General features: G+C 34.6%; 1 protein-coding gene across 1 annotated transcript; it reads left to right on the top strand.

Annotated features, from left to right (window-relative positions):
• The first annotated feature begins 32122 nt into the window (after positions 1–32122).
• On the top strand, positions 32123–50060 carry LOC136042615 (cubilin-like). Its single transcript, XM_065727583.1, has 3 exons — positions 32123–32236; positions 37368–37538; positions 49878–50060. The coding sequence occupies exons 1-3, from the start codon at positions 32132–32134 to the stop codon at positions 50040–50042; spliced, it is 441 nt and encodes a 146-aa protein (XP_065583655.1). The 5' UTR covers positions 32123–32131; the 3' UTR covers positions 50043–50060.
• The last annotated feature ends 22029 nt before the right edge of the window (positions 50061–72089 follow it).

Genomic DNA, 72089 nt, shown 5'->3' with positions numbered 1-72089 from the left:
GAGGGGGGATAGGATTGTGGCTCAGAGGGAAATTACCAAAAGAAAGCTTGTCGATGTATTACAAACAGCAACGCGAAACCTGGCTCGCGGCTAAAAGAGAAAGTTAAAAAAAAATGTGTGTCGAGGAATTACCAGAGTATATCAGAGAAATTATCAGTTACTAGCTGTTGGGGTGGCGCTTTGCGCAACCCCAACACCTAGTTGATGGGGGCGCTTCGCCCCCCCCCCCAAGCCCCCTCCGCATGCGTAAGTCGTTAGGTGCCATTGTAGTTGTGTCCCTGTGTCCCACCTGTGAATATATATATATATATATATATATATATATATATATATATATATATATATATACTAGCTGTTGGGGGTGGCGCTTCGCGCCACCCCAACGCCTAGTTGGTGGGGGCGCTTCGCGCCCCCCCCAAGCCCCCCCGCGCACGTAAGTCGTTACGCGCCATATTAGTTACGCGCCATTGTAGTTTTGTCCCTATGTCCCACCTGTGAATATAGATATATATATATATATATATATGTTTTTAACTACGTAAACCTTGCGAATATACAACATTCTTTGCTGTCCCATTGTCTGTGCATATAAATAGATTGTTTACCGACTCTTGAAAATGCAACATATAATGGTCCATGGGAAAACAATCCGTATTCAGATCTATACCTCATGATTCTAATGATTGCCCTTGAGCTTTGTTGATGGTGATTGCTAATCTACCATTCCCTGTGTCGCCATCGTCATTTATATATCCCCTTGTGCCCCCCCCCCCCCCGCATCCCCTTTGTAGTTTTGTCCCTGTGTCCAGGTCGTCATTTGTGTCCCGGTGTCCCAGTCTGTGATTTCTCTTTGAGTGTCCCGGGTGTCATTTATATTCCATGTGTCCTGGTGTCTCGGTCGTCATTTATATCCCCCTGTGCCCCCCGGCGTCCCCGTTGTAGTTGTGTCCCTGTGTCCCGGTCGTCATTTATATTCCCTGTGTCCCGGTCCTCATTTGTATCCCGGTGTCCCGGTCTGTATATACATTCGTTTTTTAGTTTTGTTTTTCTCCTTTATTTTTTTCCTTTGTTATTTTTTTTCTTTTTTAGTTTATTTAGATTTTTAGATTTTTTTATTAGTTTTTATTTTTTTTTCTTTTTAGTTTTTTTGTAGTTTTTACCTTTTTTTTTAGTTTTTTTAGTTTTTTTTTACTTATATCCTGGTCGTCATTTATACTCCCTGTGTCCCGGTTGTCATTTGTGTCCCGGTGCTTTGTTGATTGCTAATCGAACATTCCTTTTGTCCCGGTCGCTTTCTCTTTGAGTGTCGTCATTCATATTCCCTATGTGCCGGTGTCCCGGTCGTCATTTGTGTCCCGGTTGTCCCGGTCTGTAATTTCGTCAGTTGAAAACTTATGATGAAATAAATTTTTAAATTTTTCCCTTTTTTTGTTTTTAGTTTTTTTTTATTGGTTTTTTACCCTTTTTTAGGTTTTTTAGTTTTTTTTCTTTTTTCTTTTTAGTTATTTTTGAAGTTTTTATCTTTTTAGTTTTTTTATTTTTATTTATATTTTTTAGTTTTCTTTTTCTCCTTTATTTTTCATTTTTTTTCCTTTTTTTAGTTTTTTTTCTTTTTTAGTTCTTTTAGTTTTTACCTTTTTTAGTTTTTTTTAGTTTCTTTTTTAGTTTTTTAGCTTTTTTTATTTTTTTTTTATTAGTTTTTAGTTTATTTTATGGTTTTTTCCTTTTTTTAGTTTTTTTTTTTAGTTTTTTATCTTTTTTTAGTTTTTTTTTAGTTTTTAAGCTTTTTTAGATTTTTTTATTTTGTTTTCTTCTTTTTTGTAGTTTTTTACCTTCTTTAGATTTTTGCTTCTTTTATTTTTTTAGCTTTTTTTAGTTTTTTTTATCGTTTTTTCTTTTTAGTTTTTTTGTAGTTTTTATCTTTTTTATTTTTATGTATTTTTATTCATATTTTTTTAGTTTTTCTTTTTCTCTTTTATTTTTCAGTCTTTTCCTTTTTTTAGAAAAAAATTTTACGTGCCAAGCATGCAAACACTCGACAATTTATAATAAAACTCAAATTATAAATATCTGTTATAAGGTTTTCGAATTACTTTAATCTATTGTCAAAATATATAGAAATATTTATGCAATTACCAGTTTCTACATTTTTAGTTTCAGTTTGCTTTTCAGTTTAGTTTCATTTTTATATATATTTAAGATATAATCTGGCCGTAACGGACAGACAACTTATTTACCCACACAACTTATAAATTAAACATTTTAAATTAGACAACTTATTTAAATTAAACCTCAAATTTGGGGTATCTGTTTTTAAGGTTTTCGAATTACTTTAATCTATTGTCAAAATATATTGAAATATTTGTGCAATTCCCAGTTTTTTTTTTAGTTTTTTCTTTTTTTAGTTTTTAGCTTTTTAAGTTTTTTTTTAGTTTTTTCATCTTTTTTATTTTTTTACGTTTTTTCTTTTTAGGTTTTTTCTTTTTTTAATTTTTTTAATTTTTAATTTTTTTTTTTTAGTTTTTTTCTCTTAGTTTTTTTTTAGTTTTTTACCATTTTTCTTTTTCGAATTACTTTTATCTATTGTCAAAATATTTCGAAATATTTATGCAATTTCCAGTTTTTACATTCTAGTTTGTTTTCTCCCCAATCCCCCCCGCGCGCGTAAGTCGTTACGCGCCATATTAGTTACGCACCATTGTAGTTGTGTCCCAATGTCCCCACTTTTTCTTTTTTCAGTTTCTTTTTCTTCTTTATTTTTCAGCTTCACATGAAATACATATCGTCGAACCTTTGTTTTTTTAACTAAAATCTGGTAGGCATTGATGACCTTATCCAAGTCAAAATTCCAAACCCAATCATCATCGCTATCATTTTCAGTTTTGATATGTTTTGACTCTCGCTGTCCAGGTGGATCTTCATCTAACTGCGCGGTTTTGCGTTCTTTAGTCTCAAGCCTGTTTCCTTGCTGTTCTTTTGATTCCTCGGCACGCTTTCTTTTCTGACTTTCTCTATCAGCAGCAAGTTTTTTTGCAAAGACTCTTTGAGCATCTTCATCGGCTTTTGCCATTGTAAGTTCATCAGTCATTTTTAAACTTAAACATTAATAGATTTCTACGTGAACATATATGTCTTAAATATCTTTAATGACGTCACCGTCATAGCAAAAATGACGACAACTAACTTCATGTCGACACCGAAACATTTTTTGTAGTTTTTACCTTTTTTAGTTTTTTTCTTCTTTTGTATTAATGCTAAGGCCAAGGTTCAAACCTTGAGCCTCTCGGACCTAGAACTTGAAACATAACGCTTTACCAACTCAGCTACTTCGGCTTGAATACATTCGTTTTGAGCAGCTTCCTCGGGTGTTGGCATTGTAGGTTCTTCAGTCATTTTACAATTAGAAATTTCTCTTTCAACGGTCTTCATACAATTAAAAATTTGTCTTTGAACGAAATTCTTAAATACCTGTGTCCTGGTCGTCATTTATATTCCCTGTGTCCCGGTCGTCATTTGTGTCCCGGTGTCCAGTCTGTAATTTCTCTTTGAGTGTCCCCGGTCATTATTTATATTCCCTCTGTCCCGGTCGTCATTTTTGTCCCGGTCTGTAATTTCTCTTTTGGTGTTTTTTCTTTTTAGTATTTTTTAGTTTTTCACATTTTTTCTTTTTTCAGTTTTCTTTTTCTTCTTTATTTTTCAGCTTCACTATGAAATACATATCGCCGAACCTTTGTTTTTTTTAACTAAAATCTGGTAGGCATTGATGACCTTATCCAAGTCAAATCCCAAACCCAATCATCATCGCTATCATTTTCAGTTTTGATATGTTTTGACTCTCGCTGTCCAGGTGGATCTTCATCTAACTGCGCGGTTTTGCGTTCTTTAGCCTCAAGCCTGTTTCCTTGCTGTTCTTTTGATTCCTCGGCACGCCTTCTTTTCTGACTTTCTCTATCAGCAGCAAGTTTTTTAGCATAGACTCTTTGAGCATCTTCATCGGCTTTTGTCATTGTAAGTTCATCAGTCATTTTAAACTTAAACATTGATAGATTTCTACGTGAACATATATGTCTTAAATATCTTTAATGACGTCACCGTCATAGCAAAAATGACGACAACTAACTTCATGACGTCAGTCGACACAGAAACCATGGGGGAAAACAATCCGTATTCAGATATATACCTCATTATTCTAATGATTGTCCTTGAGCTTTGTGATGGTGATTGCTAATCGAACATTCCCTGTGTCCCGGTCGTCATTTATATATCCCCCCTGTGCCCCCCGGTGTCCCCGTTGTAGTTGTATCCCTGTGTCCCGGTCGTCATTTATATTCCCTGTGTCCCGGTCGTTATTTGTGTCCCGGTGTCCCAGTCTGTAATTTCTCTTTGAGTGTCCTGTTCGTCATTTATATTCCCTGTTTCCCGGTCGTCATTTGTGTCCTGGTGTCCCGGTCTGTAATTTCGTCAGTCGACAAACATGACGTCAGTCGACAAACAACTTCATGACGGAATAATGCTCAATCCTCATAATGACGTCAGTCGACAAACATGACATCAGTCGACACACAAACATGACGTCAGTCTACAGATATACAACTTATTTTTATATATATAGATATAGATATAGTTTCTTTTTTAGGTTTAATTTTTCTTGTTTTGCAGCTTTTTTAGTTTTTTTAACTTTTTTCTTTTTAGTTTATTACCTTTTTAGGCACTTGGTATTAACCAAGTGAAATATAGCAACCGCAAATTCTGTTGGTCAATGTTCATTCTAACATTGACAGTTGGAAAAATCTTCACGTGCCAAGCATGCTAAAGCTCAACAATTTATAATAGACCTCAAAATTTTAAGTATCTGTTTTAAGGTTTTCGAATTACTTTAATCTATTGTCAAAATATTTTGAAATATTTATGCAATTCTCAGTTTTTACATTTTTAGTTTCAGTTTTCTTTTTCTTCTTTATTTTTCAGACGTAAATACATATCGCCGAACCTTTGTTTTTTTAACTAAAATCTGGTAGGCATTGATGACCTTATCCAAGTCAAAATCCCAAACCCAATCATCATCGCTATCATTTTCAGTTTTGATACGTTTTGACTCTCGCTGTCCAGGTTGATCTTCATCTAATTGCGCGGTTTTGCGTTCTTTAGCCGCAAGCCTTTTGGCATTAACTCTTTGAGCAGCTTCCCTCGGCTGTTTCTTCTGTTGTAGGATTTAGTAACATTCTATCTTTTGTAATGTTTTTCAATTTGTTAATGTTCATTCTAACATTGACAGTTAGAGAAATCTCCACGTGCCAAGCTTGATAAAGCTCAACAATTTCTAATAAACCTCAAAATTTTACGTATCTTTTTTAAGGTTTTCAATTTACATTAATCTATTGTCAAAATATTTCGAAATATTTATGCAATTCCCAGTTTTTACATTTAAACCCTTAACACAAAAATACATACAACTTATTTTTATATAGTTAGAATATATAATCTGGCGTAACAGGCAAAGTGGAACATAACACACAGACAACTTATTTTTATATATATAGATATAATCTGGCGTAACAGACATAGTGTTATAGACGTAACACACATACAACTTATTTATATATATATAGATAGATGTAAGAAGATATATAGAAGATAGATAGATTCAGATCTATACCGCATTTTTCTAACGATTGCCCTTGATCTTTGTTGATGGTGATTGCTAATCGAACATTCCCTGTGTCCCCGTCGTCATTTATATATCCCCCTGTGCCCCCGGTGTCCCCGTTGTAGTTGTGTCCCTGTGTCCTGGTCGTCATTTATATTCCCTGTGTCCCGGTCGTCATTTGTATCCCGGTTATCTCAGTCTGTAATCTCTCTTTGAGTGTCCCGGTCGTCATTTATGTTCCCTCTGTCCCGGTCGTCATTTTTGTCCCGGTGTCCCGGTCTGTAATTTCTCTTTGAGTGTCCCGGTCGTCATTTACATTCTCTGTGTCCCGGTCGTCATTTGTGTCCCGGTGTCCCCGGTCTGTAGTGTCTTCTTATAATGATGTCATATACAAAGCCTTATATACTAATAATGACGTCAAATGCAAACCCACAAACAAACAAACATGCAGATATACAACTTATTTTTATATATATAGATACAGTTTCTTCTTTAGTTTTTTTTTTTTAGTTTTTTCTTTTTTTTTAGTTTCTTCTTTTTATTGATTTGTTTTCTTCAATTTGTAAATGTTCATTCTAACATTGACACTTGGAAAAATCTTTACGTACCAAGCATGCTAAAGCTCCAAAAATTTATATTAAACCTCAAATTTGGGGTATCTATTTTAAGGTTTTCGATTACTTTAATCTATTGTGAAAATATATTGAAATATTTGTGCAATTCTCAGTTTTTTTTTTTTTTTTTTTAGTTTTTTAGCTTTTATGGTTTTTTTTCTTTTTAGTTTTTTATCTTTTTTACGTTTTTTCTTTTTAGGTTTTTTCTTTTTTTAATTTTTTTAATTTTTCATTTTTTTTTAGTTTTTTCTTTTTAGTTTTTTACCATTTTTCTTTTTTCGAATTACTTTAATCTATTGTCAAAATATTTCGAAATATTTATGCAATTTCCAGTTTTTACATTCTAGTTTGTTTTCTTTTATATATATAGAAGATATAATCTGGCGTAACAGATAAAGTGTAACAGACATAACAGACAGACAACTTATCTATCTATATAAAAATAAGTTGTCTGTCCGTTACGCCAGATTATATCTCATCTATATATATAAATGAAACTAAACTGAAAAGCAAACTGAAACTAAAAATTTAGAAACTGAGAATTGCATAAATATTTCTATATATTTTGACAATAGATTAAATTAATTCGAAAACCCTATAACAGATATTTATAATTTTGAGGTTTATTATAAATTGTTGAGTGTTAGCATACTTGGCACGTAAATTTTTTTTTCTAACAGTCAATGTTAGAAGGAACACTGACAAATTGAAAAACATTGAAAAAGATAGAATGTTACCAAATCCTACAACAGAAGAAACAGCCGAGGAAGCTGCTCAAAGAGTTAATGCCAAAAGGCTTGTGGCTAAAGAACGTAAAACCGCGCAATTAGATGAAGATCAACCTGGACAGCGAGAGTCAAAACGGATCAAAACTGAAAATGATAGCGATGATGATTGGGTTTGGGATTTTGACTTGGATAAGGTTATCAATGCCTACCAGATTTTACTAAAAAAACAAAAGTTCGGCGATATGTTTTTACGTCTGAAAAATAAAGAAGAAAAAGAAAACTGAAACTAAAAATGTAAAAACTGGGAATTGCATAAATATTTCAAAATATTTTGACAATAGATTAAAGTAATTCGAAAACCTTAAAACAGATACTTAAAATTTGAGGTTTATTATAAATTGTTGAGCTTTAGCATACTTGGCAAGTGAAGATTTTTCCAACTGTCAATGTTAGAATGAACATTGACCGACAGACCGACAGAATTTGCGATTGCTATATGTCACTAGGTTAATACCAAGTGCCATAAAAAGGAAAAAAAAACTAAAAAGAAAAAAAGCTAAAAAAACTAAAAAAGCTGCAAAACTAAAAAAAAGAAAAACTGAAACAGAAACTTTATCTATATATAAATATATATAAATTTAAGTTGTATGTCTGTTGACTGACGTCATGTTTGTGTGTCGACTGATGTCATGTTTGTCGACTGACGTCATTATGAGGATTGAGCATTACTCCGTCATGAAGTTTTTTGTCAACTGACGTCATATTTGTCGACTGACGAAATTGCAGACTGGGACACCGGGACACAAATAACGACCGGGACACAGGGAATATAAATGACGACCGGGACACAGGGACACAACTACAACGGGGACACCGGGGGGCAAAGGGGGGATATATAAATGACCACCGGGACACAGGGAAAATTCAATTAGCAATCACCATCAACAAAGCTCAAGGGCACATTCGATTAGCGTTTGCAATCACCATCAACAAAGCTCAAGGTCAATCATTAGAAAAATGTGGTATAGATCTTAATACTGATTGTTTTTCCCATGGGCAATTGTACGTTGCATGTTCGAGGGTCGGTAAACCTGACATTCTATTTGTATGCAGCGACAATTGGACAGCGAAGAATGTTGTATTTTCGCAAGTTTTACGCAGTTAATTTATATTGTATCCATTTATCTATCTATCTATATAAAAACGAGTTGTGTGTATGCATGTTTGTTTGTTTGTAAAAAGAGCGTTTGCATATGACGTCATTATAAGTACATAAGGCTTTGTATATGCACAGACAATGGGAAAGCCGAGAATGTTGTATATTCGCAAGTTTTACGTCGTTCAAAACACATATATAAATCTATCTTCTATATATATAAAAATAAGTTGTCTGTGTGTGGATCTGTGGATGGATCAGGTGACGTCATGTTTGTTCGCATATGACGTCTGAATTATTTCACACTAATACAAAAGAAGAAAAAAACTAAAAAAGGTAAAAACTACAAAAAAAACTAAAAAGAAAAAAAAACTAAAAAAGCTAAAAAACTAAAAAAAAACTAAAAAAAGGTAAAAATCTAATAACTAAAAAAAACTGAAAAAAATAAAAAAGGCAAAAACTACAAAAAAAATAAAAACTAATAAAAAAACTAAAAAAGCTAAAAAACTAAAAAAACTAAAAAAAAACTAAAAAAAGGTAAAAAACTAAAAAAAACTAAAAACTAAAAAAGAAAAAAACTAAAAAAAAGGAAAAAACTGAAAAATAAAAGAGAAAAAGAAAACTAAAAAAAATGAATAAATATATATAAAAATAAGTTGTTTGTGGGTTATGTCTGTCTGTCTGTCTGTCGAGTGACGTCGTGTTTGTCCGCATATGACGTCTGAATTATTTCACACTAGTACAAAAGAAGAAAAAAAACTAAAAAAGGTAAAAACTACAAAAAAAAAACTAAAAGAAAAAAAACAAAAAAAGCTAAAAAACTAAAAAAAAACTAAAAAAAGGTAAAAAACTAAAAACTAAAAAAAACTGAAAAAACTAAAAAAAGGCAAAAACTAAAAAAAAACTAAAAACTAATAAAAAAACTAAAAAAGCTAAAAACTAAAAAAACTAAAAAAAACTAAAAAAAGGTAAAAAACAAAAAAAACTAAAAACTAAAAAAGAAAAAACTAAAAAAAAGGAAAAAACTGAAAAATAAGAGAAAAAGAAAACTAAAAAAATATTAATAAATATAAAAAACTAAAAAAACTAAAAAAATGGTAAAAACTACAAAAAAACTAAAAACTAATAAAAAAACTAAAAAATCCAAAAATCTAAATAAACTAAAAAAGAAAAAAAAGAAAAAAGGAAAAAAATAAAGGAGAAAAACAAAACTAAAAAACGAATGTATATACAGACCGGGACACCGGGATACAAATGACGACAGGGACACAGGGAATATAAATGACGACCGGGACACAGGGACACAACTACAATGGGGACGCCGGGGGGCACAGGGGGATATAAATGACGACCGGGACACCGGGACACAAGGAATATAAATGACGCCCGGGACACTCAAAGAGAAATCACAGACTGGAACACCGGGACACAAATGACGACCGGGACACAGGGAATATAAATGACGACCGGGACACAGGGACATAACTACAAAGGGGACGCCGGGGTGCACAGGGGGATATATAAATGACGATGGCGACTCAGGGAATGGTTGATTAGCAATCACCATCAACAAAGCTCAAGGGCAATCATTAGAATCATGAGGTATAGATCTGAATACGGATTGTTTTCCCATGGACCATTATATGTTGCATGTTCAAGAGTCGGTAAACCTGACAATCTATTTATATGCACAGACAATGGGACAGCAAAGAATGTTGTATATTCGCAAGTTTTACGTAGTTAAAAACATATACATATATATATATATATATATATATATATATATATATATATATATATATATATATATATATATATATATATATATATATATATATATATATATATATATATATCTATATTCACAGGTGGGACATAGGGACACAACTACAATGGCGCGTAACTAATATGGCGCGTAACGACTTACGCGCGCGGGGGGGCTTGGGGGGGGCGCGAAGCGCCCCCACCAACTAGGTGTTGGGGTGGCGCGAAGCGCCACCCCAACAGCTAGTATAACTATATTCATAGGTGGTACACAGGGATCAACCCCTGCAGACGAAATGAATGCTTTCCTGAAAAATTCTAATTTATGGGCACACGTAAAAACATTAAAATTAACTACAAATATGCGTGTCCGATTGCAAAACGATGACTCTAGTCAAACATTTTCAGATCAATTGATGGCAATTGGAAACGGAAAGCTCCCAGTAGACTTAATTTCAGGACGTATACAACTACCTGCTGAATTCTGTAATTTAGTGACGTCCAAAAATGAATTGATTGAAAAAGTATTTCCGAATATTCTAAGCAATTATAAAAATAATAAATGGCTAAGTAAAAGACCGATTCTTGCAACCAAAAATATAGACATCCACGAAATCAACAATATTATTTTGACCAAGATTTGAGACCAGGCAGTCCTTTACAAGTCAGTTGACACAGTTTTGGAACCAAATGAGGCGGTTAATTATCCATCTGAATTTTTGAATTCCGTGGATCTTTTAGGGTTTCCACCACACGTGCTACAACTAAAAATAGGCGTACCAATAATACTGTTAAGAAATATCAACCCACCAAAGCTTTGCAATGGCACGCGACTTGCCGTAAAAAAACAATGGAAACTTAATAGAGGCCATAATCTTGACAGGGCCTTTTGAAGGTGAGGCTGTTCTTATTCCTCGCATTCCCATGATTCCAACGGATCTGCCTTTTCAATTTAAAAGATTGCAATTCCCAATTCGATTAGTATTTGCAATCACCATCAACAAAGCTCAATGTCTATCATTAGAAAAATGTGGTATAGATCTTAATACTGATTGTTTTTCCCATGGACAATTGTTCGTTGCATGTTCAAGGGTCGGTAAACCTGACAATCTATTTATATACAGTGACAATTGGACAGCGAAGAATGTTGTATATTCGCAAGTTTTACGCAGTTAATGTCTATTGTATCTATGTATCTATCTATCTATATAAAAACGAGTTGTGTGTGTGCATGTTTGTTTGTTTGTAAAAAGAGCGTTTGCATATGACGTCATTATAAGTACATAAAGCTTTGTACATGCACAGACAATGGGGAAGCCAAGAATGTTGTATATTCGCAAGTTTTACGTAGTTCAAAATACATATATAAACCTAACTATATTCATAGGTGGTACACAGGGACACAACTACAATGGCGCGTAACTAATATGGCGCGTAACGACTTAAGCGCGCGGGGGGGCTTGGGGGGGCGAACTGCCCCCACCAGCTAGGTGTTGGGGTGGCGCGAAGCGCCACTCCAGCAGCTAGTTTTTATATATATAGAAGATATGTCCGCAAGTTTTACGCGGTTAAAAAATTAGCACCTTGCACACGTGTTGCTGGGGCACGTTCTGGAAAAAATAACAACTAAAAAGTAAAGAAGGAAAATAAAATAAAGAAAGAAGAAAAAAAAATATCAAAAAACTAAAAAAGGTAAGCAACTAAAATAAACTGAAAAGAAAAAGAAGAAAAAGACTAAAAAAAATTAAAACTAAAAAATAGAAAAATCTAAAATAGAAAAATTAAAATTAAAATTAAAAACAAGGGATTACAAGAATTTGAAAACCTTAAAAAAGAAATATTGAAGCTTAGTAGATATCATTGTTAGAAATTGGACTTGCTTTAATAATCAAATATCTTTGAAAAAACGGCAATTGAACACAAGGGACAATGAGAATCCATATATAGACACTTGCCGTTTGTATATTCGCAAGTTTTACGCAGTTAAAATGAACAACTTGCATACGTGTTGCTGGGGCACGTTCCAGAAAAAAAAACTAAGAAAAATATTTATTTTTTCATTTTTTTTTTAAATAATGTTAGAAAGTCCTGCGCTCCCTTCATGGAAATTTTCTTCCTCTATGACAAATTCCTCGATGGAAAGTTCCCCAAAAATATCCCCCAACATATCCTTCTCTTCTCAAACCCTCCCCCAACCAAAAAATCCCCCTGAAAACGTCTACACACTTCCCAATAACCATTACTATATGTAAACACTGTTTAAAGTTTGTAACATGTAGGCCTTCGCACTTCGGACTCTGGGGGAGTAAGTGATCCCCAAAGACATAGTTATTACGTTTTTCGACTACGTTGAATAAAATGGCTATCTCAGAATTTTGATCCGTTGAACTTAGGAAAATAATTAGCACAGGAGGGGGCCTAGGTGCCGTCCAATTTTTTTGGTCTCTTAAAAAGGGCACTAGAAGTTTTCATTTCCGTTAGAATGAGCCCTCTTGCGTCATTCTAGGACCACTTGGTCGATACGATGACCCCTGGGAAAAAAAACAAAAAAACAAATAAACACGCATCAGAGATCTGCCTTCTGGCAAAAAATAAAAAATTCCACATTTTTGTAGATAGGAGCTTGAAACTTCTGCAAGAGGGTTCTATGACAAGTTGAATTTAATGGTGTGATTTTCGTTAAGATTTTATGACTTTTAGGGGGTGTTTCCCCCTATTTTCTAAAATAATGCAAATTTTCTCAGCCTCGTAACTTTTGATGGGTAAAATTAAACTTGATGAAACTTATATATTTAGAATCAGCATTAAAATGCAATTTTTTAATTTAGCTATTGGTATCAAAATTCAATTTTTTAGAGTTTTGATTACTCTTGAGCCGGGTCGCTTCTTACTACAGTTCGTTACCATGAACTGTTTGACTAAGGGTCATAATATGCAATCAAAAGTTGCTACATGCGCTTAGCTTTTCAGTCAGGTGGATCTAAAATGTCCCAGAAAGTTTGGTGAAATATAGTCTGAAATTTCGTTGAACTAAATTTCTCTGAGCTTATTTTGATTACAAATTGAAACCTATTGTGCCTTTTTAGTCTTAATTGATCGGAGTGTAACCTATCCCCTCCTTGCACCCTTAAAATTCCAAATGTATTCGATAAAAATGTTTCTTCTCGGTAGCTGAAACCTAGTAAAGAGTGAAGAACAGCCCATCGTAACCAAAAGTAAGAAAGATTGTTTAGAAATACACTGCCAAGAGTAAAAAAATTGCAATCTAACACTGATTTAGGAATGATAACCATTATTTCGGTTCAGCATAAAAGTAGAAGTTTATTTTGAAAAAAAAATTTATGATGATTTCGAAAAAAAGCCTGAAACCCCTTGAAAGTGGTGTCAGATCATAATTTTTTGCCATTAATATTATTATTTGTCTGCTATTTTACTGTTTTTGTAAGTTTTTTTGTGAATTGTAAAATGTTGCATACACTGTTTATGTAACAAATAACGCCCCGGAACCCAACTCCTTGCCACTTAAGTGTTGGATAAGTGTATGCACATGGATATGGAACCACTCAAAGTTGTATCTTCAAAGAAGAATCATATATTGCTATATCGATTTAGTCATATTATATACTTTTTTTTACTATGTAATAGACAGAACAAAAGTATTATAAAGTGTACAGAGAGATCATAGCACTAAAAACCCCATTGCATATTTTTTCTGATGTTTTTTTTCTAGTTGCGACGTTACTCTCCAACTTGTTCTTGTTTATTACAATTCCGCATCTGTATGTCTGTAGTTTTTTAGTCTTAATCAGGGGGAGATGGAGATATCTAATGAAACAAGTTAGACATACCTACATTTTGTTTAGGTTTTGAAAACCTTAAAAATCTGCTTTGGAAAAATAGTTACTCTTTCCTAACTGTCGAGGTTTCCACCTTCACAAATAGTTTACACCTTTTTGTGTAGCAAGATTATCTCGGCATCATTTGAAAAACCGTCAGAAATTAAACAAAACATTTTTTTCCACTAAAAGTAAGGAGCGACATTAAAACTTAAAACAAACATAAATTATTCTATATATGCTGGGGCTGCTCCCTTCCAAAAAAATAAAAAATATCATTGCAGTGTTGCTTCTGCATTAAATTTGAATTAAAAATGGGCACAGATTAATTGAAAAAAAAAAGTTTATTAAGGGAAGTAAAAAGCAAAGTTGAAACTTAAAACGAACAAAAATGATTGCTGCACAGTCTATCTAATATATATCATTAAAACTAGTAAAAAAAAACTAACTAATTATATTTCCCTACGTTTTTTATGATTATAAAAACTAGGTCTTTGCTGAAAACACAAAATAGGAGTTTTGGTACTTAAAAGCGAACCAATTAAGGACACTTTTTACAGTATAAAAATAAAGCATTTTAGGATTGTTGCTTAATTTTTTTTTTCAAAGTGAAACCATCATACAGTATTAAGACTATAGACCAGCTTTAAAATTTTTATCATAGCTTTAAATTCTCTTTTGTATAGATTAAATAAAAAAAACTAGTTTTTTTTAACTGAAAGTAAGGAGCGACATTAAAACTTAAAACGAACAGAAATTACTCCGTATATGAAATGGGTTGTCCCCTCCACAGTCCCTCGCTCTTTACGCTAAAGTTTTTAATTGTTTTAAAAAGTAGAATTGGGGCAAAGAGTCAAACTTTAGCGTAAAGAGCGAGGGACTGCGGAGGGGACAATCCATTTCATATACGGAGTAATTTCTGTTCGTTTTAAGTTTTGATGTCGCTCCTTACTTTCAGTTAAAAAAACTAGTTTTTTTTATTTAATTTCTGAACGTTTTTGAATTAATGCATGTTTGATTTTGGCTCTCCGCACATAAATTATTGAAATGAAATTAGTATATTAATTTTATTTTGGCTAACAAACTTTTATATTCTTATATTTTTATTATGTGTACGAGGAGGTTTGTACCCTCGTTAATACCTCGCTCTTTACACTAAATCGTAAGTTTTGTCCCAATTCTTTAAGAATGACCCCTGAATCAATAAGGCCGTAGAATAAATAGTTGAAATTACTAAAAATATTTTAGCATAAAGACCGAGGTATTTATCTCCTCCTAAATACCTCACTTTTTACGCTAAAGTATTTTTAGAACCCCTCATATGCGTAATAATCTCTGTTCGTTTTAAGTTTCAATGCTATTCCTTACTTTCATTTGAAAAAACGTTTTCATGTTTATTATTTCATTGTTTTTTTTATAGTAGTGCTAGAAAATTCTGCGCCCTTTTCATTGAATTTTTCTTCCCCCATGACATATTCCTCAAAGGAAAGATCCTCCCACAAAGCCCTCTCCCATCAACCCCACCCCTAAATCAAAAAATCCCCCTGAAAACGTCTGTACACTTCCCAATAACCATTACTATATGTAAACACTGGTCAAAGTTTGTAACTTGCAGCCCCTCCCCCAGCGATTGTGGGGGAGTAAGTCATTCCCAAAGACATAGTTATTATGGTTTTCGACTATGTGGAACAAAATGGCTATCTCAAAATTTTAATCTGTTGACTTTTGGAAAAAAATTAGCGTGGGAGGGGGCCTATTTGCCCTCCAATTTTTTAAAAAGGGCACTAGAACTTTTCATTTTCGTAAGAATGAGCCCTCTTGCGACACTCTAATACCACTTGGTCGATACGATGACCCCTGGGGAAAAGAAAAAAAACAACAAACAAACAAATAAACACGCACCCGTGATTTGTCTTCTGGCAAAAAATATTAAATTCTACTTTTTATGGCACTTGGTATTAACCAAGTGACATATAGCAGTCGCCAATTCTGTCGGTCTGTCGGTCTGTCGGTCTGTCGGTCTGTCTGTCCCGGTTTTGCTACTTTAGGCACTTCCAGGTAAGCTAGGACGATGAAACTTGGCAAGCGTATCAGGGACCGCACCAGATTAAATTAGAAATAGTCGTTTTCCCGATTTGACCATCTGGGGGGGAGTGGGGGCCCGGTTAATTTGCAAAAAATAGAAAAAATGAAGTATTTTTAACTTATCAGCGGGTATTTGGATCTTAATGAAATTTCATGTTTGGAATGATATTGTGTCTTAGAGCTCTTATTTTAAATCCCGACCGGATCTGATGACATTGGGGGGAGTCGGAGGGGGAAAACCTAAAGTCCCGGTTTTGCTACTTTAGGCACTTCCAGGTAAGCTAGGACGATGAAATTTGGCAAGCGTATCAGGGACCGGACCAGATTAAATTAGAAATAGTCGTTTTCCCGATTTGACCATCTGGGGGGGGAGTAGGGGCCGGTTAATTCGGAAAAATAGAAAAAATGAAGTATTTTTAACTTATGAGCGGGTGATTGGATCTTAATGAAATTTGATGTTTGGAATTATATTTTGTCTCAGAGCTCTTATTTTAAATCCCGACTGGGTCTGATGACATTGGGGGGAGTTGGAGGGGGGAAACCTAAAATCTTGGAAAACACTTAGAGTATAGGGATCGGGATGAAACTTGATGGGAAAAATAAGCGCAAGTCCTAGATACATGATTGATATAATCGGAACTTATTTGTTCTCTTTGGGGTAGTTGGGGGGGGAGTAAGTCTTAAAAATTAGAAAAATGAGGTATTCTCAACTTGCGAACGGGTGATCGGATCTCAATGAAATTTGATGTTTAGAAGGATATCGTGTCTTAGAGCTCTTATTTTAAATCCCGACCAGATCTTGTGATGGGGGCGGGGAGTTGGGAGGGGGAACCTAAAACTTGGAAAACACTTAGAGTGGAGGGATCGGGATGAAACATGGTGGGAAAAATAAACACAAGTCCTAGATAGATGATTGACATAAACGGAACGGATCCGCTCTCTTTTGGGTAGTTGGGGGGGGGGGGGGGTTAATTCTGAAAAATTAGAAAAAATGAGGTATTTTTAACTTACGAACGGGTGATTGGATCTCCATGAAATTTGATTTTTAGAAGGATATCGTGGCTCAAAGCTCTTATTTTAAATCCTGACCGGATCTGGTGACATTGGGGGAAGTTTGGGGTGGGGAGACCTAAAATGATGGGAAACGCTTAGATTGGAGGGATTGGGATGAAACTTGGTTGGAAAAATAAGCAAAAGTCTTGCATACGTAATTTACATAATTGGAACGGATCCGCTCAATTGCGGGGGGGGGGGTAATTCTGAAAAATAAGAAAAATAACGTATTTTTAACTTACGAAGGAGTGATCGGATCTTCATGAAACTTCATATTTAGAAGGACCTCGTAACTCTGATATCTTATTTTAAATCTCAACCGGATCAAACGTAATTGGGGGGGGGGGGCAGTTGGGGGGACCGGAAATCTTAGAAAATACTTAAAGCGGTGAGATCAGGATGAAACTGGATGGGAAGAATAGAAACCTGTCTAAGATACGTGACTGACATAACTGGACCGGATCTGCTCTCTTTGGTGGAATTGGGAGGGGGGAGATAATTTTGAAAATTGAGGTATTTGTAACTTACGAGAGGGTGACCAGATCTTAATGAAATTTGATATTTAGAAGGATCTTGTGCTATAAAGTTTAACTTTAGGTTCTGACCTTCTCACAAGTGCCAAATGAGCTCTTGGCTCTTGGCTCTTCCGACCTCGTACCATATGAGCTCTCGGCTCTTCCGACCTCGTCCAAATGAGCTCTTGGCTCTTCCGACCTCGTACCATATGAGCTCTCGGCTCTTCCGACCTCGTCACAAGTGCCATATGAGCTCTTAGCTCTTGTTTTAGATAGGAACTTGAAATTTTTGCTATAGAATTCTCTGATATGCCGAATGCAATAATGTGATTTTAATTAAGATTCTATGTCTTTTAGGGGATGTTCCCCCTTTTTTCGAAAATAGGGCAAATTTTCTCAGGCTCGTAACTTTTGATGACAAAGACTAAATTAATTGAAACTTATATATTAAGGATCAGCGTGAAAATTTGATTCTTTTGATGTATCTTTTAGCATCAAAATTCCGTTTTTTAGAGTTCCGTTTAGTATTGAGCCGGGTCGCTCCTTACTATAGTTCTTTACCACGAACTGTTTGAAAAGAAAATAATTCGGTATTTCGGGGCTTCTGACATTATTACTCCTTTGCGGAAGTTAGGCTCAAAATTGGACAAGGATTATATTTTTTCTCTGGGCCCCTTCCACCTCTTAGTTCGTTTATTTTCCTGTTAGTTTTCACCTGTTTTCGCTTTATAGTTGTGTTATCTCTTAGCAGTTCTTTTGTTAGTTGAGTTATGGTTGTGGTATATATGTTTTATCTCTCGTATAGTTGTGTTATTTTCAAATTATACTTCATAATAGAGAGGCTCCGAACACCCAACATTGTATATTAAGCTCTGAATTGGACGTTTTTTTCTAACGTGACCAGATTCGTCCTGCGCCCTTTTCATTGAATTTTTTCCCCCATGACATATTTCTCCAAGGAAAGATCCTCCCACATAGCCCCCTCCCTCAACCCTACCCCCAAAACCAAAAAGAAATCTCCCTGAAAACGTCTGTACACTTCCCAATAACCATTATTATATGTAAACACTGGTTGAAGTTTGTAACTTGCAGCCCCTCCCCCAGGGATTGTGGGATTGAAAGTCATCCCCAAATACATAGTTATTATGATTTTCGACTATGCTGAACAAAATGGCTATCTCAAAATTTTGATCCGTTGACTTTGGGAAAAAATGAGCGTGGGAGGGGGCCTAGATACCCTCCAATTTTTTGGTCACTTAAAAAGGGCACTAGAACTTTTCATTTCCATTAGAATGAGCCCTCTTGCGACATTCTAGGACCACTTGGTCGATACGATGACCCCTGGGGAAAAAAACAATAAAATAAAAAAACAAAGAAACACGCACCCGTGATTTGTCTTCTGGCAAAAAATGCAAAATTCCACATTTTTGTAGATAGGAGCTTGAAACTTCTACAGTAGGGTTCTCTGATACGCTGAATCTGATGGTGTCATTTTCGTTGAGATCCTACGACTTTTAAGGGGTGTTTCCCCCTATTTTCCTAAATAAGGCAAATTTTCTCAGGATGAAAATTTTCTAAACTTGATGAAACTTATATATTTAAAATCAGTATTAAAATGCGATTCTTTTGATGTAGCTATTTATATCAAAATTCAATTTCTTAGAGTTTTGGTTACTATTGAGCCGGATCGCTCCTTACTACAGTTCGTTACCACGAACTATTTGAAAGAGACTACCGCACTTCCAGAGTTCATATTATGTCTTATTTGATCTCCAGTTTGAGCAATACTAAATAATATTTCTTACAATTTAACACTTTTTATTGCCCACTACTGGTATTATAGCCAGTGAAACCAATATGTTACCTGGTAAATCAATTTGATATTTCTTTATGATGTTCTGTGACTTTACGGTTATTAAAAAAATATTTATTTTTCTGCTTATGCTTTAAAAATATTTTTAATTGTATACTGAAAGTTACTGATATGACAGTGGGTGTAAGACTATGAAAAGTTTTATAGATTTGTTTGTTGTTGTCAGGCTATCCACTCATTTTTAACGAATAAATCAATATTCTTTGTTTTTTATACTTGGTTTCCGTGTTTTCAGTAAAATGTTAGTTTTCTATAACCCTACAAACATAGGAAATTACAATTAATTTTTCTTGTACTAGTTCTAATTACATTTGTTAGATAGACTGTAAAGCAATAATTTTTGTTCGTTTTAAGTTTCAACTTCGCTCTTCACTTTCCTTAAAAAACTTAAAAAAAAAAATTATTTTAAGCTGGTCCATAGTCCTAACACTGTATGATGGTTTTACTTTGAAAGAAAAATTAAGCAACAATCCTAAAATGCTTTATTTTTATACTGTAAAAAGTGTCCTTAATCGGTTCGCTTTTACTGCACCAAAACTCCTATTTTTTTTTCTTTTCAGTGAAGCCCTTAAAAATTTGATTGGAAATCCAAATTTATTGTGCCTTTTTTTTGTCTTAATTGATCAGAGGATAACCTACCCCCTTCTCGCACCCTTATGTTCCTATATACATTCGATAAAAATGTTTTAATAGCAATTCTGTTTAAAAAATTCCAAAGGCCAAACAGCTATGGTTCCGGGGTTGAACCTCCAAGCCCCGAGTACATGGCTGTGAGTTATACACGCTGGCTATTGTTACCTTGATAAGAAAATTTACTGATTTCGGGAAGCTTTAATTTATGGGCAGCGCTGTAAGTTATGCATGTCGCTTGTTGTAACTTTGATACTTTAAGGCTAATGGTCTTAATTTGTGTCCAATGCTATTTCTCCTATGATCGAAAATCATGAATAACTTCTGCGATTTTGGTGATTTTGAACTGATTTTTTTTTTGATGACTCTCGAGTTAAAAAGAAAAAAAATGTTGGTTTCACTTTTTCTGTATATGCTTTACCTATTGTGCAAAAAAAAGAAATCAAGTTATTTTAGTTTGGTGAATAAAAATTTAGTGGATGGGAAATGACAGTAGATTTTTTTTTTAGTTCATCCTGCCAGTATTTAAAAAAAAATGTTGGTTGCAGAATTGTTATATTTTTATTTTTAACGGTGCAAAAAATTATTTTTAATTTTCAACATTTTTCTTGCTAGAAGGTATGAAGTTGGCTCCAGAGGGTAGAATTTTGGATCATATGTAGATTTTATAATCTACAACCATTACAGAAAATTTCTGATGTCTATCATAAATAGTTTGAAAGCAAAATCAGAAAAATACAATTTCAAAATGTGCTTACTTTTTACTTATTTTACCCCTGTTTCCGGCTTAATAGCGTTGTTCATCAGCCAATAGAAAAAAGGTTGGATTCTTATCCAATTTTAGGCATTACGCCTCCCCAAGGCATTGTGTCTCTGATTAGTTGACTTGTCAACTGAAGTCAATAAGACATTTGAGATATGAGGAAGAAAATTATCAACAAAAGGTGGCTGAATTTAAAATACCGGTAAGTAAAAATTACATATACAAGTTTCATTCCCTCTTGTCCATTAAATAAAAAAAAAACAAGTTTTTTTTAACTGCATGTAAGGAGCGACATTAAAACGAACAAAAATTATTCCGTTTATGAAAGGGGGTAGTCCTCAATGTCCCGCTCTCTACGCTAAAGTTTGACTCTTTCCTCACAACTATACTTTTTAAAACAATAAGAAACTTTAGCGTAAAGAGCGAGGCGTTGAGGAGGGGACTACCCCTTTCATATACGGAATAATTTCTGTTCGTTTTAAGTTTTAATGACGCTCCTTACTTGAAGTTAAAAAAAACTGTTTTTTTATGTAATTTCTGAACGTTTTTAAATTAATGCATGTTTTGATTTGGCTAACCGCACAACGAAATTTGCATATCTTTTTTTGTCTAAATGGCTTTCTCATATTTTCGTTCTGACGATTTTGAAGAAAATGGGGTGGGGGAGGAGGTCTAGTTGCCCTCCAATTTTTGGTAACTTATAAAAGCACCTAGAACTTTGTATATTTGTATTACATATATGAGGGGGTTTGCCCTTTCGTCAATACTTCGCTCTTTACACTAAAGCTTAAATTTTCTCCCGGTTCTTTAAGAATGACCCTAGAATCACCAAGTCCGTAGAATATATAGTTGAAATTACTTTAACGGAAAGAGCGAGGTATTTAGGAGGAGATGAACCCCTCATATGCGTAATAATTTCTGTTCGTTTTATGTTTTAATGCTGCTCCTTACTTTCAGTTGAAAAACTTCTTCATTATTATTTTTTCAGTGTTTTTTTTAATAATGCTAGAAAATCCTATGCCCCTTCATTGAATTTCTTTTCCCCCGTGACAAATTCCTCTAAGTAAAGATCCTTCAACGTAGCTCCCTCCCCTCTACCCCCCCCCCCCCCCTCAGCCAAAACCCCTCAACCGTTGACTTTTAATTAAAAGGAATAGTTGTGGGAAAAGTCAAGTCATGGCCAATTGTAGAAAAAGCCAAGACAGATTGTCCAATTAAGTGGGCATCAGGTCAAGGTAAACACTGATCAAAGTTTATAACTTGTAGCCCCTCCCCCGGGAACTATGGGGGAGTAAGTCGTCCCCAAAGACATCTTATTATGTTTTTTGACTATGCTTAAGAAAATGGCTATCTCAAAATTTTGATCTGTTGACTTTGAGAAAAAAAATGAAAGTGGGAGGGGGCCTAGGTGCCCTCCAATTTTTGGTCGCTTAAAAAGGGCACTGGAACTTTTCATTTTCATTAAAATGAGCCCTCTTGCGACACCCTAGGACCAATGGGTCGATACAATCACCCCTGGGAAAAAGAAAACAAAAAACAAATAAACACGCACCCTTGATCAGTCTTCTGGCAAAACAATTCTATGACTTTTAGGGCGTGTTTCCCCCTTTTTTCCAAAATAAGACAAATTTTCTCAGGCTCTTATCTTTTGATGGGTAGGACTAAATTTAATTAAATCCGATTCTTTTGACGTATTTATTAGTATCAAAATTTCGTTTTTTAGACTTTCGTTTACTATTGAGCCGGGTCGCTGTTTTGTTTTTCTATGGTTCTTTTCATTTTTTTTAGAAAGGTGCTGCTTGGAGAACAAGATAAAGATAATTTGTCAAATGGATCGAAAATTTCAGAAGAATTTTCAGCAAATCCTGGCATAGACGATTCAAATAAATTGGGAAACGGTAGTGGTTCTTACGGTGTTGATTGCCCCGATACGAATACTGAGATAGACTTATCTGGAATTCCAGATGGAAACTGCATTGTGAATCTAAGGTATTTCCTTGCTGAAGTAATTTCAGCATTCAGACACAAAATCAGTTGCGATCACGGAAAATTGATTATAAAGCAATTAGAAAAGAAAAGCCTGAAAACTGAACTGAAAGTTAAGTGTAATAAGTGTAACTGGGAAAAGAGGATTAAAGGTGAACCAGAATGTCCAGCAACAAGCGTAAAAGAATATCTTTCAAGTTTTACGGACCAGACACAGGTTGCTTTTTCCGAAAAAAAATCAAGTCTTAAAGGCTGCTTGAATTCGAAGGCTGTTTGGGGAGCCATGGGTAGTGGAGGAGGGTATTCTACACTGTGTGAATTCTTCGGGGTGCTTGGAGTGAAACCAATGTCACGAATAGTTTATTCCCGTATTGAAAGGCAGCTTGGTAATGCTTGGATGAATAGTTTATCGGAAATTTTGCTAGAAAATGGACGAGAGGCCTTAAAATCAGCCATTCATGATGATAGGTATAAGGAGGACTCATACTGGACAAAAGTGATATGTGATGGAGGCTGGAATAAGCGTAGCAAAGGACACGATTATTCGGCCAAAGGATGTGTTGCAGTTATCATAGATGCATTTACGAAAAAACTGTTATATGTTGGCATAAAAAATAAATACTGTTATATATGTTTTTCTTCTGCAAACGCCAAAGTAATTCCCAAAGATCATTTCTGCTTTCTGAATTATAACGGAAATTCAAGGAGCATGGAAACAGATATTCTAGTTGAAGGCTTTCGTTCCAGTGAGGAGATGCACGGATTACAGTTTTTAGAGTTTATCGGTGACGGTGATTCCAGTGTTTTTTATAAGCTAAAACAAAGTGTTTCCTACGGTTCCAACATACGGAAACATGAATGTGCAAATCACGTCACAAAAAACTATACAGCCCATCTATATAATTTGTGCAAAAATAAAAAAGGTTTGTACACAAAATGTCTTCCCCGAGGAATTATCCAGCAACTGACAAAAAATTTAAGGGGTGCGATAAAAATAAATTCTGAAAATAATGGAACAGCAGAAGAATTGAAAATCTTGTTAAAAAGAGGTCCGTACCATGTTTTCGGAAACCACACAAAATGTGATTCTGGATGTCCTAAGATTGCTGAATTGACCGTGAATAGTAAAATAGAAGATCGGTGGAATAATTTTCCCCTGCACGTGTTTGAAGATGTTATGACAGAGGTCGATATTGTGTGTCGAAAAGCAGAGCAGCTTCGAAATGACGCAACTACAAACTTAGCTGAAAGCTACATGTCAGTTGTTGCTAAATTCATCGGAGGAAAGCAAATAAGCCGGTCTAAACGAGGTTCATATCATGCAAGAGTTCATGGAGCAAGTCTTGCTTATAATTCAGGTCCAAAATGGCATCAATTAGCTTGGAAAAATATTTTTGGGCTTAGTCCTTCTAGCGTAACAAAAAAATATTGTAATAAAACGGCTAAACTCCGTGTAATATCTAAACGTAATTTGACCAGTTATTATAGTGCTCTTGGAGGAAAACACGTTGCTAAGTTAAAAAATAGAAACTATAACTTTGGTAATCGTGACTATGGACCAAATTGCAATAAGCCAGACATGACTTCTGATGAAATGAATTTGGCCATACAAAAATATACTGACGAGAATTTAAAATTGGATTTTGCCAGTATAAGCTGTTTGTTCAACAGTACCAAGGGCCAATCCAAAAATGACACTTGGGTTGAAGAAAGATCTAAGAGAATAACTAGTAGTTACTTCCACAGAATTGCAACCAGAAAAAACAGCACCAGAGTTGCCCCAATTGTTAAGCAAATTCGAAACTTGGGACCTAGATTCTGCTCTGCCCTAATGAAAAAGGGCTTAGATTTAGAAGTAGTGGCACTAGAAGCATATGAAAACAAATTCAACTTAAAAGTCGTAAAGGGAGATCAAATAGGACTCAGTGTGCATCCACAGTATCAGTATCTTGCTGCATCTGTAGATGGGCTGCTCCCTAATGGCACACCTATAGAGATAAAAACGGTGCATAATATACCAGAGTTCAAAACCATTTATGATGTGGCCCAGTCAAAAAATTTAGTTAAAGCATTTTTTCTTGAATTATCCAGTGAAGGTCTTCAGCTAAAAAAAATCACAGGTATTTCGCCCAGATACAAGGCCAACTCGAGATACTGGATAAAATGGTATGCCACTTAATAGTTTATAACTCTATTGAGGATTGGGAAATAATTACAGTTCACCGATCGAAAGACTACTGGGAAAAAATATTTCCGAAGCTTGAAGCCTTCTGGAATGAATCCTTACTTCCTGAAATTTTAGACTCAAGGGTTGCAAGGAATATGGAAATCAGAGAACCTGTGTCTGTAAAATGTACAACAGCCCACCAACCGAAGGACTCAAGCTTGTCTCAAGAAATAAAAAGAGGAAAATAAAGAAGGTTGAGTCGAGTTGAAGTGAACAGCAAGAAAAAAAACGCACAGAAGGGATCGGGGGAGAACAGTGAATTTACCAGGAACTCAATGCATGAAAACAGTGATTTTGAAGAAATAATTTGGTCTGATTTGGAATAGATAAATCTTCGTGTTTGATAAATAAAAATGTGTTAAAAAATATTGGCAAGGAAAATTATTTTTTCCTCCATAAATTTCTGTCTCATTCTTCGTCAATGTCCAAAAATAATGAAGTTTCTTATCTGGTCTGAAGTATATTAAATACATTTAATACAAACAATTTTAGTTTTTTTCTTATAAATTTCTTGTATGTTACTTGGGCTTAGTATTTGTGATTTTTATAGTTTTTCCTACAATTATTACGTTTTCTGTACAATTCGTTCATTTTTGGTATTTAATTAAAGCGTCTTTAAGTTTCTTTCCGAAATCTTGTGCATCTCGCCCTAACACAAAATAACGTTAATGCCCTAATCTTATTACAAGGAAAATAGCTTTCATCTTATTAATTCCAAAATACTGACAAAAAAAAACCACTATAAAAATCAAGGTGACTGGAAAGATATTGAAAATGAACTGAATGTGTAATGTATAATTATTTAGTGTTTAATATACTAATTACAGGAAACATCAACAATTAAGGTTTACAGATTCTATTTAGCGACAATTTTTTATTTTGGTTTACGGTTAGAACGGAACTCTAGTCGAACTCCTATGGGCAGTAATTTGTGTCCTTTTTGGTTTAACTTTAGCACTCATTTTAATTTTTAATCGTTTAGGATTTAATTATTTGTATATAGCAGTACCCATTTCTTTTATGTTTGGTATAATTATTTATTTTTATTTCTCTTCATTTTCAGTCAATTATGCATAGACAGTAATGTTTGACCGTTTCACATTTAGATCATTGAAGGATTTTATTTTCTGTCCGTCTGTTTCAAATGGCTCTAAAATTTTCAATTACTTAACTCACTAGCCTAATTGTATAATGTACATTCCCAGATTGCTATGAAATCACGATCTTGTATCAGACTTAGCAGACATCTGCCATGCTTGGGATACTTATGTCATGCTTGGCACAGATCATTCACTCTTAGTATTGTTCTCACAGTTCCGCTATGCTTGGCACACTTCTGCCATGCTTGGTACTAGCCACCTGAGGTATATGATTTCTGAGAGTGAAAAACCTCTCAAACATTCATCCTTTTTCTTTGGGTAGTTTACTTTTGCATGTGCGGACTGTTTGTTTTCGTTGTTGTATTTTAATGGGGGCAGATACGATGGACAAGGGTTTTTAAATTCCTTTTGGGAAATCCCAAACTTTTTACTGTTATCGCTTTTCTTCTATTTCAATAAAAATTCTTTTTTATGTGCTTTAACCCGTATGCGCCTGAGAGGCTATATTTCTTCCAAAATAAGTTCATTAGTACGGGTATGCATTGAGTTTTTCGTTTTACACAAACTTTTCCTCTTGTTATCTTCCCAATAAATTAGTTTTATTTCCATCAATTCTGTTTATGTGCTACTTTTTCATAGTAAATTTATGATGGAATGGCGGATTAGTCTTCTTAGTTATTTAGCAGGATGAGATTGAGGAGCACAAAAACACAAACGTACGCAAACACAGGAACAAGTCTACACACACACATCAAATTACCAATTACGCACTTATTGTTTGATGCAAGCTGTGCTAGAGTTTTGTTCGCAGGAATTCTTCAATTCAATTCAATCATATATATTTAAATAAAAACACCTAATTACATGTACATAATCTTCCAGGAAAGCACAAAAGTGCTTGACTAGGGCAGAAACTTAACTAAAGAATAATTAAACAATCAACTAACAGAAACAACGAATCAACTGGATTTATCAAAAAAGAAAAAAAAGAGAAAAAAGGGGAGTGACGAAGAGAAAGAAAAGAAAAAAAAGAAAATAAAAGAAAAGATCGAAAAGAGGAGGACCGCATGATATTCAAATCTAAACAGTATTTCTGGAACGACCCTTCACTGCTCGCTTGAAGGTAGTAAGGTTATTTGAGTTCCGGATTTCCAAGGGGATTGAATTCCAGATAGCTGGTGCATATCCGTAGAAAGTCCTTTGCGAAAGCCAAGTTGGGTATCGCACAGAAGATTCTACTCCTGGAGGTAATCATACATTCTTTCATGGACTACTTTCTCATAAATCTTCGAAAAAAAGGTAAAATAGAAATGGATCGGTAATTACTCGGTTCATTTTTTGACTTCCCTTTGTGAAGGGGTAGCACTCAGGCTAATTTAAGTCTTTCTGGAAAAGTTCCCTCTTCAAGTGATAAATTAATCAGATGAGTCAAAATAGAAATAACAATTGTTTTTGTTGCTTTAACGATACTTCATCTACTCCACAGGATTGTTATTTCATACACATAATTATTTCATTTATTTCATTTTCATCACAATTTGTAAAAAGGAATTCAGAAGTAACATGACGAGGTTTAAGTTTGGGGACTGGTGAACTTCGAGAACTGAAGATTAAAAGAAAATAGCCAGGTGGGTGTTTCACCCACCTGGCTAACTGCTTGCAATTCTCAATACCCAAGGGTTCTCCCAATAGCCAAACAATTTTCATTTCCAAACGGACTCGGTTGAGGTTCAGGTTTGGGAGAGTTCACGCTTTACATTTCAAAACAGACACCCATCTCGAAAATAAAAGATTTGTCTACTTTTCGTACAAGTTCTACCATTTGCATTCAATGCACATCGAATCAAAATCTCTGAGCGAAAAAATATAGGATTACCCTTTAAATTGATGTGCAAAAGAAAACACTATTTTTAGCTCAGCAGTGGGTATATTTTCTTTTACATAACCTGTTCATTTAAATTAATCTCCGTAGAATCTAACGTGCTTTTACTAAACAAACATCTTTTGTTTTTTTCTCCCACTTGTTTATGTTTTTGTCAAGTCTCATAAACGAGTTTGCTATCGAATAGATACTAGCAGTGGCGTTATTAAGATTCTTAGAATCTGTTTCAGAAATTGGGCGGGAACAAAAAAGACCATTAGCCTTAATATGTTCTTTACTTTGATAATTCGTTACTTTGATGTTGGTACTTTGATAAAAGTTTTGAAACTTTGGTTAAAGTTTCCAGCTGATAAGAAATTGATTTTGAAATAGGGAATTTTGAAAAACTTCAAACTTTGGCAATCAAAAACAGATAGAAATTAATTAAAAAAACATTTCGAAAAAATATTTTTAAAATAAATATAAAGGTCATATTAAACTTAAGATCAAAAGAAATAAAAATCTATGATAACTCAAACTCTAAACGACCGTAAATTACTGTTTAAAAATATATGAAACCCGAAACGAAAAGAAATTAAACAAGTACTGAATGCAAAAAATCATGCAATAAGTACTAATGTAAATGAATAAATAAATCTCACAGCGAGTAAAGCTTCAATTGAATACAAAAATCAAGCCTAAAATAAACAAAAATACTTTGTTTTTGAAGAATAAGTGAAATCCAAAATGAACAAAATATAAATTAACAACAATAGCAAGCAAACATGCAATAGCTCTTAATATAAATGAATATGTAAACCTTAAAACGAATGAAGCTTAAACTAAAATGAAAAATCAAGCTTGAAATGAACAAAATCCCTACAAACGAGAGTTTGGGTGCTGCCTTCTTCTCTCAGTGTAAAAGTCTAAAACCTACTGCGTCATTGGTACCCCGCTGAAAATTATACGTGCCTTGAACAGTCTTGGAAAGTACAAATAAAATGAAACTGAATATTTTATATATAATATAATTCTTTTTCAGTGAAGTGCGAATGACACAGTAGGCTTTAGACTTTTACAGTTAGGGAAGAAAACAGTATCCAAACCTTTGTTCTTAGCAAAACTATATTGGTCTTGAACAGCCTTTGAAAGAACTAATAAAATTAAACTAAATATCTGATATTTAATGATATTAATTGCTGAAAGCTCATTAGTTCAAAATTTATTTTTATTGTAATTTATTGTTTATTTTCAATGCTATAATGAGTAAAAAAAAAATTTGATATAATTTTTTTTCCAGTAAAGCGTCAATGTTTCAGTAAAGCATGAAGGTTTTAGACTTTTACAGTGACAGAAGGAGGAAGTACTCATTAGTATTCCTTTTGTAGGGTTTTGTTCATTCCAAGCTTGATTTGGATATTCAATTTAATATTAATTGTTTTAGATTTATTTGATCATTTAAATTAGTACCTATTGTATATTTCTTTGCTATGGTTGCTAATTTAAGTTCTGTTTGTTTTGGGTTTCATTTACATACCGCTAGCAAAATATTTTTGTCCTTTTAAAGCTTGATTTACATATTCAGTTGAAGCATTACTCGTTTTAAGATTCATTTACTAATTTATATTAGTACCTGTTGCATTTTTTTTTGCCATGATTGTTTAATTAATTTCTAATCGTTTTGCCTTTATTTTATTCTTTTATAGTAATTTCTGGTCAATTTCAGAGTTAGTTCTTGTAGATTTTATTTTTCTGACCTTAAGCTTAATATGGCCTTTACTTTTCTTTGAAAAACTTTTGTTTTCAAAGTTTTTTCAATTGATCCAAGAAAATATCCATCGCTTGATCAAAAGGATATCAACACCCTACAATGCGTAAGTTTCATTTTTTTTTGTGCTCGTGTGTTTTTGTAGGCTCTGTGTTAGATTTATTAAGGGTTCTTTCATAAATTTATATTCTATTTCGCAAAAAATTTCAGTGACAATCAGTGATAACTGATAATTCAATGATGGTATAAAAAAATACATTTTATGTGTTTTTTATTAAATTGTGTGTTTTAGGATATCTACACTGATAAATTTCAGATTTACCGATCTGAAAAGCGATGTGTTGTCACATTGATCTTTTATAGCAATATTTATAAATAAAAAAAACAAGTTTTTTAACTGAAAGTAAGGAGCGACATCAAAACTTAAAACGCACAGAAATTACTTCGTATATGAAAGAGGCTGCTTCCTCATCAACGCCCCGCTCTTTACGCTAAGGTTTGACTCTTTCTCTCAATTCTTCTTTTTAAAACAGTAAAAAACTTTAGCGTAAAGAGCGGGGCGTTGATATTTGAAGCAGCCTCTTTCATATACGAAGTAATTTCTGTGCGTTTTAAGTTTTGATGTCACTCCTTACTTTAAGTTAAAAAACTTGTTTTTTTTATTTAATTTCTGAACGTTTTTGAATCAATGCATGTTTTGATTTTGGCTCTCCGCAGAGGAATAATCAAGACGAAATTTGCATATTTTTTGGCTAAATGGCTTTCTCATAATTTTGATCGAATGATTTTGAGAAAAATAGAGCGGGGGACGAAGCCTAGTTGCCCTCCAATTTCTTGGTTAATTAAAAAGGCAACTAGAACTTTTAATTTTTTTACGAATCTTTTTATTGGTAAAAGATTTACGTAACTGATAAATTAGCTTACGTAAAGAACTTTTGTATTCTCATGTTTTATTACATATATGAGGGGATTTGCCCCATCGTCAGTACCTCGCTCTTTACACTAAAGCTTAAATTTTATCCCAATTCATTAAGAATGACCCCTGAATCACAAAAGCCGTAGAATAAATAGTTGAAATTACTAAAAATACTTTAGCGTAAAGAGCGAGGTATTAGAAGAAGGTGAGCCCCTCATATGGGTAATAATTTCTGTTTATTTTAAGTTTTATTGCTGTTCCTTACTTCCAGCTGAAAAAGCTTTTTCACATTTATTTTTTAATTGTTTTTTTTTTAAATAATGCTAGAAAATCCTGCTCTCCCTTCATGGAAATTTTCTTCTCCCATGACAAATTCTCGATGGAGAGTTCCCCCAGCGTATCCCCCTCTTCTCAACCCCTCCCCCCAACCAAAAAATCCTCCTGAAAACTCCTGTATACTTCCCAATAACCATTACTATATGTAAGCACAGGTCAAAGTTTGTAACTTGTTGCCCCTCCCACGGGGACTGTGGGGGAGTAAGTCGTCCCCAAAGACATAGTTATAAGGTTTTTCGACTACGCTGAATAAAATGGCTATCTCTTAATTTTGATCCGTTGACTTTGGGAAAATAATTAGCGTGGGAGGGGGCCTAGGTGCCCTCCACTTTTTTTGGTCACTTAAAAAGGGCACTAGAACTTTTCATTTCCGTTAGAATGAGCCCTCTTGCAACATTCTAGGAAAACTGGGTCGATACGATCACCCCTGGGGGAAAAAAAAACAACAAAAAAACAAAAAAACAAATAAACACGCATCCGTGATCTGCCTTCTGGCAAAAAATGCAAAATTCCACATTTTTGTAGATAGGAGCTCGAAACTTCTACAGTAGGGTTCTCTGATACGCTGAATCTGATGGTGTGATTTTCGTTAAGATTCTATGACTTTTAGGGGGTGTTTCCTCCTATTTTCTAAAATAACGCAAATTTTCTTAGGCTCGTAACTTTTGATGGGTAAGACTAAACTTGATGAAACTTATATATTTAAAACCAACATTAAAATGCGATTCTTTTGATGTAGCTATTGGTATCAAAATTTCATTTTAGAGTTTTGGTTACTATTGAGCCGGGTCGTTCGTTACCACGAACTGTTTGATAATTTTGGTTTGACGTAAGAGTTTACATTTTGATGTACAAGAGGTCTTTCTAACATTGCAGTACCTTATATTTGTATTCTACAATATAATTATTTATTTATTGTCTGAATATTAAATGTATCGGGTTCTTAGACAGCGTTATAAATAACTTTAATTTACTAAAGCGATTCTTGCAGTAGTTTTTCTGGTACCAGAGGCGAGATCGCAATAAAATATATAAGGAAAAACAAATACTATTCATAACCTTTATCATTATCTTTGATTATTCAAGCAATTTTTGACAGAATCACTCACGGTACAAAACATAAATGGATTAAATTAGCATGATCAAATAAGCTTTTGTCCTCTTATGACGCAACAAATTTATTTACTAGGAATCCAAAGGGAAACCAAACAAAAACAACAGATAAGACATTTATAAGAAAAATACTGTCACATAATTCAGTCTATTTGTCAAGATGATCAAAGCGCTCTTGCTGCTTGTTTTTTGCAATTTGGCTGTAATATCAGCAATTTCAGCAAAGAAGCCAGCCCCACTAGAATATGTTCAACCATTTACTGAGGTAATTTTTTTCCAAAAATCCCCTCGAGCCGTTTTCTCATGACTCCTAGAAGATTTGCTTCCAATCGTTTTTAACAGGTAAATTCGGATTTTATATGAATCCAGTTTTAATAATTAAATAAACTTTCCGAAAAAGAAGTATCTCAAAAAAAGTAGAGCCTCTTAAATTTAAGACCAGTAGAAAAAATTCCTATAATAAATCAAACTTAAAACGACCTGAAATAAATATTAGAGAATAAATAAAACTTAAAAAGAACAAAAATTAAAATAAACCTTCAGAGATAACAGAGAGGTATCGGGGACTAATCTAGACGAAGAAATAAATCTTTAAAGGAGTAAAAATTCTTCCTTTCCTAACCATGAAAGTCAAAAGCTTGTTGCGTCATTTGCATTTCACTGAAAAACATTTGCATCTTGAACACTATACTTTTATTTTCAAAACTTCGACGATAGATATATAAAAAGTCACTATAATAATCTAGATGACTAGAAACACCTGCTGGAAATAAACTGAATATGTAATATGTAATGATATTAAATCCTGGAAAGTCAGAATTTAAAAAAATGTTCTCGGTAATTTATTGTATTTTTAATGTTTTAAATATTAACGAAAATATTTGAGATATGTATTAAATGCGTTTTCAATTAAATGCAAATGACGCAACATACCTTAGGCTTTTACGGTTACGTGAGACAACAGCCAATTTATTGTATTGGATATGAGTCATATAATATTTCGAGGAATTGAAGTAAAAACAATCAGATTTATTATTGGGTATCAGTTCTGACAAATAATCATTTTAAAAATAAAATAAAAAATATTTATAAAATAAATATAATATAATAAAATAGAATTTTTTGTGGAGTTTATGTACCACCAGAAAATATTATTTACATAAAAGGCTTCCCATTTCGAAAAACTTCTGAACAGACCGAGAACTTGCGACCAAGCTAACGTACCTGATATCCCTTTTATGTATCTAGACATCAATACAGATCCTCCGAATGCTGAGGAGATCATGCATGCAGCAAAGAAGTTAAAAAATGGACGAGCCCCGGGTATTGATGGCATCTCAGCAGAAATGCTGAAGTACTCAATTAGTACCTGCATATCCATTTGGCTTTCTCTCTTCACCAAAATATGGACCTTATTGAAGGTCCCAAGAGATTGGAGCAGAGGCATTATAGTCAAACTCTTCAAAAAGGGAGATTTGATGAACTGCCATAACTGGAGAGGTATCAATCTTCTCCCTGTCTCATCCAAACTATTAGCCTCCATCATTTTGCAACGTCTGCGGAAAGCACTAGACGCAACTCTACGAGAAGAGCAGCATGGTTTCAGAACTGGGAGATCCTGTTCTGATCTAATATTTGTACTGAGAATGCTTGTCGAAGAATCAAAAGAATGGAACAAGAAGCTCTACCTCCTATTCATTGACTTTGAAAAGGCATTTGACTCAGTTGACAGAGATTGCTTGTGGAGAGTTTTGAAATACTACGGAATTCCCGAGAAAAGAGTTGATATGATTATAGCGCTTTATGAAGAATCGGAATGTTGCGTAAAGACCGAAAACGGTGCAACCAGATTTTTCAAGATCATGTCTGGTGTTCGTCAAGGTTGTGTACTTTCCCCCATGCTATTTATAATAATAATGGATTATGCCCTGAGATTCACATTGGGCTACGGGGTAAAAGTAAGCAACAAACAACTGTTTGATTTGGACTTCACGGACGACGTTGTCCTTCTCGAAGAGTCTAAAGAACGGTTGCAGTAGCTTCTTGACACTATTACCGAGAATGCAGAGAATGTCGGGCTAAAGATAAACATTGACAAATCGAAGAGCATGGCCATCACAACCTCGCCACTTGTTCTCCATTGCAAAAACAAAGATCTAGAACAAGTCCAGGAGTTCAAGTACCTGGGTAACTGGGTTGACTGTGACAGAGAGATTTCGACCGACATTAAACGTAGAATTAGACAAGCTACAGGTGCCTTCAATAGATTGAAGCCTATTTGGAGAAGTAAGAAGTATTCAATGCGGCTGAAGCTTCGACTCTTCAACAGTAATGTACTCTCAATTCTCCTTTACGCAAGTGAAAGTCAGAAAATAAACTCTCAGCTTGAAAAAAGGATCCTTGGATTTGAAAATATGAGCCTCAGAAGAATGTTGAATACAAGTTGGCAACAAAAAATTACAAATGCAGAAATACGCAGAAAAACAGGTCAACCTCCAGTCATTGAGTTGCTGAAAAGAAGGCGGTGGACATACCTGGGACACGTTCTTCGTATGGAAGAGAGCCGCCTTCCTCGAACAACCTATGAATAGAAGCCAGACGGTAGAAGAAAGAGAGGCCGCCCCAAAAATACATTGAGACGAACACATGACCGAGATCTGAGGACGGCCGGCACCTCACTAATACCTGAATGGGAAGACGTCATCGCTGCAGCACCGATGCGAGACGAATGGAGAGGCTTTGTCGACGCCCTATGCGCCACCGGTGGCTCTGGAGGAACTAAGGTCTAAGGTAAGAATATGCCTTAATTATTTATACATTCGTCTTTCTTCTTCAACGTATTTGTTTTTCTTCTTCATTGTTTATTTTGATTACTTCAGACAATTTAGCAATGCCCTCTGCTTTAGCTGAAAGCATTTATCTTGTCTCATTTGACGATCCAGGTTGATTTTCATTCATTGTGAATTTAATTTGTTCGGGCTTTTCCCTCGCTCTTTTCACGTTTGATAGTTCAGGTAATTTCAAAGAGTTATTATTTGTAATAAATGCAATTTTTTGATTTTTGGGTCTTCCTAAAGGCATTATATAGCTGGATATAACCACAAAACCGATTATAATTTTTCTCTATTTCTGTTTATATTTACGAAATTCAACCGGCCTGTATCATGATGAAAATATTTAAGGGAATGTTTGTAACCACAGTGATCATATTCATTACAAATTCTTAAGACACACTCATAAAACACCTGCCCTTGCTTTCTACTGAGTTTAGTTGACAGCCGCAGTCCTTTCTCCTTAGTGTCCAGCCTTCAAGGCCTTAGAGATTTGTTACCATTAATAATTACACCCCTAAATCCTCGTCGGTTCAAAAAAGTCTCATCGGGTCTTGATTCTCAGGGTTCATAACAAGGATATTAAATTTTAAATCTTCCTGCCAATTTCGGTCAAGATGCAACAGCTCTTTCGAGTAGAAATTCTAATAAAAAACGTAATCCCTTCGGTCTTCCTCATACTGAAGCTGGACTGTGTTCAGAGAACCAGAAATAAAAATTAAGACACACACTGTAGTTCTTAAATCTTGCTAAGTTTAGTTGGTGTTAAAATTCCTAGAGAATAACAGGATTCCAGTAGCCTCCACCTCCTCCACCCCCATTTTTTATTTAAAAAAATTAAACTTCATAAGACCACCTCCTCACTCTTACCTGATCTCCAAAGCAACGACATTTAGAATTTTTATCTTTTACCGTTTAAAAAACATGAGCTGCTATATACAAAAGAAATCGAGAGAAACACAAATCAAACAGTTTGTGGTAACGAGCTGTAAGGGAGGAGCAACCCGGCTCAATAGTAACTGAAACTCTAAAAATGGAATATTTATGCCAATAGATACATCAAAAGAATTGGATTTTAATGCTGGTTGTAAATATATAAGTTTTGTCAAGTTTAATCTTACCTATCAAAAGTTACGAGAAAATTTGCCAGAGAAAATTGCGACAAAAAAAGCCAGAGAAAATTTGCCTAATTTTCAAAAAACAATAATCAGGAAATACCATTTAAAGTCATAGAATCTTAAACAAAATCACACCATCAGATTCAACGTGTCAGATAACCTTACTGGAGAGGCTTCAAAATCCTCTCTGCCAAAATGTGGTATTCTGTGTCTTTCGCCATGAGAAAGATCACGGATGTGTGTTTATTTTTTTCCCAAGGGTGATCGTACCGACCGAGTGGTCCTAGAATATCGTGAGAGGGCTCATTCAAATGAAAATTAAAAGTTTCAGTGCTGTTTTTGTGACTAAAAAAATTGGAGAGCAACTAGGCCCCCTCTCAGTTTTTTCAAAGCCACCAGATCCAACTCTTGAAATCACCATTTGGCTTTTCATAGTCGAAAAATCTAATAACTATGTCTCTGAGGACGACTTAATTATCAACAGTCCCCGGGAGAAGGACTTTAAGTTCTAAACTTTGCCCATTGCTTACATATAGCATTGGCTATTAGGAAGTTTACAGACGTTTTCAGCGGGGAAATAATCTGATGGGGCGTGGGAGAAGATTTGGGGGGAGTGGGTTACGTTAGAAGATCTTTCCATGGAGAAATTTATCATGGGGGAAGAAAACTTTCCACGGAGGGGGGTGCCTGTTTTCTTGGTGCTATTTGAAAAACGATCGGAAACTAAATAAGACAAATAATGGTTTTCAATTGAAAGTAAGGAGCAATATTGAAAATTAAAACGGACAAAAATTATTACCTATATGAGGGTGCTTGCTTCCTCGTCAATACCTCTCTCTATACGCTAAAGTCAAAATTCTATTCCAATTTTTTAAGAATGACCCATAAATCACAAAGGCCATTCACTAAGAATTAATAGCTCTTTTGAAAGTGCTAAAAATACTTCAGCGTGCAGAGTGAGGTATTGACAACAAGACAAACCCTCTCATATACGTAATAACTTCTGTTAGTCTTAAGTTTTCATGCTGCTCCTTGCTTTCAGTTGAAAAAAGTTTTTTTTTATTTTAACTACGAAAGTAGTGTTCCTGGTCTGCAAAACAATCAATGGGTATGCTGAAAAGAATGATCAAGGTGAGGAAAAGCCTATCAATCATGTGAAATACTTACAGTCTTAAAGTTGAAAACTAAAATGCCCAAGGTGGTAAAGACCTTTGATGAGACATTTCCGTTGAGAAAACGCTCAGTAATTGTGAAAATACATTAATAGGTAAACTTCTTGCAGATTTTATTTAGGAATATGAAACAGCCTACTGTACACATAAGAAAATTGACTACATCACTCACTAAAAATAAAAATATTTTGAAGATTGCTCATACATTTTTTTTTTTTTTTTTTTTTTTTTTTTTTTTTTTTTTTTTTTTTTTTTTTTTTTTTTTTTTTTTTTAGTGTGGCGAAGTTTTTACAAACAGTACTGGAGAAGTTACTTCACCTGGTTACCCTGACAACTACCCAAACTCTGTAAGCAGTTGCGGTTATTTGATAACTAGACCAGTTGGCAGAACTGTTTTACTATTCTTTGATTTCATTGATGTGGAAGACTCGTATGACTTTGTAAATGTAAGTATATTTAAACTTTAGGTAAAAGAAGTAACAATGATTCTGAAAATATAACAAATTTGTAATCGAGATTTTAAGAGGGGACTACGCCTCCTAAATGTTCAAGTGCTTTTTGTATTCATAATTAGCTTGAAAATACTTTACAGTACCTGATTATACATCGTTGTGTTTGTAAAAAAAAAATAATAATATATTAATGAATAAGAAAATCCTGCAAAATTTCGAGACTTTTTGGTCTAGAACCATGCGCCATCAGCTAGCGAATGGGATTTTATCGTTTTGCAGATAATATTTGCAGCAATAAGATATCAGACTATATTAATTAAGTTTGAAAATGTTGATTTTATAAAATATTTAATTTAACGGTTATTTCTATGAAGTACACAAGAAAAAATATAATAGATGGTTCACTTTTTGGAAAGAAAGTGTGAGGTAAAAAATAAGATCAATATATGAAAAATAAACAAAATCGTGGAAGTATAGTATTCTTTCGATTTGCGAAGGACTCAAATCCCTTTTTTTCATTTGATCAGATATAGCCACAGGAAAGGGTCATAGCAGAGTTTGTTTTTTGTCAAAAAACGATTTTAATAAAAAAAACTTAGATTTTGAAAAATACAATATAGAGTGGGAAAAAGGGTGCAAAGCACTAAGCTTTGATTGGATTTAGCTGGAGGAAAAGGGGGGTGATGGCAGTTCCCCAATTTTTGTCTCATTGGTTACTTACTTTCTTACCTGACTTTATTGGCCCGAATAATTTCCATGTTGATTACTTAAGGCAGGACGGGCTCTCAAGGAATCTTCCTATACCTCCCATGTTAAACATTTGAGGTTTGCCTGATGTTCCTGAATTAGTAATTTCCACGGTTTTTATTTTAACAGATAGAAAAAAAAATCTGATGAATATTTTGATCTATTCAAATTTTAAAGCTGACAATGATTTTTTTTTATAATTCCAAAATAATTATAAAACCTGTTTCTGGTTTTTATTCTAGATTGCTACACTTGACACTGTTGTTGTGGGGTATCAGAAATAGAGCAAAAATATTCTATTCAACAATCAGAAATTTATTTCTATAATATATGCTTGCTCGCCACAGTCCCTTCAAATCTATATATATAAAAATAAGTTGTTTGTCTGTTGACTGACGTCATGTTTGTGTTGTGCGAAGCCACACAAACAGCTAGTACTTTATATATTTGTGTTCCAAAATCAAAAATTGCCCTCAAAAGACTAGAACCAGCTGTAATCTGAGCGCCCAAGAGTGCATAAATTAGGCCAAGGGACTAACTACTCGGATTTTTCAAATTCAGATATACAAATACACAAGCAGATTTAAGTTTTTTTTGTGGACCCATATAGGTAAATAAAATAAAGTAATTTGTCACTTCGCTACAAGCAATGATTTAAATTTTATTTGTGTAAATAGGTCTGCATGAAGTAGAAACCTTAAAATGTGTACTTTTTATTTGTAATTTCCACAAGTTTATGCCTCACCCTGGCAAATATTGATGACCAGACCACAGGCAAGCACACAGAGGAGGGACTCACAACTCCCCTCCCCCTAAAAAAAACCTGCAAATTGCTGAATTTTCCATGTAAATGTTTAATTTTCCCATGTTTTCCTGATATTTCTTGCGCAAGAGCTGACCCCCCCTTGCCGCGATAAAATTCATGAATAATAATTTTTCGAATTTTCTTCTCGAATAATAGTGCTATTGCAAATAAAGCTTCCTATTTACTTGCCAAATTACGAAGAATAACAATGCAAAGATCGCATTTTTGAGTGAGAAACCCCTTAAGTTCAACCTTTTCATGTTTGTTTAGTTGAAGCGACGAAGAAAACTTACACCCTCGGCTTTGACCGAGTTGCCACCCCAGAAAAACAATTGACTAGAGAGTAAAATGCTTGGACATCCGCTAGGCCTTAAACTCCATTTTAATCAAAATACACTTTTTAAAGCAAATATAAAATGGCAGTTTTGAATTTTCCTGAAGAACAGAAGTGATTTTCAACTTTGACTTTGGTATATATTTTTTATTTTTTATTTTTTTTTAATTTCATAAATCATTTATAAAAAAAAGGCCTTATAGGCTATTCTCAGTTTACGAATCAACAAAGCTAAAAAAGACGTTTTACCATGTCCTAGCCCCGAACCTAGAAGAACCACGTCCTTGATATTATGCCCCTCCCTGAATTTCAGTAATTTTGTTTTTTTATATATTTTTGGTAATTAAATATCAAATATACTAATCTCAAACTGCTAATTCAATCAACTAAATGAGGCAGTGTCAAAGAATAACTTCATTCAAAGAAAAAACAAAGAAAATAGACTGAAACAAAGAAAGTTTCACTCAAAAACCTTATTACATATTTGGTAAGCGTCGCATCTCTTCCAAGGTTTATCTATAATATAACATACATCCTACCCATGATCAAACAGTTCGTGGTAACGAACTGTAGTATGGAGCGACCCGGCTCAATAGTAAACGAAACTCTAAAAAACGGAATTTTGATGCTAAAAGATACATCAAAAGAATCGAATTTTCATGCTGATTTTAAATATATAAGTTTCATCAAATTTAATCTTTGTCATCAAAAGTTAAGAGTCTCAGAAAATCTGCCTTATTTTGGAAAAGAGGGGGAAACACCCCTAAAAATCAAAGAATCTTAACGAAAATTACACCATCGCATTCAGCGTATCAAGCTCCTATCTACAAAAATGTGGAATTTTGTATTTTTTGCCAGAAGACAGATCACGGGTGCGTGTTTATTTGTTTTTTTTGTTTTTTTTTTCCCAGGGGTCATTGTATCGACCAAGTGGTCCTAGAATGTCACAGGAAGGCTCATTCTAACGGAAATGAAAAGTTCTAGTGCTTTTTTTAAGTGACCAAAAAAATTGGAGGGCACCTAGGCCCCCTCCCCCACTCATTCTTTTCCCAAAGTCGACGAATCAAAATTTTGATATAGCCATTCTGTTCTGCATAGTCAAAAACCATAATAACTATGTTTTTGGGATGACTCACTCCCCCACAGTCCCTGGGGGAGGGGCTGAAAGTTACAAACTTTGTCCGGTGTTTACATACAGTAATGGTTATTGGGAAGTATACAGACGTTTTCAGTTTTTTTTTTGTTTGGGGTGGGGTTGACGGGAGGGGGCTATGTGGGAGGATATTTCCTTGGAGGAATATGTCATGGGGGAAGAGAAATTCAATGAAAAGGGTGCGGGATTTTCTAGCATTACAATAAAAAAACAATGAAAAAATAAACATGAAAAAGATTTTTCAACTGAAAGTAAGGAGTAGCATTGAAATTTAAAACGAACAGATATTATTACGCATATGAGGGGCTCTAAAAATACTTCAGCATAAAGAGCGAGGTATTTAGGAGGAGATTAATACCTTGCTCTTTATGCTAAAGTATTTTTAGTAGTTTCAACTATTTATTCTACGGCCTTCCTAGGCCGTAGAGGTATTAACGAGGGGACAGACCCCCTCACATACATAATAAAAAATATTAGAATATAAAAGTTTGTTACGTAAGTTAATTCTTAAGTTATGTATATTTTTTACTAATAAAAACACTCGTTAGAAATTAAAAGTTCTAGTTGCCTTTTTTAATAACCAAAAAATTGGAGGGCAACTAGGCCTCCTTTCACATCCCTTATTTCTCAAAATCGTCTGATAAAAACTAAGAGAAAGCCATTTAGCCAAAAAAAAGGAATTAATATGCACATTTCATTTTAATAATTTATGTGCGGAGGGCCAAAATCAAAAATGTATTAATTCAAAAACGTTCAAAAATTAAATAAATAAAAAATATTTTTTTAACTAAAAGTGAGGAGCGATATTAAAACTTAAAACGAACAGAAATTACTCCGTATATGGAATGGGTTGTCTCCTCCGCAATCCCTCGCTCTGTACGCTAAAGTTTGACTCTTTGCCACAATTCTACTTTTTAAAACAATTAAAAACTTAAACGCAAAGAGCGAAGCGTTGAAGAGGGGACAACCCATTTCATATACGGAGTAATTTCTGTTCGTTTTAAGTTTTAATATCGCTCCTCACTTTCAGTTTAAAAAAAACTAGTTTTTTTTATTCATTAGAAGTAGGAGGAGCGATAGAGTAGGAGTAACGATGCTGATTTTATATAAATTATTAAGCGCTTTTTCTCTATCGAGTGGTATAAAAATCATTTTTGTACCAATTTTTTCTAGCTCAACCCCTTTTTGTCGTATCTTTATTGTACTATAAGGAAAAGATAAATGGAAACCAAAGAACATAGCCATATTAAGTGTCTATATTTTTCCAAATATTTGTAATAATGAAATTGAACTAATTATCTAGTGGAGATTGAATTTAAACTGTCTCTAAGCTTGGCATTTTTGAGTGCGGAGAAATGATTTGCTAATATGTTATATTGGTTCAGCACATCGAATTCTAAAACAGATTTTTGGTCTTCGGTGGCTTTCCCTTATCTTAGTCATCTAGAGTTATTATTAAGAGATTTTCTTGTAATTTTGACTTTTTTTCTCTCTCGTCCAATCGATTAATCAGGTGATCTGAATGTCTTGAATTTCTCCTTGGCTGTCCAATTGGGATCAAACCTCTTACACATTATGCTGTAAAACATAACGTACACTGTAGGACAAAGGGTGAAAATCACAAGACTCCGATTAAAGTGTACCACGGGAAAGAGGGGGGGGGCCTTGGATCCCAAATATCTCTCCTAACTTACTTTCTTAGCGTGAATAGTTTTCACTTTGATTGTATAAATTTTATTTCTAACCACACTTTAATTTTTGAAGCAACCATAAGGGTTTAGTTTTGAATTTGTCTGCAGTTTAGGGAAGCAATTTCAACTCTATTTCACGTAATTGACTCATGTGTAGTTTCTTTTTTACATATCTAAACACTGAATTTAGAGAAAAACTTTCTTGGCATACGAATCAGTAAAGCTGAAAAAAGAAAATTCGCAGCTCTCGGCCCCTCGAATCTATAGGACCAGGTGTTCGTTCTTATGCCCCTTCCCATTTTAGACAATTCTGTATTTTTTACATGTTTTCAGTAATTAAATAGGAAATTACGCTAGTGGCGCACCTGCTAATTGAGTTAACTCAATACATTATTGACAAAAAGTAACGGCTTATTGGTGGTTCCCTTAAATAATTTCATAATTACTAAATGTCTTATTTCTTCTAAAGCCTATCAATATTATACATACATCCCACCCATAAGGAAAATCCGTATGGAAACGACTTGGTGTCTATATTTATATAAACTAGATTTACGTTGCATGGGCAACGCGAGGTGTTGAAGCAACCTTTGTTTGGCTTCGCCGAGTAAAGTGTTGCGAGAGCAATACTTTGGTTTTGTTTCCTCGCTTCGATTAAACGCTGAAGTTGTTAATCTGTAAGGATCTTAAAATAAATGCTAGGTACACCAACTCGCAAAAGTTGGAAACCACTCATTGCTGAGTATGATTGTAGCCTAACAGCTGATTATTACTTACAAGTTCTCTGCGAGTCTTACCACAGTACCAAATTGGTCTTACCATCAAATTTACCGGAAACAAATGATAGGTACACCAACTAGCAAAAGTTGCGAGTCCCTCATTTCCTAAGATGATTTTGAGCTAACAGCCGACAGTTGCTTAAAACTCCCCTATATGTCTCAAAATTGGTATCAGCCTATTTTTGGTTTCAGTGTGCACCTTTCTACTGAAGTTGTCAACCCCTTTAAACTTTCAAACTGGCATATCTCATGAAGAAATTGCTCAACCAACAAATGGATGATATATACTTTGATCAGCTCATCACGAGCTATCTACTGCCATCGAAAAAAAATTCTATCTGTCTTTGTTCAAAAGTTGAATATTTTGCCTTAGGCCAAGTTTCTAACGTCATCACTTAGAAAGGAAGCAAAGGATAAACTCCAATTTCTCTCGAAATGAGTGAACGTTTAAGGTTTAAGAGGCATATCTGATACTATTTCTGCATCGGCCTAGTTTTGTTTTCAGTGCGTACCTTACTAGTGAAGTTATCAACCCCTTTAAACTTTCAAACTGATATCTCATGAAGAAATTTTTCTACAGAAAAATGATGACATATAATTTGATTAGCTCATCAAGAGCTATCGACTACCGTAAAAAAAAATCTATCTGTCTGTGTCCGAAAGTTGACTTTTTTTGCCGTAGGCCAAGTTTCTAACATCATCACTTAGAAAGGAGCAAAACAAAAAACGAACAGAAATGGGTAAAAACAATAGATTTTTTACCCCAGGCAAGAGCTCTACGAAGCTTTCCAAAATACACTTTCTAGGAATAATATGAAATTGGGGTGCTAGGAAAAAAAAAAACACTACAAAACCAAAGTGTCGCTCTCACAACACAAATATCGTAAATAATTAAAATGAGCCAATTATCTAGTGGTAACTGAGTTTGAAACGTCTATGAGCTTACTATGTTTTAGCACGGAACATGTTCTAGCTATTACGCCCCTTTCAGTCCGTCGACAATTCTGTATTTTTACCTATTTTCTACAATCAAATATGGGTTATACTAATGGCTTAGTTGCTAATTGAATTTGCTCAATAGCATATTGACAATGGGTAAAATTCTCCCAGTAATGGGTTAAATTGCGTTGTGACGTAGACCACTATTTGAGAGGAGCTTCTATAGGAGGAAATTTGTGGCAGGGCATAAAATCCAGATCTATGGATAACGGCCTCCACACGACCCTGTCAGGATACCCGCAAGACTGGGGACCTTGTGGTTAATTCTATTCCAGCTTAAGGAGTGGTGCACCACAAGAAAATTGTCGCCTAGTCGGTGACATAAAATTCGCACGGAATTCTGATGAAGCGATAATTCTTCTAAGCTTGGTCTGTGTTGGTGGGTGTTTGCTGGTTAGAAAACCTCTTCCTAGCTGATTTATATACTATACAGGTATAAGCATAATGCAAGCTTCTACCCTGTAGAAGCATGAAATTTATAGACACAAATATATAAAGAGTCATAGGTAATAGGCTTGAGTCAGAATGTCTGTGCAGGATTTCAACTCTTGTTGATAGAAGAGCGTCACCAAGTCGCGAAAACCATGTTGTGACTTACTATGGTTGAAGATTGCACAAAGCCTCTATTCAACTGGAGTTTCCAGAGACTTATTGCTGTCTGGTTTTGAACACTTAAGCAGTTTGATGTAAACCTGAAAAAATGTTTTGGTGCCCCTCCTCTGCTAGTTCTGGGACCATTGCTTTTCCTCATGCCAAAATAATGTTCATCATTTAAAAAATATGAAAATTGCAACTTGGAATGAGACGACACTAAAAAATAACCGTCGTATCAACATCTTTATTAACGAATTCAGATGCTGCGCATTAAACTTACTATGAGTTTCAGAAACTCATATCCCAGGGGTAGGAAACATCAAATTAAGTGACATGGAATTTATTTATTCAAGAAAGAAGATAGGGCGAAAAAAACAGGTGGTAAGGCTTATGATGAATATTCAAGTTGCTAAGTCTTGTTTAGTTTGAGATGGTATAAATAATAAAATGCTAATCACTCATTTTATGACAAAAAAAAGTGAAGGACATCAGTCTTAGCAGTATATACTCCTCTAGAACCGACTGACGGATATATTAGTAACTTATATGAATTTTTCTTAAAATTGCAGGAAAAAATGTACAGGTTTCCAGGAGGGAATAAGGTGTTTTTATAAGGAGATTTTAACGGCCAGATCGGAAGTAATAGGGATTGCTGGTATCCTAGCCTAGGTAAATTTGGTTTAGGGTAAGAAAACGACTGCTGACTGCTATAAATTTGTTGGCAAAACAATATAATGTTAATCAATGTAGTACTTTGTCATAAAATAACCCATAAGTTAATATGATACTCACAAGATGACAAGACTGCTATCCTTCTCGATTAAGCTATTGTAAACAAAAAACTAGTAGGATACTAGATACTAGGGTACATAAGAGTTATATCATTGATGTCAAAAGTAATGATCACCATCTCATAGTGTCTAGGGTTAATTTAAAGCTGAAATTTTGGAACGGTAACTTCCATCGAGAAGCTATGACGTTGGTAGACTCCAGATTGAGGATTTGAGAGAAACTTTCGAAAGACAGTTGAATACTAAACAGGATAGTTTAAGATTTGGCAATGTTGAAGATGGGGAAATAATGTTAGGAAAATAGCTTGTGAAGTTGCTGATGATGTCTTAGAGAAGAAAGTTAGGAACGCAGTTAAGAATACTTGTAAAAATGCTTCATAATAGAAAAGATGTGGTTTGTACAAGAATTATCTGAGTGATAGATTAGATTAATATAAGAGGAATATCAATAGGGTGGAAAAAGCATTAAAATACGATCTAAGGAGGCGAGAAATAGAGGCCATAGATAAAATTTCCGATGATATAGAAGAAACAATTAGAAGGCATTATTGTAAAATATCTTGCTGAAATGCTAATAATTTGAGAGGGAAAAGTCAATTCGGACTTGTACCATTTAAAGATAGGAACGAGGACACAATTAGTGAGAAGGAAAAAGCTAAAAGGAGATGGACAGAACATTTTGAGGATTTGCCAAGCCAGGATAGGGCTACAAGTAAAGATATAAATTAAAACGAAAAAGTTTGGCACGCCTTGAATGTGAGAGATGATATATTTTGTGAGGAAAAATTGGTGACAGCACTAAAAGGGTTAAAAAGTAATAAGACTTCTCGTTCTGACAGTGTGGTAAATTAGATTCTAAAATCTGGTGGCTATGGGGTTAGAAATAAGTTATTGGAGATTTTGAATATGATTTTTTTTTAATTGGAAGTACTTAACAATTCAAATGCAGATTTTTATTATGATTTTTCAAAAGGGGTTGTACTTAACGATTCAAATATGAAAGCAAAAATTTTGTTGACTTAGATTATGCTGATCACTTGGGCATCCTAGATGAAAGTGTAAGAAAAATGAATGAATTTTTTGAGGTTTTTCGAGTTCAAGGTGCTAGAATGGCTTGGAAAATTAATGTTAAGAAGACTAAGTCATTAAGGCCACGAATAAGTGAGGATAAAAAAGTGACGTTCAGTAACGAAAACATCGATCAAATGGATGGCTTCACTTACCCTGGAAGTATTATTAGCAAAGACGGCGACTGCAGTGAAAATGTTAAAGTAGAATAGCCAAGGACGAAGTTTTTTTTCGAGATGAAAAAAAGTTTAGATGAATAGAAAGATAAGTCTGCAAACCAAAAATGTTGGAAGTTTCACTGATGAAAGTGGTCCAATATGGCTCTGAAGAATTGGCAATGCAAAATACAGAGGGAAATTTTCTAGAAGTTCTCCGGAAGAACGGGTAACGGATAATTTTGAGTATCTAACTGACTGACCGTATTGCAAACACAAGGTTGTGCGAAAAGTGGAGTTCAATCCAGTTTTCTAGGACTAAAACAAGAAAAAGGTTGAGATAGGTAGGGCTCATTCTACGGATAAAGGATGACATGTTGTCCAAGATATTCTTTTTGGTCAACCATATAGGGCTAAGTGGAAAGCATATCGCCCTAGCTTGGGTTAGGAGGATGTTGCAAAATGAGATTTAAGAGAAATGAGAACTTCCTCCAAGGTTTTAAAGAGGGAAGTATTGAATAGTTTGGGATGAAGGAAGAGTGTGCGCAGCTTTTTCCTCAAGCGGCTTGGTGCTGCGGTGAGTTGCTAGCAGTATTAGTATTTATAGTAGTAGTAATAGTAGTAGTAGTCATCTCATATTGACTATGCGTCTTATTTCTTCTAGCGTTTATCTATAATGTAATATGCACCAAAAAAGACCAGAAGCTAAAACATCTGAAAAAAAAAACATAATCAATAATCTTAAATATACAAAACAAGAATTATACCAGTAAACGGAAAAATAAGATTTTATTTTGATTAACAAATCCTCAAGGTACCATGCTGCTCTACAAAAGATTTGTGGGGTCATACTCTTTGTGGAGTAGCAAAAAAATTTGGGGTCGATTTGTGAGGTCGCATTCTGAAAAAAAAAAAAATTTCAAAGGGAAGTAAAAAGCAACGTTTCAACTCATTATCTTCCAACTCAAAAATATTTCTTTTTCTTTTTCTTCTTCTGAACTTAAGCATATCGGATTCTAAAACAACTTTTTTGATTTTTAGTGGCCTAGCTTTTTTAAATTATTAAAAAAAAACTATTTTTTTCTAACTGAAAGTAAGGAGTGACATTAAAACTTAACACGAACAGAAATTACTCGGTATATGAAATGGGTTGTCCCCTCCTCAACGCCTCGCTCTTTACGCTAAAGTTTTTAATTGTCTTAAAATGTAGAACTGTGGCAAACAGTCAAACTTTAGCGTAAAGAGTGAGGGATTGCGGAGGGGACAACCCATTTCATATACGGAGTGATTTCAGTTCGTTTTAAGTTTTAATGTCGCTCCTTACTTTTTGTTAAAAAACTAATGTTTTTTTATTTAATTTCTGAACGTTTTTGAATTATTGCATATTTGATTTTGGCTCTCCGCCTATAAATTATTAAAATGAAATTTTCATGTTAATTCTTCTTTTTTTTTGGCTAAATGACTTTCTCTTAGTTATGATCAGACGATTTTTAGAAATAAGTGGTGAGGAAGGAGGTCTAGTTGCCCTCCAATTTTTCGGTTACTTAAAAAGGCAACTATAACTTTTAATTTTTAACGAACGTTTTTACTAGTAAAAAATATACGTAACTTAAGACTTAACTTACGTAACAAACTTTTATATTCTTATATATTTATTATGTATATCAGGGGGTTTGTCCCCTTGTTAATACCTCGCTCTTTACGCTAAATCTTAAGTTTTGTCGCAACTCTTTAAGACTGACCCTTGAATCAGAAAGGCCGTAGAATAAATAGTTCAAATTACTAAAAATACTTTAGTATAAAGAGCGAGGTATTTATCTCCTCCTAAATACCTCGCTCTTTATGCTAAATTATTTTTAGAACCCCTCATATGCGTAATAATCTCTGTTCGTTTTAAGTTTTAATGCTACTCCTTACTTTCAATTGGAAAAACTTTTTCATGTTTATTTTTTCATTGTTTTTTTATAGTAATACTAGAAAATCCCGTACCCTTTTCATTGAATTTTTCTTCCCCCATGACATATTCTTCAAAGGAAAGATCCTACCATATAGCCCCATCCCCTCAACCCCACCCCCAAACCAAAAAAATCCCCCTGGATACGTCTGTACACTTCCCAATAACCATTACTGTATGTAAACACTGGTCAAAGTTTGTAACTTGCAGCCCCTCCCCCAGGATCTGTGGGGTAGTAAATCATCCCCAAGGACATAGTCATCATGGTTTTTGACTATGCGTAACAAAACGGCTGTCTCGAAATTTTGGTCCGTTGACTTTGGGAAAAATGAGCGAGGGAGGGGGCCTAGGTGCCCTCCACCTTTTGTTGTCACTTAAAAAGGGCACTAGAACTTTTCATTTCCGTTAGAATGAGCCCTCTTGCAACATTCTAGGACCACTTGATGGATACGATGACCCCTGGGAAAAAACAAAAAACAAAAAAACAAATAAACACGCACCCGTGATCTTTCTTCTGGCAAAAATTACGAAATTCTACGTTTTTGCAGATAAGAGCTTGAAATTTTTGCTACCGGGCTCTCTGATACGCTGAATGCGATGGTGTGATTTTCGTTAAGGTGTTTCCTTAGCGAAAATAGGGGGTGTTTCCCCCTATTTTCCAAAATCAGGCAAATTTTCTTAGGCTCCTAACTTTTGATGACAAAGACTAAATTTGATAAAATTTATATATCTAAAATCAGCATAAAAATCCAATTCTTTTGATGTATCTTCTAGCATCAAAATTCCGTTTTTTAGAGTTTCGTTTACTATTGAGCCGGGTCGCCCCTTACTACAGTTCGTTACCACGAACTGTTTGATATAGGGTCGTCATTACAAGATTTTATGGTAATTTGGGATTGTCTTGTAATTTATACATAAAAAAATCATTTGCCGCTATAATAAAAAAAAAATTTGAAAGTAGAGTTAACTGATTTTCCCGAATGATTTGCATGCTACAAAAGCATATATTTTTTCTCTCTTGTCTCATCTATTGCTTAGGTAAACTGAGGCCCTGGAAGCCTTCCTTGGACATCCAGTTGGGATCAAATTCCTGAATTCACATCGTTCTTTGGTAAATTTTCAGAACTGCTACATCAGTTTGAATTTTACGGAAAAAAATAATCAATAACCCTACTAAAACCCAAGAGCAAAGAATAATCAAAAACAGTTGCTTGGTTTCTTGTGTCTTGTAACAGGATTTTAAATGAAGATTATTAATTTCAGGTTTATGATGGTAAAGACACTTCCTCTCCCAGTATTGGCGAGCTTACAGGATCGTATAACGATTATACTATTGAATCTACTAGGAACAATATGTACATAACTTTTACGTCAGACTACAGTAACTCTGCATCAGGCTTTCAAGCAACATGGACAACGGTTAGTTAGAAGATCTATTATTTGGTATATTTTTGAGCTCTTCCTGGTAATTGAAACAAAGGATTTTCCTGGGATAATACTTAAACGGGATAACAGCTAGGAAAGTGATTGAAGGACTTCTATTTTCAATTAAACCTCGTTGCTACCATTTTTCTACCATGAACTTTTTGATTCCATGGTAATTTAACTTCAGACCCATTTTGTAAAGGAATTGCAAAAGACAAATACTTATTGTTTAACACAAAACGGTAGAACCTCTTGGGACAAGTTTCTATCCACCTTTTGATAAGTTGCATATGTCTAGAGGCTAGCACGGAAGAATTTGTAAGTTTCAAACACATGATTCAAACCTAGATCGATTGTTGAGCAATACATCTAAATCTTATACTTCAGCTAAAATAAACCGCAAACTATAAAATCTATCTAAACTTGTCTTTGGGATGAGTAAGCGAAGGTTATAGGAATTAAACTATAAAATCCTAAGAGTAATATGACTTGTATTTATCACTAGGAAACTCGGTATTAGTTTTTTTTTTTTTATTCTGTCTCAACAAGCACAAAAGACACAACTCAACTTTGATTTTTTTTTTTAGGCTCCTTTCTACTTAAGAAGCACTGAGGAATTGATTCATAGATACAAAAAGAATACAGGCCATACTTTTATTCAATAACAATGTTCAATTGAAAATATAAAGGGTGATGCCGTGCTAATGGGAAAACTGGGGCTGGGAATTCGGTAGAATATGGTGTCTGTTCTTTTTTTTGTCTCTCTTAGGGTGTCAATCCTTGCTCGGAAACTGAATAGACCAAATACACAAACACACACACACACACACACACACACACACACACACACACACACACACACACACACACACACACACACACACACACACACACACACACACACACACACACACACACACACACACACACACACACACACACACACACACACACACACACACACACACACACACACACACACACACACACACACACACACACACACACACACACACACACACACACACACACACACACACACACACACACACACACACACACACACACACACACACACACACACACACACACACACACACACACACACACACACACACACACACACACACACACACACACACACACACACACACACACACACACACACACACACACACACACACACACACACACACACACACACACACACACACACACACACACACACACACACACACACACACACACACACACACACACACACACACACACACACACACACACACACACACACACACACACACACACACACACACACACACACACACACACACACACACACACACACACACACACACACACACACACACACACACACACACACACACACACACACACACACACACACACACACACACACACACACACACACACACACACACACACACACACACACACACACACACACACACACACACACACACACACACACACACACACACACACACACACACACACACACACACACACACACACACACACACACACACACACACACACACACACACACACACACACACACACACACACACACACACACACACACACACACACACACACACACACACACACACACACACACACACACACACACACACACACACACACACACACACACACACACACACACACACACACACACACACACACACACACACACACACACACACACACACACACACACACACACACACACACACACACACACACACACACACACACACACACACACACACACACACACACACACACACACACACACACACACACACACACACACACACACACACACACACACACACACACACACACACACACACACACACACACACACACACACACACACACACACACACACACACACACACACACACACACACACACACACACACACACACACACACACACACACACACACACACACACACACACACACACACACACACACACACACACACACACACACACACACACACACACACACACACACACACACACACACACACACACACACACACACACACACACACACACACACACACACACACACACACACACACACACACACACACACACACACACACACACACACACACACACACACACACACACACACACACACACACACACACACACACACACACACACACACACACACACACACACACACACACACACACACACACACACACACACACACACACACACACACACACACACACACACACACACACACACACACACACACACACACACACACACACACACACACACACACACACACACACACACACACACACACACACACACACACACACACACACACACACACACACACACACACACACACACACACACACACACACACACACACACACACACACACACACACACACACACACACACACACACACACACACACACACACACACACACACACACACACACACACACACACACACACACACACACACACACACACAGACATTGACACAGCAATATATATTTTTGAAAGTTCAGGTCATGGTAATTTTGATCGTTCTTTGTTCTACAAGAGGGATAGTAAGTTATCCAGTACAACGTTAAACTTGTTGTCTGTCTGCAAAGTCTGTAAGTAAGTCCACCGCTCGTGGTTCAAAAGCTTCCCTTTTCATATCTTTCTCCTTTTTTTGTGTTATAACCTTATACCAACTTCTCATGTGTTGTACTAACGAGTTGTTTTACATCATGAATCCAACGCTTGTAACCAATGTCCTACTCTAGTGACTCTATATTGTCCTTAATAGGCTTCATTATTATGTCAGTCTCATTACACATTTCATATTCACACAGTTCTACTTTGAACTCCTGTAACCCATCCCTCATTGCACCTTTGATAGTATCTTCATCCAAATATTTGATATCCAAATTTTAATAAGAAGATAGTATCCAAATTTCATTAATACATCTTATTTCAGATATTTTTTCTGAACCTTTTGCTTGTAGCATAGCAGTTTGGATTCATGTCTCATCTTAAATAATTTCTATATACAATAAAATGTCTTTTCCAGTTTCAAACCATTCATAGCTGTTAGAAATTTTCATTTGCAATTCAATATGATTCTTGCTGGCGTTTGTTCCATGCCTTTTGCTTTAGCTGCTGCGATTCTCACTTTGGATACGTCTAGTCACATCTGATGGTCAGGGCTGTTGGTCATAAATTCATTCTTGTTGTTCAAACAACGTATCATTTTCAACCATTGTAAGATAAATCGTGTCATATTGTCTGTACTTTATTTAAGTAAATAGACCTTAAATTAGAAGCAGCGCCTGTGTAAAATTATAGCTTTGTTTTCATAGCATTTCGGTCACTGTTAGCCCGCTCTCTTCGTCTTTTGGTGCAGGACATGGTTTCACCAGCTTCCGCTTTAGATTTGGCTATATAGTTATATCCTTTGTAAATGTCTGTAGACTATCAATAACTGTTTTCAACAACAATTTTAATATCAACTTCAATAGTATTTGATGCAATATGAGGTTCTTTGTTAACGTCATTGTAAACTGCAATATACATATATTTGTAGCTATTAATGTAAAAAGACCGTTTCCCACAAAACAAATTTTAAAAAGAAAAGTAAAGAAACCCACTAAACCAAAAACGAGCAGGAATAAAGTAAAATAATCTTCCAAGTTTGTAGCTACCACAAATCACCATCTATAAATAAATTAAACTCAAAATGAACATAAATTACAATAAATAACCAAGTCATTCTTAAAACGATGAAAAATTAACATATGTAGGACTGATAACCCCCATTTCTTCTCAAGACCAAAACATAATTTGCACTTAGCTGAAAAAAACAACAAGTATCCATGGATTGTCAGTTTAATATACATATAATGATATTTATCCCTTAAAGTTTTAATAACTTTATTGATTTAAGTCAAAAAAGTGAAAATATTTAATAAGTATTTTGTTTTCAGTGAAGTGCAGATTCTTTTCTGGTCTTGAAAAGGCATGGTGGTTTTAAGCCGTTTTTATGTCATTTTTTGTCCATTTTGAGTTTGACTCGGTTATTTATTGTAATTTCTGTTTGTTTTTCTTCTTATTTACTTATTGATGGTGACTTTGGTAGTTATTCGCTTGGTAGATTATTTAACTCTATTTCTGCCCGTTCTTGGCTTAATGGACCTATTTACTTTTTTTGAAAAACTTGTTCTGTGGAAAAAGTTTTCAAATAAATTTCTGCTTGTTTTATATTGACATAGTCATTTCCATGAAAATTTATGTTATATCCTTTCGTGTTTTTCTATAAATTTCCATAGTTCAGCTTTCTATTTTCTGAGTTGGAAAAACTTTGCCAACAACTTTTAATCAGGACACAAATAGCATTCTTTGTTTCAATTTTATACCTCCTCTAGTTGACCTGAAAAATGAAACTTAATATTATTCCCAAGAAACTCTATTCTCTTGACATAACTCTGAGAGAAATAACTCTTTTTATTCATTTAAATTGCAAGAGCAAAAGTAGAAATAGCAGTAGCCCAAAAGTTTCAACTTAATACCCCCAGTCCTTCTCGATATATATATATATATATATATATATATATATATATATATATATATATATATATATATATATATATATATATATATATACTAGCTGTTGGGTTGGCGCTTCGCGCCACCCCTAAAACTAGTTGGTGGGGCCCCTTCACGCCCCCCAAGCCCCCTCGCGCGCGAAAGTCGTTACGCGCCATATTAGTTAAGCGCCATTGTAGTTGTGTCCCTGTGTCCCACCTGTGAATAGATATATATATATATATATATATATATATATATATATATATATATATATATATATATATATATATATATATATATATATATATATATATACATATATATATACCCCAACACCTTCGCGCCACCCCAACACCTAGTTGGTGGGGCGCTTCGCGCCCCCCCCAAGCCCCCCCCGCGCGCGTAAGTCGTTACGCGCCATATTAGTTACGCGCCATTGTAGTTGTGTCCCTGTGTCCCACCTGTGAATATAGATATTTATATATGTGTTTCAAACTACGTAAAAATTGCGAATATACAACATTCTTGGCTTTCCCACTACTGGGAGCTTTCTGTTTCCAATTGCCAGCAATTGATCTGAAAATGTTTGACCAGAGTCATCGTTTTGCAATCGGACACACATATTTGTAGTTAATTTTAATATTTTTACGTGTGCCCATAAATTAGAATTTTTCAGGCAAGCATTCATTTCGTCTGCAGGAGTTAAACTACGTAAAAATTGCGAATATACAACATTCTTGGCTTTCCCATTGTCTGTGCATATACAAAGCCTTATGTACTAATAATGACGTCATATGCAAACGCTCTTTTTACAAACAAACAAACATGCATACACACAACTCGTTTTTATATAGATAGATAGATAGATAGATACAATACAAATTAACTACGTAAAACTTGCGAATATACAACATTCTTCGCTGTCCAATTGTCGCTGCATATAAATAGATTGTCAGGTTTACCGACCCTCGAACATGCAACGTACAATTGTCCATGGGAAAAACAATCAGTATTAAGATCTATACCACATTTTTCTAATGATTGACCTTGAGCTTTGTTAATGGTGATTGCAAATGCTAATCGAATTGGGAATTGCAATCTTTTAAATTGAAAAGGCAGATCCGTTGGAATCATGGGAATGCGAGGAATAAGAACAGCCTCACCCTCAAAAGGCCCTGTCAAGATTGTGGCCTCTATTAGGTTTTCCATTGTTTTTTTTACGGCAAGTCGCGTGCCATTGCAAAGCTTTGGTGGGTTGATATTTCTTAAAAGTATTATTGGTACGCCTATTTTTAGTTGTAGGACATGTGGTGGAAACCCTGAAAGATCCATGGAAATTAAAAATTCAGATGGATAATTAACCGCTTCATTTGGTTCCAAAACTGTGTCGACTGACTTGTAAAGGACTGCCTGGTCTCGAATCTTGGTCAAAACAATATTGTTGATTTCGTGGACGTCTATATTTTTGGATGCGAGAATCGCTCTTTCACTTAGCCATTTATTATTTTTATAATTTTTTAGAATATTCGGAAATTCTTTTTCAATTAACTAAATTACAGAAATCAGCAGGTAGTTGTATACGTCCTGAAATTGAGTCTACTGGGAGCTTTCCGTTTCCAATTGCCAGCAATTGATCTGAAAATGTTTGACCAGAGTCATCGTTTTGCAATCGGACACGCATATTTGTAGTTAATTTTAATATTTTTACGTGTGCCCATAAATTAGAATTTTTCAGGCAAGCATTCATTTCGTCTGCAGGAGTTGATTTAGGTATTATAGGTAATGTTTGCCTGAAATCTCCCGCAAGCAATATTAATGTGCTGCCAAAGGATTTCGACTTCCCTCTCAAATCTTTCAAGCATTGATCCAGAGCCTCGAGCGATTTTTTGTGTGCCATTGTGCACTCATCCCAAATAATAAGTTTGCATTGCTGCAATACTTTACCCATCCCAGATGATTTGGAAATATTGCACGTGGGAGTTTCTGTAAAATGCAAATTCAGAAGCAATTTCAAAGCGGACTGAGCAGTTCTTCCACCAGGCAGCAATGTTGCGGCTATTCTGGACGACGCAATTGCCAACGCTATATCATTTTTTGATCGAATTGATGCCAGAATCAGTTTTATCACAAACGTTTTACCAGTACCTCCTGGCGCATCCAAAAAAAAAATTTCTCCAACGTTGTTATCGACAGAATGCATTATCGTATCATAAATGTCTTTTTGTTCCGACGTTAACTTGGAAATGTTACTTTGTACATACGACAATAGATCACTCGTACTGTAACTTTGTTCACGATCCAATTCTACACATGTCGAAACAGCAGCGATACGGTTAGGTGAAGGCATTCCCAAATCCTGAAGAGGTTTGTTTGCCATACGTACGCATAAATCTTCTATAATAACTAAAGTTTAGTTATAAATTTCTGATGTAAAATCAAAAGTCATATCTGACGTCTCTAACTGTTTTCGATGGAGTATATCTTTGGACATTTTTGACTTATATTTTTCCCATAACTCTGTAGGAGCTGATGGAGAGCAAGTTGTTAAAATGATGCCAAACAATGCACGAATTTGACTTGGGGTTGACGTTTCGCACGCGTCATTGATGCAGTTATCCCAGTGTTGGTCATTCTCCAATAAATTCAGAGCTTGGCATGCACTACGGTAAGTGTCATGTATAGTACCGTTTACAGTTCTCAAATACTCAAAGGATGTCGGACCGGGTAAATTCACCAAAATCAGGCGTAGAAAGAAGCCTTCATGTTGATTGGGGTGAACGGTGTAGAGTCTTCCTATCGTGGTATCTTTGAAGATGGTAGGTTGACCGTCGACTGACTTACCCTGTTTTCGACGTTCAAATACTTTATTTTTAGTATTCCACGTGTAATACGAAGGCACTTCAGTATACAGCAGTTTTTTTGCAAAAGAATCATTTTTGCAAAGCGAAAAAAAAGCTGTTAATTTTGTATCCGGTGGATTCAGGGCTCTTTGTTGCACTTTGGTTTCCGAGAAATAAACACGTTGACCATTCTGTAAATGTACCGCTAAGTGAACAACAGCTGGAATACGTTCATGTATCGGAAATGAAAGAATTCGCCAAACAGCTTCATTATTGCTTATGTATCTTCCAGCCTGATATTGTACGATTTCGTCGAAATCTTTGATTTCGGGCTGCAAGCCAAAAACTGCCATGTCACTGCCTTTGTTGACGTATTTACATATGTATTTGATTGCCTTTACGGAGTTACAGTATTCAACGTTTATGTGTGCATTAAATGTTTTTGATAATAATGGGGAATATGGGACAACCCACTGGTTATCTACTTCGATGGTGGCACCGTTACGCTTCTTTATTATTGCTGTTTTACCACCATCTTCAGTAAATCTTCTTCTATATTGTGGGTAACCATCATTGCCAGTAATTGTGTTGGATACTAAAAGTCGAGGATATTGCTTTGTGCACCTTCCTTTGGCCATGCATGGTGAATTTTCGTTCAGTGCACCGCAAGGTCCATGTATCATATTTTTTACAATAATATCATGTAACCCCTTATCGACATTTTTATCAGGTATTTCAGCGCAAATCACATCATCAATTTCGTTCGAAGTAATTTTTTTATGTAGCCAGATTAGTATATGTGCGTGTGGCAAACCTCGTTTTTGCCATTCCACTGAGTACATCCAGCATTGCACAGACCCAAACACTTCAAGTTTTACTATGTAGTTTATCAGTGATTTCAACTTTTACCGGAAGACAGGGGCCGTGATGTCATGCCTATGAACCGCCGATTGTCCTTGAAGTAAAAGCTGCAGTATCTCGTCCCAAGATTGATTACATGTAAATGTAATAAATAAATCTGGACGACCATAGAGACGAACATACGCAATAGCATCTTGAGCATATTCATTCATATGACGGTGACTGCCAGCATATGACGAAGGTAAAATTGTTAATCTTCCAACGTTTGTGGTATTACCGTCATTTATAACTGCATCTCGCAAATGAATGTATTGTTCAGAGCGGAGCTTGGTCTGATTCAGGCGGATATATAGCAAACGTTCTGATTCAATTTTAGCATACATATCAACGACAAATTGGTGAAACAATTCACGGCATTTTAAAATATAATTTTCTTCATCCTGCCGAATCATTAGTCTATAGGAATAATAATGCATTGCACTGCATTTCTTATTCATTTCTTTGTTAGTGGCTGGATTCATCAATTTAATATTAAAGTGATAGCCGTCGGCTCCATCCCAAAAAATGATAGGATATTGTAGGGCATCGTAGCATCGATGAGTTTCAGCAATTCTTAACAACTGAGCGTTTCGCTTATGAAGAATAATATCTCGAGGTAAAAACTGATCACCGACCATAACGATTGCCACTTCGTCGATAGTTGGAGCATTGTATCTACGCACATGTTGGCCAGGAGGCGTTTTGTCAGCGGAAATAACAATTTTATGCGTATCAGTAGGCATCAAATCGATGGCTGTTTTGAACAGACGCACTAAATTATTATGTTCGTGGAAAAGATGTTGCAATTGGGAAACGATTGTCCTTTCAACGTTGGGAGAAATTTCGCAACGTGCATTCAATTCAGAATTTCTATCACTGATGAAGTAAAATTGTAAAAATTTATGATTCTCGCCTGAGAATGGTAGAAGAGACCCTGTTCTATGATAAATTTGTCCTTTTACTTTGAAAGTAGACATAAATTGATCTGGATTTTCGATTTGGGCTCCAAACGACGTCATTTGGAAATATGAGTTGTATTTTCTGATTTGTGACGAAAAATGCTTATATTCTGACGTAGTTCCAGTAAGGAAAGTCTTCAATGGCTCTGGTGGTGCAGCCAATAGAGGAAGTTTAACTTTTCCTGAGGCGCAACACATTCCCATTGTTTCACCATTGAATTTCAAGGTCTTGCAATAGGGACAAATTTTAGACATTGTCCCGATTTGAACACATCTACTCAAGCTATAATCATCGACTGGGCTGAACCTGAATGCCAGGCGATAACTTTCAGGTTGCTCTGATTCCAATGCACGCTTTCGTTTCTTACTTTCTCTATCAGCAGCAAGCCTGATTTCTTGCTGTTCTTGTGATTCCTGGGCACGCTTTCTTTTCTTGCTTTCTCTATCAGCAGCAAGCCTGATTTCTTGCTGTTTTTGTGATTCCTCGGAACGCCTTCTTTTTTCACTTTCTCTTTTAGCAGCAAGTCTGCATTCCCGTTGCTCTGGTAGTTCCTCGGCACGCCTTCTGTTCTTTCTTTCTCTATCAGCCTCAAGCCTGTTTCCTTGCTGTTCTTTTGATTCCTCGGCACGCTTTCTGTTCTTTCATTCTCTATCAGCCTCAAGCCTGTTTCCTTGCTGTTCTTTTGGTTCCTCGGCACGCTTTCTTTTCTGACTTTCTCTATCAGCAGCAAGTTTTTTGGCATAGACTCTTTGAGCATCTTCATCGGCTTTTGCCATTGTAAGTTCATCATTCATTTTAAACTTAAACATTAATAGATTTCTACTTGAACATATATGTCTTAAATATCTTTAATGACGTCACCGTCATAGCAAAAATGACGACAACTAACTTCATGACGTCAGTCGACACAGAAACATGACGTCACCTGACAGACAGACACACAGACAGACAACTTATTTTTATATATATACTAGCTGTTGGGGTGGCGCTTCGCGCCACCCCAACACCTAGTTGGTGGGGGCGCTTCGCGCCCCCCCCCCCCAAGCCCCCCCGCGCGCGTAAGTCGTTACGCGCCATAATAGTTACGCGCCATTGTAGTTGTGTCCCTATGTCCCACCTGTGAATATGTCCACCTGTGAATATATATATATATATATATATATATAGCCTATATATATATATATATATATATATATATATATATATATATATATATATATATATATATATATATATATATATATGGTTTTAACTACGTAAAACTTGCGAATATACAACATTCTTTGCTGTCCCATTGTCTTTGCATATAAATAGATTGTCAGGTTTACCGACTCTTGAACATGCAACATATAATGGTCCATGGGAAAACAATCTGTATTCAGATCTATACCTCATGATTCTAATGATTGCCCTTGAGCTTTGTTGATGGTGATTGCTAATCGACCATTCCCTGTCCCGGTGTCCCGGTCGTCATTTACATCCCCCTGTTTCCCCCGGTGTCCCCGTTGTAGTTGTGTCCCTGTGTCCCGGTCGTCATTTATATTCCCTGTGTCCCGGTCGTCATTTGTATCCCGGTGTCCCGGTCTGTATATACATTCGTTTTTTAGTTTTGTTTTTCTCCTTTATTTTTTTCCTTTTTTTTTCTTTTTTAGCTTATTTAGATTTTTAGATTTTTTAGTTTTTTTATTAGTTTTTAGTTTTTTTTTTCTTTTTAGTTTTTTTGTCCCGGTCGTCATTTATATCCCCCTGTTTCCCCCGGTGTCCCCGTTGTAGTTGTGTCCCTGCTTTTTTTTAGTTTTTTTTAGTTTTTAGTTTTTTTAGTTTTTTACCTTTTTTTAGTTTTTTTAGTTTTTTTAGTTTTTTAGCTTTTTTATTTTTTTTATTAGTTTTTAGTTTTTTTTGTAGTTTTTGCCTTTTTTTAGTTTTTTTAGTTTTTTAGCTTTTTTATTAGTTTTTAGTTTTTTTTGTAGTTTTTGCCTTTTTTTAGTTTTTTTAGTTTTTTAGCTTTTTTATTTTTTTTATTAGTTTTTAGTTTTTTTTGTAGTTTTTGCCTTTTTTTAGTTTTTTCAGTTTTGACGTCACCTGATCCAGTTTTTTCAGGTGACGTCACCTGATTCACGATCCACAGATCCACAGACAACTTATTTTTATATATATAGATAGTTTTTTTTTTTTACTTATGTCCTGGTCGTCATTTATACTCCCTGTGTCCCGGTGCTTTGTTGATTGCTAATCGAACATTCCTTTTGTCCTGGTCGTTTTCTCTTTGAGTTTCGTCATTTATTTTTTTTCTTTTTTAGTTCTTTTAGTTTTTACCTTTTTTAGTTTTTTTTAGTTTTTTACCTTTTTTTTAGCTTTTTTATTTTTTTTATTAGTTTTTAGTTTTTTTTTGTAGTTTTTGCCTTTTTTTAGTTTTTTTAGTTTTTTAGCTTTTTTATTAGTTTTTAGTTTTTTTTTGTAGTTTTTGCCTTTTTTTAGTTTTTTTAGTTTTTTAGCTTTTTTATTTTTTTTATTAGTTTTTAGTTTTTTTTGTAGTTTTTGCCTTTTTTTAGTTTTTTCAGTTTTGACGTCACCTGATCCAGTTTTTTCAGGTGACGTCACCTGATCCACGATCCACAGACAACTTATTTTTATATATATAGATAGTTTTTTTTTTTTACTTATGTCCTGGTCGTCATTTATACTCCCTGTGTCCCGGTGCTTTGTTGATTGCTAATCCAACATTCCTTTTGTCCTGGTCGCTTTCTCTTTGAGTTTCGTCATTTATTTTTTTCTTTTTTAGTTCTTTTAGTTTTTACCTTTTTTAGTTTTTTTTAGTTTTTTAGATGAAAATTTTTTTTAGTTTTTTCCTTTTTTTCTTTTTAGTTTTTTATTGGTTTTTACCTTTATTTTAGCTTATTTTTCAGTTTTTTCCTTTTTTTTAGTTTTTTTTTATTTTTTTTAGTTTTTTACCTTTTTTTAGTTTTTTTAGTTTTTTTAGTTTTTTAGCTTTTTTACTTTTTTTATTAGTTTTTAGTTTTTTTTGTAGTTTTTGCCTTTTTTTAGTTTTTTCAGTTTTTTTTTTAGTTTTTTATTGGTTTTTACCTTTATTTTAGCTTATTTTTCAGTTTTTTCCTTTTTTTTTAGTTTTTAGTTTTTTTCGTTTTTTACCTTTTTTTTAGTTTTTTATTTTTTTTAGTTTTTTAGCTTTTTTATTTTTTTATTAGTTTTTAGTTTTTTTTGTAGTTTTTGCCTTTTTTTAGTTTTTTTAGTTTTTTAGCTTTTTTATTAGTTTTTAGTTTTTTTTTGTAGTTTTTGCCTTTTTTTTAGTTTTTTTAGTTTTTTAGCTTTTTTATTTTTTTTATTAGTTTTTAGTTTTTTTTGTAGTTTTTGCCTTTTTTAGTTTTTTCAGTTTTGACGTCACCTGATCCAGTTTTTTCAGGTGACGTCACCTGATCCATCCACAGACAGACAACTTATTTTTATAGATATAGAGCTTATTTTTCAGTTTTTTCCTTTTTTTTTAGTTTTTAGTTTTTTTCGTTTTTTACCTTTTTTTTAGTTTTTTTATTTTTTTTAGTTTTTTAGCTTTTTATTTTTTTATTAGTTTTTAGTTTTTTTTGTAGTTTTTGCCTTTTTTTAGTTTTTTTAGTTTTTTAGCTTTTTTATTAGTTTTTAGTTTTTTTTGTAGTTTTTGCCTTTTTTTTAGTTTTTTTAGTTTTTTAGCTTTTTTATTTTTTTTATTAGTTTTTAGTTTTTTTTGTAGTTTTTGCCTTTTTTAGTTTTTTCAGTTTTGACGTCACCTGATCCAGTTTTTTCAGGTGACGTCACCTGATCCATCCACAGACAGACAACTTATTTTTATATAGATAAGATATATATATATATATATATATATATATATATATATATATATATATATATATATATATATATATATATATATATATATATATATATATATATATATATATATATGTTTTTAACTACGTAAAACATGCGAATATACAACATTCTTCGCTGTCCCATTGTCTGTGCATATAAATAGATTTTCAGGTTTACTGACTCTTGAACATGCAAAATATAATTGTCCATGGGAAAATCATTTATATTCCCTTTGTCCCGGTCGTCATTTGTGTCCCGGTATCCCAGTTTGTAATTTCTCTTTGAGTGTCCCGGTCGTCATTTATATTCCCTGTGTCCCGGTGTCCCGGTCGTCATTTGTGACGACCGGGACACTCAAAGAGAAAGCGACCGGGACACAAGGAATGTTCGATTAGCAATCACCATCAACAAAGCACCAGGACACAAATGACGACCGGAACACAGGGAATATAAATGACGACCAGGACATAAGTAAAAAAAAACTAAAAAACTAAAAAAAAGGTAAAAACTACAAAAAAAACTAAAAAGAAAAAAAAGCTAAAAACTAATAAAAAAACTAACAAACTAAAAAACCAAAAAAGAAAAAAAAATAAAAAAAGGAAAAAACTGAAAAACAAAGGAGAAAATCAAAAGACGACGGGGACACATGGAATGTTCGATTAACAATCACCATCAACAAAGCTCAAGGGCAATAATTAGATACATGGGTATAACTAAAAAAAAGGTAAACAACTAAAAAAAAGACCAATTCAAAAACGAATGTGTATACAGACCGGGACACCGGGACACAAATGACGACCGGGATACCGGGACACAAGGAATATAAATGACGACCGGGACACTCAAAGAGAAATTACAGACTGGGACACCGGGACACAAATGACGACCGAGACACAGGGGATATAAATGACGACCGGGACACAGGGACACAACTACAACGGGGACGCCCGGGGGCACAGGGGGATATATAAATGACGACGGTGACACTGGGAATGGTCGATTAGACATCACCATCAACAAAGCTCAAGGGCAATCATTAAAATCATGAGGTATAGATCTGAATACGGATTGTTTTCCCATGGACAATTATATGTTGCATGTTCAAGAGTCGGTAAACCTGACAATCTATTTATATGCACAGACAATGGGACAGCGAAGAATGTTGTATATTTGCAGGTTTTACGTAGTTAAAAACATATATATATATATATATATATATATATATATATATATATATATATATATATATATATATCTATATATAAAAATAAGTTGTCAGTCTGTGTGTCTGTCTGTCTGTCAGGTGACGTCATATTTCTGTGTTGACTGACATCATGAAGTTAGTTGTCGTCATTTTTGCAATGACGGTGACGTCATTCAAGATATTTAAGACATGTTAGTTGTCGTCATTTTTGCAATGACGGTGACGTCATTCAAGATATTTAAGACATATGTTCACGTACAAATCTATTAATGTTTAAGTTTAAAATTACTGATGAACTTACAATGGCAAAAGCCGATGAAGATGCTCAAAGAGTCTATGCCAAAAAACTTGCTGCTGATAGAGAAAGTCAGAAAAGAAAGCATGCCGAGGAATCAAAAGAACAGCAAGGAAACAGGCTTGAGGCTGATAGAGAAAGAAAGAACAGAAAGCCTGCCGAGGAATCAAAAGAACAGCAAGGAAACAGGCTTGAGGCTGATAGAGAAAGAAAGAACAGAAAGCGTGCCGAGGAATCAAAAGAACAGCAAGGAAACAGGCTTGAGGCTGATAGAGAAAGAAAGAACAGAAAGCGTGCCGAGGAACTACCAGAGCAACGCGGAAGCAGACTTGCTGCTAAAAGAGAAAGTGAAAAAAGAAGGCGTGCCGAGGAATTACAAGAACAGCAAGAAATCAGGCTTGCTGCTGATAGAGAAAGTAAGAAAAGAAAGCGTGCCGAGGAATCACAAGAACAGCAAGAAATCAGGCTTGCTGCTGATAGAGAAAGTAAGAAAAGAAAGCGTGCCGAGGAATCAGAGCAACCTGAAAGTTATCGCCTGGCATTCAGGTACAACCCAGTCGATGATTATAGCTTGAGTAGATGTGTTCAAATCGGGACAATGTCTAAAATTTGTCCCTATTGCAAGGCCTTGAAATTCAATGGTGAAACAATGGGAATGTGTTGCGCCTCAGGGAAAGTTAAACTTCCTCTATTGGCTGCACCACCAGAGCCATTGAAGACTTTCCTTACTGGAACTACGTCAGAATCTAAGCGTTTTTTGTCACAAATCAGAAAATACAACTCATGTTTCCAAATGACGTCGTTTGGAGCCCAAATCGAAAATCCAGATCAATTTATGTCTACTTTCAAAGTAAAAGGGCAAATTTATTATAGAGCAGGGTCCCTTCTACCATTCTCAGGCGAGAATCATAAATTTTTACAATTGTACTTCATCAGTGATAGAAATTCTGAATTGAATGCACGTTGCGAAATTTCTCCCAACGTTGAAAGGACAATCGTTTCCCAATTGCAACATCTTTTCCACGAAAATAATAATTTAGTGCGTCAGTTCAAAACAGCCATCGATTTGATGCCTACTGATACGCATAAAATTGTTATTTCCGCTGACAAAACGCCTCCTGGCCAACATGTGCGTAGATACAATGCTCAAACTATCGATGAAGTGGCAATCGTTATGGTCGGTGATCAGTTTTTACCTCGAGATATTATTCTTCATAAGCGAAACGCTCAGTTGTTAAGAATTGCTGAAAGTCATCGATGCTACGATGCCCTACAATATCCTATCATTTTTTGGGATGGAGCCGACGGCTATCACTTTAATATTAAATTGATGAATCCAGCCACAAACAAAGAAATGAATAAGAAATGCAGTGCAATGCATTATTATTCCTATAGACTAATGATTCGGCAGGATGAAGAAAATTATATTTTAAAATGCCGTGAATTGTTTCACCGATTTGTCGTTGATATGAATGCTAAAATTGAATCAGAACGTTTGCTTTATATCCGCCTGAATCAGACCAAGCTCCGCTCTGAACAATACATTCATTTGCGAGATGCAGTTATAAATGACGGTAATACCACAAACGTTGGAAGATTAACAATTTTACCTTCGTCATATGCTGGCAGTCCCCGTCATATGCATGAATATGCTCAAGATGCTATTGCCTATGTTCGTTTCTGCGAAACGTCAACCCCAAGTCAAATTCGTGCATTGTTTGGCATCATTTTAACAACTTGCTCTCCATCAGCTCCTACAGAGTTATGGGAAAAATATAAGTCAAAAATGTCTGAAGATATACTCCATCGAAAACAGTTAGAGACGTCAGATATGACTTTTGATTTTACATCAGAAATTTATAACTACACTTTAGTTATTATAGAAGATTTGTGCGTACGTATGGCAAACAAACCTCTTCAGGATTTGGGATTGCCTTCACCTAACCGTATCGCTGCTGTTTCGACATGTGTAGAATTGGATCGTGAACAAAGTTACAGTACGAGTGATCTATTGTCGTATGTACAAAATAACATTTCCAAGTTAACGTCGGAACAAAAAGACATTTATGATACGATAATGCATTGTGTCGATAACAACGTTGGAGAAATTTTCTTTTTGGATGCGCCAGGAGGTACTGGTAAAACATTTTTGATAAAACTGATTCTGGCATCAATTCGATCAAAAAATGATATAGCGTTGGCAATTGCGTCGTCCGGAATAGCCGCAACATTGCTGCCTGGTGGAAGAACTGCTCATTCCGCTTTGAAATTGCCTCTGAATTTGCATTCTACAGAAACTCCCACGTGCAATATTTCCAAATCATCTGGGATGGGTAAAGTATTGCAGCAATGCAAACTTATTATTTGGGATGAGTGCACAATGGCACACAAAAAATCGCTCGAGGCTCTGGATCAATGCTTGAAAGATTTGAGAGGGAAGTCGAAACCCTTTGGCAGCACATTAATATTGCTTGCGGGAGATTTCAGGCAAACATTACCTATAATACCTAGATCAACTCCTGCAGACGAAATGAATGCTTGCCTGAAAAATTCTAATTTATGGGCACACGTAAAAATATTAAAATTAACCACAAATATGCGTGTCCGATTGCAAAACGATAACTCTGGTCAAACATTTTCAGATCAATTGCTGACAATTGGAAACGGAAAGCTCCCAGTAGACTCAATTTCAGGACGTATACAACTACCTGCTGATTTCTGTAATTTAGTGACGTCCAAAAATGAATTGATTGAAAAAGTATTTCCGAATATTCTAAAAAATTATAAAAATAATAAATGGCTAAGTGAAAGAGCGATTCTCGCACCCAAAAATATAGACGTCCACGAAATCAACAATATTGTTTTGACCAAGATTCGAGACCAGGCAGTCCTTTACAAGTCAGTCGACACAGTTTTGGAACCAAATGAAGCGGTTAATTATCCATCTGAATTTTTAAATTCCATAGATCCTTCAGGGTTTCCACCACACGTGCTACAACTAAAAATAGGCGTACCAATAATACTTTTAAGAAATATCAACCCACCAAAGCTTTGCAATGGCACGCGACTTGCCGTAAAAAAAACAATGGAAAACCTAATAGAGGCCACAATCTTGACAGGGCCTTATGAGGGTGAGGCTGTTCTTATTCCTCGTATTCCCATGATTCCAACGGATCTGCTTTTTCAATTTAAAAGATTGCAATTCCCAATTCGATTAGTATTTGCAATCACCATTAACAAAGCTCAAGGTCAATCATTAGAAAAATGTGGTATAGATCTTAATACTGATTGTTTTTCCCATGGACAATTGTACGTTGCATGTTCGAGGGTCGGTAAACCTGACAATGTATTTATATGCAGCGACAATTGGACAGCGAAGAATGTTGTATATTCGCAAGTTTTACGCAGTTAATTTGTATTGTATCTATCTATCTATCTATCTATATAAAAACGAGTTGTGTGGATGCATGTTTGTTTGTTTGTAAAAAGAGCGTTTGCATATGACGTCATTATTAGTACATACGGCTTTGTATATAAACAGACAATGGGAAAGCCAAGAATGTTGTTTATTCGCAATTTTTACGTAGTTTGAAACACATATATAAATCTATCTATATTCACAGGTGGGACACAGGGACACAACTACAATGGCGCATAACTAATATGGCGCGTAACGACTTACGCACGTGGGGGGGCTTGGGGGGGCACGAAGCGCCCCACCAACTAGGTGTTGGGGTGGCGCGAAGCGCCACCCCAACAGCTAGTATATATATATATATATATATATATATATATATATATATATATATATATATATATATATATATATATATATATATATATATATATATATATATATATATATATATATATATATATCTATATTCACAGGTGGGACACAGGGAAACAACTACAATGGCGCGTAACTAATATGGCGCGTAACGACTTACGCGCGCGGGGGGGCTTTGCAGGGCGTGAAGCACCCCCACCAACTAGGTGTTGGGTTGGCGCAAGTTGTTTGTCTGTGTGTCTGTCTACTGACGTCATGTTTGTGTGTCGACTGACGTCATGTTTGTCAACTGACGTATCTATCTTTATATATAAAAATAAGTTGTCTGTGTGTTTGTCGAGTGACGTCACTGTCCGCATATGACGTCTGAATTATTTCAAAACCTACCAATTCAAAAACGAATGCATTCAAAAGCCGAAGTAGCTCAGTTATATAACTACCTGTGTTGGCGCAGTGGGTTTGACCTTAGCGTGGTAATACGGGACCCAGAGATCGAACCATGCTGCAGGAATGCACTACAGGGCCGACGCAGGGACCTTAGTAGTCAAGAAGTGTCGTTAATCCGATACAAATACAAATACAGTAGCTCAGTTGGTAAAGCGTTATGTTCCAGGTTCTAGGTCCGAGAGGTTCCTGGTTCGAACCATGACTTTAGCATTAATACAAAAGAAGAAAAAAACTAAAAAAGATAAAAACTACAAAAAAAACCTAAAAAGAAAATACTAAAAAACTAAAAAGCTAAAAAACTAAAAAAACTAAAAAAAGAGTAAAAAACTAAAAACTAAAAAAGTAAAAAAAAACTAAAAAAAACTAAAAAAGGTAAAAACTACAAAAAAAAACTAAAAAGAAAACAAACTAAAAACTAATAAAAAAATAAAAAAAACTAAAAAAAACTAAAAACTGAAATAGAAAAAAAACAAAAAAAGGAAAAAAACTGACAAATAAAGGAGAAAAAGAAAAATAAAAAAATAAAAATAAAAATAAAGAAAACTAAAAAAGGTAAATGTATTCAAGCCGAAGTAGCTGAGTTGGTAAAGCGTTATGTTCCAGGTTCTAGGTCCGAGAGGTTCCAGGTTCAAACCTTGGCTTTAGCATTAATACAAAAGAAGAAAAAAACTAAAAAAGAAAAAAAAAACTAAAAAAAACTAAAAAACAGGTAAAAACTACTAAAAAACTAAAAAAGCTAAAAAACTAAAAAGAAACTAAAAAAAGGTAAAAAACTAAAAACTAAAAACTAACGAGGTATAGATCTGAATACGGATTGTTTTTCCCATGGACAATTATGTGTTCCATGTTCAAGAGTCGGTAAACCTGACAATCTATTTATATGTACAGACAATGGGACAGCGAAAAATGTTGTATATTCGCAAGTTTTACGTAGTTAATATATATATATATATATATATATATATATATATATATATATATATATCTATATATATAAAAATAAGTTGTCTGTCTGTGGATGGATGGATGGATGTGTCAGGTGACGTCACCTGAAAAAACTGGATTAGGTGACGTCAAAACTGAAAAAACTAAAAAAAGGCAAAAACTACAAAAAAAACTAAAAACTAATAAAAAAAATAAAAAGCTAAAAAACTAAAAAAACTATAAAGGTAAAAACCAATAAAAAACTAAAAAAAAAGTGAAAAAAACTAAAAAAAGGCAAAAACTACAAAAAAAAACTAAAAACTAATAAAAAAAGTAAAAAAGCTAAAAAGCTAAAAAAACTAAAAAAACTAAAAAAAGGTAAAAAACTAAAAAAAATAAAAAATAAAAAAAATAAAAAATAAAAAAAAACTAAAAAAAAGGAAAAAACTGAAAAATAAGCTAAAATAAAGGTAAAAACCAATAAAAAACTAAAAAAAAAAAGGAAAAAACTAATAAATGACGACACTCAAAGAGAAAGCGACCAGGACATGTACACCGGGATACAAATGACGACCGGGACACAGGGAATATAAATAACGACCGGGACACAGGGACACAACTACAACGGGGACACCGGGGGAAACAGGGGGATATAAATGACGACCGGGACAAAAAAACTAAAAAGAAATAAAAACTAAAAACTAATAAAAAAAACTAAAAAATCTAAAAATCTAAATAAGCTAAAAAAGAAAAAAAAAGGAAAAAAATAAAGGAGAAAAACAAAACTAAAAAACGAATGTATATACAGACCGGACACCGGGATACAAATGATGACCGGGACCCGGGACACAGGGAATATAAATGACGACCGGGACACAGGGACACAACTACAACGGGGACACCGGGGGAAACAGGGGGATGTAAATGACGACCGGGACACCGGGACAGGGAATGGTCGATTAGCAATCACCATCAACAAAGCTCAAGGGCAATCATTAGAATCATGAGGTATAGATCTGAATACAGATTGTTTTCCCATGGACCATTATATGTTGCATGTTCAAGAGTCGGTAAACCTGACAATCTATTTATATGCAAAGACAATGGGACAGCAAAGAATGTTGTATATTCGCAAGTTTTACGTAGTTAAAACCATATATATATATATATATATCTATATTCACAGGTGGGACATAGGGACACAACTACAATGGCGCGTAACTATTATGGCGCGTAACGACTTACGCGCGCGGGGGGGCTTGGGGGGGCGCGAAGCGCCCCCACCAACTAGGTGTTGGGGTGGCGCGAAGCGCCACCCCAACAGCTAGTATATATATATATATATATATATATATATATATATATATATATATATATATATATATATATATATATCTATATATATAAAAATAAGTTGTCTGTGGATGGATGTGTGGATGGATGTGTGGATGGATGTGTCAGGTGACGTCACCTGAAAAAACTGGATTAGGTGACGTCAAAACTGAAAAAACTAAAAAAAGGCAAAAACTACAAAAAAAACTAAAAACTAATAAAAAAAATAAAAAGCTAAAAAACTAAAAAAACTATAAAGGTAAAAACCAATAAAAAACTAAAAAAAAAACTGAAAAAACTAAAAAAAGGCAAAAACTACAAAAAAAAACTAAAAACTAATAAAAAAAGTAAAAAAGCTAAAAAACTAAAAAAACTAAAAAAACTAAAAAAAGGTAAAAAACTTAAAAAAATAAAAAATAAAAAAAAACTAAAAAAAAGGAAAAAACTGAAAAATAAGCTAAAATAAAGGTAAAAACCAATAAAAAACTAAAAAAAAAAGGAAAAAACTAATAAATGACAACACTCAAAGAGAAAGCGACCAGGACAAAAGGAATGTTCGATTAGCAATCAACAAAGCACCGGGACACAGGGAGTATAAATGACGACCAGGACATAAGTAAAAAAAAAAAAACTATCTATATATATAAAAATAAGTTGTCCAACTAAAAAAAGGCAAAAACTACAAAAAAAACTAAAAACTAATAAAAAAGCTAAAAAACTAAAAAAACTAAAAAAAAGGCAAAAACTACAAAAAAAACTAAAAACTAATAAAAAAAATAAAAAAGCTAAAAAACTAAAAAAACTAAAAAAACTAAAAAAAGGTAAAAAACTAAAAAAACTAAAAACTAAAAAAAATAAAAAAAAGGAAAA

This window comes from Artemia franciscana, unplaced genomic scaffold, assembly GCF_032884065.1.
Source record: "Artemia franciscana unplaced genomic scaffold, ASM3288406v1 Scaffold_1600, whole genome shotgun sequence".
Classification (NCBI taxonomy): Eukaryota; Metazoa; Arthropoda; class Branchiopoda; order Anostraca; family Artemiidae; genus Artemia; species Artemia franciscana.
The sequence above is the reverse complement of the archived record's forward strand: the minus strand, read 5'-3'. Positions and strand labels throughout refer to the sequence as shown.

Bases quoted from the DNA above. Each gene is read 5' to 3' on its own strand.
- LOC136042615 (XM_065727583.1), top strand. From the start codon at position 32,132: ATGATCAAAGCGCTCTTGCTGCTTGTTTTTTGCAATTTGGCTGTAATA. The intron at 32,237-37,367 runs GTAATTTTTTTC...TTTTTTTTTTAG, and splicing joins ATGTTCAACCATTTACTGAG to TGTGGCGAAGTTTTTACAAA. The intron at 37,539-49,877 runs GTAAGTATATTT...TATTAATTTCAG, and splicing joins ACTCGTATGACTTTGTAAAT to GTTTATGATGGTAAAGACAC.